Here is a 72089-nt window from a genome sequence, read left to right as displayed (position 1 = left end):
ACCCGGCCCAAAAATAGTGACACTCCTTGCTACCCAAAATGACTCTTTAAAAAAAATAGTTTCTGCAAACCAACCAAAACAAACCAGTAAACATCCTAGCCAAAAACCCTCTTATCTGACCACACAACTAGAAAATAACTCACAAGACAAAAACTTGGCCCAACTCTCACAGAACCCCAATGATCAGCAAATCACCCACTCAAAACCAAATACATCCTTACACTACCAAGAGAACTGGGCTAGCCAGACCTCTCCTAGCCAAACTCTCACCTTGGAAATCCCTGAGACTAAACCCCCTGACCCCACACATGAGGAACCCCCTGACCCCATTAATATGGACTTTGGCTCCATAAGCTCTACTGCGTTAGATGAAGCTATGCAGCAGTTTAAAAATGATGAATGCCAAGAAAGAGAACAGCAAGCGGGAGAATCTCCACATCAAGTGGAGGAAATGCAATGCTCTTGACTATAGCGTGGACTTAATGTCATCAGCTAGTAAGATTTCACCCTGTACTTTGTTTCTTTTTTATCTAGATTTTATCATGAATATAGTAGCTTGGAACATTAGAGGGGCTGCGAATACTGCAACCATTCGCACCCTAAAAGAAATCAAAAGGCAACACAGACCTACCATTACTCTTCTCTACGAAACTAAGTGCAGTGGGGATAGAGCAAAGGAAGTCATTAGAGATTTGCAGTATAATTTCTACCATATCGAAGAGGCTGAGGGTTATGTGGGGGGCATATGGGTTCTTTGGGACCAACCTTCTATCAGGATTGATATCCTAATATCACATCAACAGTTTGTCCATATGAAGATAAGAGACCAGCAAAACAAAGTCTGGTATCTCACAGCTGTGTATGCTAGTCCCCAAGAGGTAGTGAGAAGAACTTTGTGGGAGAGTCTTAAAACAGTTGCTGGAAATGTAGCTGGAGCTTGGCTTGTAGTTGGGGACTTCAATGAGATTGCTGACGAGGGAGAAAAAAAGGGAGGAGCCAGTGTTGATAGAAATGCTTGCAGAAAATTCAAGGATTGGATACAAAACTGTAATTTGCTAGACCTGGGATATGTGGGCTCAAAATTCACTTGGAGGGGTGGTCAAAGAGAGGGTCTGGATCGGGTCTTCAAGCGGCTGGACAGGGGACTATCAAATGCAGATTGGCGGAGAGAGTTTGCGGATGCCAGGGTAGAGATTCTCCCGAGAGTAAATTCGGATCACCACCCCCTCTTGGTTAACATGACTCCCTTGATACAGGTGATGGGAGAGAAACCCTTCCGGTTTGAAGCTATGTGGAAAACTCACCCCACTTTTAATGATTTCATAAGTAATTCTTGGCCGAAAGATTCCTTATTCCCTAGAGCGCTCTCATCTCTCACTACAGCTCTCAAGAAGTGGAATAGGGAGGTTTTTGGTAATGTCTTCAAGAGGAAGAGAAAGCTTTTAGGAAGAATTGCTGGAATTCAAAGAACACAATCATATGGCAGGAACCCTTTTTTGGAAGAGTTGGAGAGAGAATTAAATCGGGAGCTAGAACAAATCCTTGAGCAAGAAGAGATCCTATGGATGCAGAAATCCAGACAATTGTGGATAACAGAGGGAGACCGTAACACAAAATATTATCACACAAAAATAGCCATAAGAAGAAGAAAGAACAGAATTTTGAAGCTGCGATTGGGAAACGGTAACTGGAGTGAAGATCAGGAGGAACTGAAAAATTTAGCAATAGCTTACTACTCAAAGCTCTATGAGGAAGATAACTTCTGCAACCCTTGTCTCAGAACTAGCACTACCTACCCTGATTTGAGCAACCAAGAAAAAAGATCTATCTCAAAAGGTCCAAATTTTGAAGATATTAAAGCTGCTGTGTTTAGCATTGGTTCGCTAAAGGCCCCGGGAGAGGATGGATATCCAGCTTATTTCTACAAAGATAACTGGAATACAATTCAAGAGTCATTATGTGCTTTTATTAGGCATGTTTGGGAAAATCCGCAAGAGATGGGAACCATTAACCAGACCCTTATCACCCTTATTCCAAAAATAAAACAACCAGAATTCATCAACCAATATAGGCCGATTGCCTTATGCAATGTGATCTATAAGATTATTACGAAGATTCTGGTGGCTAGAATCAAACCTTTCCCTGCGGATCGCATAGCCCCCAACCAATCCAGTTTCATACCTGGCAGAATTATTCACGACAACATAATCATAGCAAAGGAAATGGCACATGATTTAAGAAAGATGAGAGGCAGAAAAAAGTATATGACTATCAAAATAGATTTTGAGAAGGCATATGATCGTTTAAAATGGAATTTCATTATTCAGTGCCTAGATGAGTTCGGGGTGGATGAGAAAGCTAAAAGAATTATTGAGGCATGCATCAGTTCAGTCACTTACAAGCTGCTATGGAATGGAGGAAAAATTGGTAGCATCAATCCTTCTCGGGGACTAAGACAGGGGGACCCCCTATCCCCCTATCTTTTCGTGATAGCCATAGACAAGCTCTCTCATATCATAGAGGAGAAAGTTGAAACAGGTAGCTGGATACCTATGAAAGCTGCGAGAAATGGGCCAAACATCTCTCATATTCTATTTGCTGACGACCTCCTTCTGTTTGCAGAAGCATCTGTAGATCAAATGGCAACCATTATGGAGACCCTCAACTCTTTTGGAAGGGTGTCGGGATTGAAAGTAAACCCAGAAAAAACGTCAATTGTTTTTTCAAAGAATGTGGATAACAGAGATAGAGCTTCAATCATCAACATGTGTGGCTACAAAGAAAATCCAAGCTTGGGAAGATACTTAGGGGCTATGATCACAAACAACAAAAGGAAAAAAGAAAATTATAAAAGCACCATAGATAGAGTGAAGGCCAGAATCGGGGGATGGAAAGCAAAATGCCTTTCCTTGGCAGGGAGAGTAACTCTAGCTCAATCCACTATCAGTCCAATCCTAAACTTTGACATGCTGCACAGCCAAGTCCCTCAAGGTATTTGTAAAGAAATAGAGAAATTACAAAGAAACTTTATTTGGGGAGAAACTGATCGAAGAAAGATGCATGCTGCTAGTTGGGATTTACTTTGCAAACCAAAAAACTTGGGTGGATTGGGACTTAGAAAAATGTCAGCAATGAATGAGGCTTTTCTGCTCAAGATCCTCTGGAGAGTATGCACAGAACAAGACAGCCTTTGGACAAAAGTTTTAAGAAGCAAATATGAAAGAAACCAACACATTGTTCATAATATTTGCTGCACAGCCTCAGATTCTCCATTATGGAAAAGCCTGGCCAGAGTCTGGAGTACTTTCAAAGAAAATGTCTCATTTTCCATTGGTGATGGCAGAAGCACAATGTTATGGACAGACAGCTGGGTTAAAGGTGAGGGAAGGCTTATCGATAAAGCCCAAAAAGCAATTGAAGATAGTTTCCTAAACCTTACCGTAGCAGAAGCAACAGACCAAAATGGTGAATGGAACATAGCTTGGCTGGAGCAATACTTCACTAATGACACTATAAGTAAAATTGCAGCTATTCATCCCCCCAGAGAAGATTTAGGAACGGATAGACCTACATGGAATCTAACCCCATCAGGAGAATTTTCTGTATCTAGTGCATACCACAGCCTAACAAATCATACAGAAATTACAGATCACATATGGGAAATAATCTGGAAATGGAAAGGACCGCAAAGCATTAAGATGTTTATGTGGCTTACCTCACATAAGAAATTGATGACTTCTTCCAGGAGGAATAGTATCTTTGGAGCTTCTCCAGACTGCCACCTTTGTCAAGGAACACCAGAAACCATAATCCATGTTTTGAGAGACTGTCCGGGGGCATCCTGCATATGGGCACAACTCATCAACCCTGCAAAAATGCAAAGCTTTTTTAGAGCTCCCTTCGAAGCCTGGTTGAGATGGAATCTCACAACTGAGCTTGGTCAAAATTCCCAAATCCCGTGGAAATTCATTTTTATTGTGGGATGCTGGTGGATCTGGCGATGGAGAAATAAAGAAATTTTTTCATCCCCTTTTAAAAGGCCTCAAGCAGCAAAGAAAATTATTTTTCAATATGTTACAGAAATAACTGAAGCTTTCAACAAGCAGGATCTTATGAAGCAAATGAGAACAAAAATAGAGATTCAAGTTGCTTGGAAAGCTCCCCCAGAAAATTGGATAAAAGTGAATTCAGATGGGTCATCAAATGGAAATTCAGGTTTGGCAGGATGTGGAGGACTGCTAAGAGATAGCCATGGAAGATGGCTGACAGGATTTATGGCGAATTTGGGATGCTGCACCGCTTTTCAGGCAGAGGTTTGGGGAATTTGCAATGCCTTGAGAACAGCCTGGGAATTGGGAATTAAAAACTTAATTCTGGAAACAGACTCCATGAGTATTTATGAAGTTTTAACAAGAAAGAAAAACCAAAAGGAACACCCTAATGCTGGCATAAGGAAAATTGAAAGATGGTTGCAGAAAGAATGGAATATCAAAATTACTCACACTTACAGAGAAGGTAACAAAAGTGCAGACTGGTTAGCAACAGAAAGCTTGAAGATGGATCGTGGGTATCACTTTGTTGATCTTCCCCCAATAGGGATAAGAACTCTTTTAGTTGATGATGTAAGAGGGGTAAGTAGTCCCCGTTTAGTTGTCGAGTGTTAAGATCCTGTTTTTTTTCTTTTGGGGGTGTTAGCCCCCCTTTTTTATACCAAAAAAAAAATGCACATAATTATTCACCTTGTAAGACCTTAATTGTAGGGGGGAAAATACCTTAATTAATTCATAGCACAAGTAATTATTATATCTCTTCCAATATCACAATGATTAAAGGAATGACTAAAAAGCAGGCCTTTGGCTTAGAAAAAATGATGACCACAACTTCCATGGTGGATTAAATGTATCAAATAAGATTTGGTGTCAATTTGCATCGCAAAACAAAGATATATAAAATTAACTAGTTGGTCGAATAGTCAGTTTATCTGTTTAATTAAGTATTGGAGATTCAAATTCTATTTTAAAAAATATGGTGGACAATAAAAAACAAACAACTATATATATCATTTACACCACATATATATTCAATATTGTAATATTGTTCAAATAGGTAAATGAAAATAGAAAATTTTAATCAAAGGAATAAATCAATACAAGAATTTTAGTGGAAAATTTTGGAATGAAAACGAATGAACTATATTTGAAGAAAAAGAAAAAGAAAAGTAGAATTTTTGCACTGTTTTGACTTCTGAAATTTCATGTTGTTTTTTGTAGAACTTTTGTTTTATTTTGTATTAATTTTGTGTTATTTTATTAGAATTTTTTATTGCTCTGAAAATTTTATATGTTTTGGAAAAACGTTCATGTTATTTTCTATACTGAAGGAAAAGAAAAAATAGTTGATGGCATTTTCATTTTTCAGCATGCAAATCAAAATGCATTATCATCTCTCTAAGGATCTCGTGAAAGCAAACCCTTTGTACCAGTGAAGTTAAGGCTTAAAGCTATCAAAGGCATGTCAATGATTATAAATACAATGCAGCATTGTCATTCGATACTTAAAATCAAGTAGAGGTTAAATTAAGTAAACCAAACAATTCAAGTTTCAAAAACAGCATAATCATGAAATCATAGAACACCTACCCACAGGGTCCACAGCTTGAATTCACCATCTCCAGTATTGCAGCTTGCCTCACTGTCGATGAAGGCAGGCACAAATTTTTCAAATTCCTCGCAGCATCCATGCTCAAATGCTTTCTGGGATGCATCTGACCCTCAACCAAGTCACAAAGTTCCATTGGCACATATCTGGTCCTGTTACCTCCAAAAACAAGTGCAGGGAAATCCTTGTTCTTCATATCAATCTGATACTTATCGTGGAAGTAGCCAGCAAGGCTAAGCTTCCCGGTGGGGTTCCCCTTCTGTTTGGTCTTCTGATGGGTGACCTGAACCTTCAAACCAATTAGTAAATTTTCAAAGTTTTTTCTATACGTCCCGAATTTAAACAAATTGAAACCGGTAATCTGTTTTTCAAGGAAATCCAGCACTGACATTTGTTTCTTGAAAGACAAAACCGAAAAATCCAAGCACAATGATAGTCCTTGATGGGTTAGTTTGAGACTATGCTAAAACCCTCCAACAGCAATCACACCAGGCTGAAGATTCGTCTCACTAAACTTTGGGTCCATTGGGTAAAAGAAGCGCCCAACAGGAACCGTACATTTTGTTGAATTCTCCTGGGGATTGACAATGCCCTGCCTCGGATGTAATCATCCAACCTACTCATTTCAAGGATTTTTACTAGAGTCAACGTCACGGTGAATCCTGTGGGTTTCTTGTTCTCTCCCTTGGATACTTCCACCACAAGAGCTTCCGGAAAATTAACCATGCTAAAAATGCTCTTCTGGCCGTCATAGGTGGTCATCCCTGGCGGCACCTTCGGATGGTCAAGGAACTTGTCACGTATCAATGACAGTTCAGTCTTTGATATCCTCCTCGGTGGATGGCCTAGTTGCAGCGGCGATTGGGGACTCACCTCGACATTGTAGTGCATTATCCTGCTCTTCAGGTTGAATTTCACTAGAAAATGGTTCGCCTGAAGAGTCTTGGTTCGAACAACCACCGTGCCACTGGTGTCGGGCCTCTGAACTGGTGAGATCGTTTCGGGTGTAATATAATTATTACACATGCCACTTTTATTTATTAATCAATGACACCTAATGAAGCATTAGTCACCACAAATTATCAATTCATTCCTATCAACCTTATCACCTTCATTTCTTTGCTTTCACTACCGAATTGAACTTGGGTAAAAGAAGAAAGAAAGGCCGAGAGAGAGAATGTGAGCTTCCATGGAAACCATGAATTTTTGGCTCCAATTTTTTTAAGATTTGTAACTCCAATAAAAAATCTAATCCAATAAAAGTGTTCATAACCTCCTCCTCTATACGTTGGCGTTACTTTTGTCCGGTAGAAGTTGTCGGTGACTAGCTCCTCTTCTCCTTGAGTTCGGACGATTGGAGTTCTAGGATGTCCAGGCAATTTCTGACGTTTTCTTCTTCAGCGACTTAGTCAAAAAGCTTCTCCAAAATTTCTGTTGTTTTTATTTCAAGCGAAGGTAGGGAATTTCGTTTTAAATTAAAAGTTTTTAATTCAAGAATGCCAAAAAGCTTATTGAGTAATTGCAAATAATTTATACGTGTTTTGTATGTCTAATTAATGAGAATTGGTTATATTGTGATTGTGAATGTTGATAAATTTATTGTTACTTGTTAAATTAAAATATGAATTGAGTTTGAATCGAGACTGTGATTGATGCTGGAATTTATGGTTGTGGAAGTGAATAGTAATTGATTTTGGTGTTAGTATGATGGTGAGTAAGTGCTGATGAAAGGCTGGTAAAAATATACGAAACGGTGATTTTGGTTAGTATTAAATGCTAAATGAATATTGTCGAACGGTTTTGTAAAATTTGAATGAAGAAATAAATTTTCTTTAATTTCAAAAGCAAAAGATTTAAAATGTGGCTAGTTTTATTGGAATAGAAAGTGTCTTACCTTCAAAGAAAAAATAGTTTGACTAATGAAAAGAATTTGATATTCGAAATATTTGAGAAATGATTTGGTTGGAACTCTTGGAGAGTGGTAAAGTCCAAATTTTAGAAGAAATGTTGCAGAAATTTTTATAAAACACCAAGGCTTTGTTTAAAACATTATTTAAAAGAAACTTTGATTTAAAAATCATATTAATTGATTTCAACGTATAAAGAAAAGATTCTTGTTTTCAGTTTGATTTATTAAAAAAAGTATAATATTTTAATTTCAATCTGTTGAGAAAAGATTTTGTTTTAAGTTATGAATTGAGTTCGGATTATTAAGAAAATGACATTTATCTTGATTAAATATTAAAGAAGTTTGGATACTTAGGAATTAATCATTTTGACGTTATGAGGGATGAGCGACTAGACGCGTACCTTTTTGGAGATGTGGAGGTGTGAATAATAATATGGTGATACGGAGGTGTGAATAAATATGTGGTGATGCGGATATGTGATTGATTATTTGGTGATGCGGAGGCATGACAAAAAGAAAAAGAATGAGAAACTAAGAATGAAAGGAAAACTGAATATTGTATGTTTGAATGGGCCTTTGTGCCAAAAGTGCTAATGCGGAAGTGTCCGCCTGACTGATAGCCTAAGGTTGCTAATGCAAAAATATCCACCTAACTGATAGCATATTGTTTGTTGAAGGGGCCTTGTGCCAATTTGCTAATGCGGAAGTGGCCCGCCTAACTGATAGCCTAAGGTTGCTAATGCGGGAATGTTCGCCTAACTGATAGTCTGTTTCTTACTGTGATGCCAAGATATCCTAACTGACATGGATTCGTTCATGATGATAATTGTGTCTGACTGACACGGTAAAGAAACCATATTCGGGGTTCGCTCCGAGTAACATTGGGTTGCGGGTAGACAACCGACGCATGAGCTTATGGCCTTCATAAAAAAGACATTCATCATATGCATTGCGTGAATTACTTAAGTCTTCCTGTATGCTGTGCTATGTTTTTTGTGAATTTCTTGTATTTGATTTATGTGTGAATTGTTTGTGTGTTTGTGTTGTGTGTGTGCTCATGCTTATTGGTTCCTGTATGTGTCAATGATTAAGATAGTCGAGAACTGATTACTGTAACTCAAAAACTGAGTGCGTAACTGGGATTTGTTTAGAATAATATAATTTGAATGGAACTAACTAAAGTCTTTAAAGTAAGTTTTCAGGAATTCTAATGGTAATTATTTTAAAGTTATAAAGTAATTATTTGCAACTTATTTCCTTAATCTCACGGCATTCACTGTCCCTACTAAGAACCTGTGAAGATGAAGTTCTCACCCCTCTCACAGATTTTCTTTTCAGTATCAGGTTCAGAAATCCTTGGCACGGAGCCGCGACTAAACTACGGAGCTTACACATATGTATTCATAATTTTTTTTATGTTTAGTTTAATCTTAGATTTTATTTTCCCCTCGTCATTTAATGTTTGGCTTTTTAGAGGGGTAGGACTTATAGTTGAGGATCTTTGAATAAGCCTATATATATATTGCTATGTGAATATATATTTTTTTGTGATTAAGAGATTTTAAGTGAAGACTTTTCGTTTTTTTAATTAAAGTTTCGGTTTGTATTCGCAGAGGCACGATATTAAATAAAGATAGTATAAAATAAAAAGGTTTAGAGGTAAGTAACGCCTAAACTTTTAGTACGATCATGAGGTGCTAAAAGTTAGGGTGTTACACTTTTAAAGCGTGGCAATAGAGGGAGATATGGCCACGTTTTAGAAGCGGGGCAATAGAGAAAGATATGGCCACGTTTTAAAAGCGGGGAAATAGAGAAAGATATGACCACACTTTAGAAACGTGCCAATAAATGGAAATAAGGTCACGCTTTAAAAACGTGGCAATAGAGGGAGATATGGCCACACTTTTTCAAGCGTGGCAACAGAGAAAGATATGGCCATATGGCCACACTTTAAAAGCATGGTTGTTGATAACTACTTGATAAACCCCAATTTTAGGGTTTATCTTGTATTGAATTTAGAGTATTTTGATGACATTTTCTCGCATTTAGCCTATGAAATAGCATGGTTTTGTTATCTCTCCCGTATTTGTGCTTAAGTGTAAAAACATGCTTTTTAAGCCTTTAATTTGATAATTTTAATTCATCCTTGATTCCATAAGATGCCTTGATGTGTTTGCTAGTAATCTCAGGTTGAAATAGGCTAGGCATGGGTCAAAGGAGCAAGGAAGGAAGCATGCAAGTGGAGAGAAGCACAAAAGGCCAAAGAATTGATCTCGGCCAAGCACGCGCACGCGCACAAGGCGCTCGCGTGCACATTGTGGAATAAGCCAGGGACGCGCACGCGTACCGTGCGCGCACGCGTACCGTGCGCGCACGCGTCATAGTCCGCACGTGATTCTGTTATTGCAACACGTGCCTGGCGATTTTGGAAGGTTTCAGCAACCAACTTTGGCGCCAAACTGCATATAAGAGCCAAGGATTGAAAGGGATTGACATACATTCATTCATTCATTCACACATTGACACACATTCACACCCATAGACTAATTTTAGATCATGAGGTAGATATTTTTAGTTAGTTACATTTGTAGAGAGAGAAACTCCAACTTCTCTCTAGGATTCATCTTCATCTTCTCAATTCTCAACCATTCTTTGGTGAGATCTATTACAACACTCAATTTACTTTGCTCATGTTGTAGATCCTCTTCTCTAATCTCATTAGTGTTTTGTAATTGTTCAATTCTTGTAAATCTTAGATTTGACTTTGTTGTTTTGGATTCTATTGATTCATTGAAGATTTCATTTTCATTGTTGTTCATTGTTGATTGTTGTTGATCTCTTGTGTTGGATTGCTTTGATTCTAATTCTTTTCTCTCAATTTTACTATGTCTTTCATTCTTGCTCTCCAAGTGTTTGAGAAAATGCCAACTTTAGATATGGAGTAGTATTCCCTCACTTGGCCTAGTGGTTGAGTCATTGGAGACACTTGAATAATGGATGTCAATTGTTGATTAAGAATTGAGGATTGCTAATTGACTTAGAGTGCACTAAAGCTAGACTTCCCTAGGGTAAGACTAGAACTTGTGACTCAAGTTAGTTACTTTTACTTGACTTTCTTCTATAATTAGGGGTTAACTAAGTAAAGCAACACTCCTTTGTTATCACAATTGAATGAAGCTATAGTGATGGGACTTCCAATGTTCAACCTTGGCCAAGGCTTTTAATATTGATTGATTGTTGTTTTCTTTTATTAGCACTTTTATGCTACACTCTTCAAGCCACAAAAGACCACTTAACCAATAACATGCATCCTTGTAGCATTCCTAGGGAAGAACGACTCGGGACTAATACTCTCGGTTATAGATTGTAGAATTGTTTGATGATGGATTTTGCGTCGGTTTAGACTATACTATGATTGATTACTCGATAATTTCCTCTACCCTCTGTCCGCTCCACCGGCGACCACCACCACACGGCCAGCCCTCTCTCTCCCTCACCTCCCCCATCTCACATTCTCACTCTCATCTTCTCCTCCTTCAACTCCCATCTTCTTCCTCTTTCCTCCGCCGCTGACAGCGACCGCCGGCCACCACCATCACACGGCCGGTCTCTCTCTCTCTCTCTCTCTCTCTCTCTCTCTCACCACCACCCAACACCTCTTCGCTTTCTCTCTCTCTCACTCATCCATTCTGCTCAGTCTCTCACTCCTCCGAATGCCGCCACAACCACCGCCCTACCATTATCGCCACCATCCACGGGGGTGCGACTCACTGATTCTGCTGCTTCCGTTCTGACTCCAATTCCCTTTCTCATTTTTTATTCTGCCCAGCTCCCAGGTTCCTGCCCTAATTCTGCTTTCTATTAATCCTTCATTTCTGTTAATTTTCTGTTAGTTAGTTAGAATTGGAATGTTGTATGTTAGGATTAGTTAGAAATAATTGCGGTTAGGTAGCTAGGACTGGATAGAGGATTCTAGGCCTGATAAGTGCTCTGTTTGTGCATAATTTGCTATTTGTTTCCTTGGGTGCTGTATGATTGATTTTGGGTTGCTCTTCTCTGCAATTTGTGTTGCTAAATGCTATCTGATTGCCGTTGTGCTTAATTGATGTTGTTTTCTATGCTATTTGTGCTATTTTGCTATCCGAAAACGTCCGATTTTAAGCCGGAATGCTGCCCAATTTTCAAGAAATTTAATTTCATTTTGGTCTTTATTATAATTTTGGGCTAATTCTCGTTACTTTCGACTTCCGGGATTTGCATTAAACATTGTGAACTTGATTTCTATGACTAGCCACAACCCCTCTCTTATTGAGCCTAAATATCATCATACCACTAATTCACTTTTCTAACTTACTAATCTCTTTAACCATTTAACTTCCACTCACATTCAACCCTCTTTAACCATTCTTTCAAAATTATGATGATAGTATTGCTTAATGAAGTAGAGCTGTGACTTTAGTGGACATTGCATTCTTGGTTTACTTGTTCGCTTATGCTTACTTGTTTACCAATTTACCTTTCAAGTTCAGTTCACATCATGATTGTTTAATGGCCAAGTGATATCCTGAACATGCTTTCTTTGCTTTGTGCTAAGTACTTAATTGCCTATATTCTATTCTATTTTTTTTCAGGATGTCAGATAAAGGGAAAGGAAAAGTATCATCTTCCAAAAAGAGGAAGAAAACACCAGACCCCACTTTTGCTTTATTGCTTGCCTATGCTCAAAACCCTCTAAATGACATAGATAAAGCAAACCAATTACTACCGGCTCAGGATATGGTCAAATTTTCCAATCTCTACTGTGAACTCAGATTCCCAAGCTACAATTCAAAGAATCTGAATACTGAGAAGAAGCTGGTTATTCCATCAGATTTGACCGACATCATCCACCAGCGTATTGACCGGATGGGTTTGGCTTTTCTGGATAGGGAATTGAGCCGGGTGAACCGATCTTGGGTGCAGGAGTTCTACTGCAATTTCTTCCGCCATACCCTTGACTCGGTACTTGTTAGGGGGATTGAGGTACCTATCACCGAGCAGGCCATTGAGGATGCCCTTACTTGCCGGCCTAAGACCAGTGACACTGATGCATTCATGCAGGCCGAGATAGACCTTCATTGCATGACCTTTGATTTTATGGCATTGAGAGCAGTAGTAGCCACTCCGGATGCTCCTTGGGTTATGGATGCTGATAACACGGGACCCAAGGGGATGCATTTTAGTTATTTGAGCCGAGAGGCCAAGACTTGGCAGCAGATCTTCGCTCATTACGTCATACCTACGACTCACTTCACAGAGATCCCAGTTGCTATGTTGATCTTGATCAGCTGTGTGATGGAGGAGAAAGAGGTTTATTACCCCCAGCTGATCAGGCGGTTCATGTGGAGAGCCCACATCCGAGGTCTCTTTCCTTTTCCAATCATGGTCACTCAGATGATTCAGCGAGCCGGAGTTCCGTGGCACCAGGATGATGTATCACCACCTCCACCGCTCCCTCAAAAGGAGCCAGTTACTATTCCGTGGGGATCCTGGGTGCACGAGAAGCCTGCCTCCCGCCGCCGATCTCGAGCCAGGGCAGCAGTTGAGGGAGCTGGACCCTCTTCATCATCAGCCCCTACAGGAGCATCTACCGCAGCCGCACCTCAGCCGATTTACTTGCTAGTTCAGCGTCTCTTCCGGTACATGGAGCGCAGCAAGCACCAGATCATGCGTCGCCTGGATCGGATTGACCAGATGTTTGTGGGCCAGGGCCTTGAGCTACCACCTCTACCAGAGTCTTCCGGTTCCGATGAGGAGACCCATGAGGAAGAGCATGCAGATTTACATACTGAGGGTATTCATGCGGATGACCTAGCACATATGGAGGCACCACCTCAGACACGGGAGACTCAGCCGGTACCACAGCTAGAGCCAGAGCCTATCGGTATACCTATCCCTAATCCTCAGGATTAGCATCGAGGATGATGCTTGATCTTAAGTGTGGGGAGGTAGCCGGTGGCACCTTTAGGAGACCGGTGAACACTTTAGTTATGCTGCCTAGTTATCTCATTTTGTATATACTTGATATTTTAGATATTTTGATGCTTTTGGATATTTTTAGATGTTTTGGATGATAGATTCCATACTTTTAGTTGGATTTGTCTTTATACATTTTTTGCATATCTTTCTTTTTAGTTTGTGGTTGTGATTAGAAATCATACTTTGAATTGCAAACACTTAGTCACTCTTTTTGCATAAGAAATTGGTTTTAAGCGGAAAAGGAAAGGGTAAACTAAGGAAATTTTTGCATCTTTCAATCACAACAATGCTTAGTCAAATATTGAGATTTTTCAAGAAATTTAAATATAGGGCACCAACCCAATTGATTGAAGAAAATTCTTGGTGAAACTTGCTCGAATTCATACTTTGTGAAGCATGTATTGAGCCTAGAACACAAGCTTGTGAGACTTGAGGCTAATGATGTGGTTACATTTTATAACCACTTATTTTTCATTCTTGTGTGAAATTGTTCTCTTTCTATGATTGTGATCCTTGATTTGCTTGATTCTATATGTCTATTTATTTCTTGTATTCATGCATTTGTATGATTGAGGCCATTATTTCATTAGCCCACTTACCCAGATAACCTACCTTTTATTCTCCATTGTTAGCCAATTTTGAGCCTATGCTTAACCAACTTATTCTCATTTTAGCACATTACAAGCCCAAGGCGGAAAACCAATGAAAAGTCCTTGTTTGGATCTTTGATTAGCCTAGGCTAGTGAGAGTGTTTATTATTCAAAGTTGGTGAGGCTTGGGAACATTGGATGGGATAAAAAGGGGTAGTACACTCCCATATTTAGGAATTGGGAACATATTCATGTATTGATTAAATGTATAAGACCTTATGCAATTGATGTCCTTGTACAAAGTATAAAAAAAAAAGAGAAAAATAAAGTGAAAATGACAGAAAAGGGATATAGAAAAAAAATGAAAAGAGAAGAAAAAATAATAAAAGGGGACAAAATGCCCCAAGGTGAATAAAAAGGAATCAATGCATAAGTGTTATGAACTAAAGAATAGAATGCATGAATATGTAAAAAAAAAAAAAGTGAAGAATGGGTAGTTAGAATAGTTTGAATTTGTATAGGTCACTATATAGTTAGGTGGGAAAGTCTATACTAATCAAAGATCTAAACTCTAGTCCACTTAACCATAAATGATCCTACCTTGACTCTAACCCCATTACAGCCTAAATGAAAGACCTCATGATGAATGTATGCATGCATTGAATAAATGTTGATTGTTAGAAGAAAATAAAATTTTGGAAAGCTTGATTAGAAGAGAATTGAGTGAATTAACCCTTAAACACTTGAGAGAATAGAGCGGATACACATTCGGTGAGGGTTCAAAAGTTCAATCACATGTGTTCACCCATATTAGTTATATTTTTGCAAGTTGAACTCTTTTGAGGATTAAATACAATTGCGGTTTGGACTTAACTCCTATTGCCCTAGCTATTGTGCTTATGCATGTCTCTTGGGAATTGATTTGTTTAAACTAAGCATTTCCATTCACCTTAGGTAGTTGCATTTAGATAGATTCATACAGTTTAGTTGCATTTAATAAATGGCATACCCCTTGTTCCTTCTTATGTTAGCATGAGGACATGCTAAGGTTTAAGTGTGGGGAGGTTGATAAACCCCAATTTTAGGGTTTATCTTGTATTGAATTTAGAGTATTTTGATGACATTTTCTCGCATTTAGCCTATGAAATAGCATGGTTTTGTTATCTCTCCCGTATTTGTGCTTAAGTGTAAAAACATGCTTTTTAAGCCTTTAATTTGATAATTTTAATTCATCCTTGATTCCATAAGATGCCTTGATGTGTTTGCTAGTAATCTCAGGCTGAAATAGGCTAGGCATGGGTCAAAGGAGCAAGGAAGGAAGCATGCAAGTGGAGAGAAGCACAAAAAGCCAAAGAATTGATCTCGGCCAAGCACGCGCACGCGCACAAGGCGCTCGCGCGCACATTGTGGAATAAGCCAGGGACGCGCACGCGTACCGTGCGCGCACGCATCGTAGTCCGCACGTGATTCTGTTATTGCAACACGTGCCTGGCGATTTTGGAAGGTTTCAGCAACCAACTTTGGCGCCAAACTGCATATAAGAACCAAGGATTGAAGGGGATTGATACACATTCACATCCATAGACTCATACACAATCACATCCATAGACTCATTTTACAAGTTTTCTTAGATATTTTTAGTTAGCTACATTTGTAGAGAGAGAAACTCCAACCTCTCTCTAAGATTCATCTTCATTTTCTCAATTCTCAACCATTCCTTGGTGAGATCTATTGCAACTCTCACTTTACTTTGTTCATGTTGTAGATCATCTTCTCTAATCTCAATTAGTGTTTGTAATTGTTCAATTCTCATAGATCTTAGATTTAACTTTGTTGTTTTGGATTCTATTAATTCATTGAAGATCTCATTTTCATTGTTGTTCATTGTTGATTCTTGTTAATCTCTTGTGTCGAATCACTTTGATTCTAAACCTCTTCTCAATTTTACTATGTCTTTCATTCTTGCTCTCCAAATGTTTGAGAAAATGCCAACTTTAGATATGGAGTAGCATCCCCTCACTTGGCCTAGTGGTTGAGTCATTGGAGACACTTGAATAATGGATGTCAATTGTTGATTAAGAATTGAGGATTGCTAATTGACTTGGAGTGCACTAAAGCTAGACTTCCCTAGGGTAAGACTAGGACTTGTGACTCAAGTTAGTTACTTTTACTTGACTTTCCTCTATAATTAGGGGTTAACTAAGTGAAGCAACACTCCTTTGTTATCACAATTAAAGGAAGCTATAGTGATGGAACTTCCAATGTTCAACCTTGGCCAAGGCTTTTAATATTGATTGATTGTTGTTTTCTTTTATTAGCACTTTTATGCTACACTCTTCAAGCCACAAAAGACCACTTAACCAATAACATGCATCCTTGTAGCATTCCTAGGGAAGAACGACTCGGGACTAATACTCTCGGTTATAGATTGTAGAATTGTTTGATGATGGATTTTGCGTCGGTTTAAACTATACTACGATTGATTACTCGATAATTTCTATATCGGCAAAAATTCTTTCATCACTACTGTACAATATAGCCACTCTTTCAAAGCGTGGCTATAAGTTTAGTCAGTATCCTAATTATTCTTTTTAATCTTCAATGACCAATAATTTTAAATCAACTAATCCAACCTTCATAAGTTGTCACAAAAAAAAAGTGTGTAATCACATAACATGCTCTAACAAAATACTAAAAATCAAAGTCATAACAACTACCCATAAATTTCTAATACATGAATTAGAATTCCAACAACTATTACAATATCTACTTCTTGTACTTTATTAAAAAATATAAAACTTTATGTATCATCCATTATGAGCGAAATTGTTTAGACCACTGCCTTGCAAAATATAAAACAGAAATGAACACCTACAACTTTTTCAAGATGTAACTTTACATTTCAATTTTGGCAGCTTAAGATGTAAGGCAATGCATGTGAGGTAGCAACTTTGAAGGTATGTGTTTGTTTCATATCAAGCACTTAGACAAAAATTAATCACAATTAATTTGACTAACTTGAGTGAATCTTGTTAGTGCTGAAGTAGTGACTCATACGGCAGATCCAGTTCCTCCATAAGTTCATGAATTTCTAATACTCACTAATTTGTTTATATTATTAAGGGATCTCATGCATCCTGGTTTAGTAAAATATAAGGAAAAAAGAAAATGTTCCTTTCAATACATAAATTCATGCGATATATATCATTTTATTGGTAATTGGTCTGCATCTAAATATGTTTAATATTGAAAAGGCAAAATTGCTATACCAATTTGATTTCACAACCCAACAACTTTATATAACATATATGTGGAAGACTCTTTTTCTTTTATTACCATTATTTTATACAAAATTAACGCCATGTTATTACTATAAAATACAAAGAAAAATGAGTGATACAAATAATTTTCTATGGAAAACACACTTATATTTCTAAATCATTTAAAATGGTATTTTAACAATGCATATTCAGCCAACAACAGTAGCATGAACTACAAACAGAAAATTCAACGTGAAAAATGAAATTCTATAATTCGGAGCAATATGATAGTGACCATTGTTTTTTTTCTTTTTATCAGTATCTCTATGACAATAAAATGAAAAAGATAGTTACTTACATCATCTTTGTGTGGAATGTGAGTTGATTTGGAGGAGCAAGGAGTATTTCTTGGTCTGCTACTTGAGGTATCCAAAGGAGAATCTTGGAAAGCTTGTGCTAATGTTCCTACCTCTTTATCACTCATTCCAAGGTTGATTTGGTGCACCAATACCTTTAATAAACCACATACACCGTCTATTTTCTTCTCTAATGATGAGTCCTTAGCGTTGTATTCAACTTTTATGTGGCAAATTTCCTCATCCTTTTTAAGAGAGCTTCTTGTAATCGAAGCCCCATAATAACGAACTCAACCTGGTTGGTCCTTTCCTAGCACTCCTATAAATGCATCCTCTTCATTTTCCCCTGCCTCTAAGCGGTTCTGAATTTCAGTCTATCAAAAAGCAACGACCAATAAAATACAAAGTCGCATTAACTCAATATAAATAGAAATCACTTTAGAATTCATCTTCTCCATATCCAAATATAAATATAGACAACTCACAATTGTGGTTTATGTTTTAGCATAATTTTTTCTTTTTTACTTGTGCGAGTTGCTATAAAAACTTTAGCCCTTGATGGTTCTTCACTGTTCTCTTTTGAATAGCGCTAGAGTACATAGAGAAAAGTTTACATGAAGCATACTAACTAGACAACTACACCATGAATATATAACAGAGAAATCACAAAAAATTAAGTTATATTACCAGTTGCTTACGCACTATTCCAAAATTTGTGGATCCCATTCGGTGAGGACATATTTGCTTTGACCTATTTTTAGTATTCTTAGCAGAGATAGCCTAAATGTAAATATGAAAAAGAGATATTATTATTCTTACAAGACATGTTTTCTTGTGCTTTCAACATCATGTCACTTTTTTTCAAAACACCTAAGTTTAGGAACATGAAGAACCATTGATAGCATGCTTGATGGTACATAGGAAGAAATAAAAGACAATATTATCTTGATAGCCGGAAGGTTCCAATACCGAATTAGTTTGCGAAATTGAATCTCAGAGATCTCTAATGGTCGATTCTTTATCATTTCTTTCTTTGTGTTGTACTTCAAGAAATGTTCCTTTTTTATTTCGCCCTTGTATTTTTTCCATGCACAACAAAATCTCGGCATTACCCACCGCTTTGAACTTATGGGAAGAACAAACTTTTGCTAGACAACGCAACACATTAGAATGTCAACGGTTAGCACAAATAATGTGACAAATAAATTAACAAAAAATTATCCATAATGTCATATTTATATACATTGACATACTCCCACATGTCCTCTTTGAGTTTTTTAGGCATACTATGCCAACTAGTATATAGCAAAGAGGGTTTCTAACTATTGTGCCCAATAGTTGGTTGAGGTCAGATATGACCTTCTTGGTTGGACCTATAGGCTGCCCTTTAAAAAATTCTACCTCTCGTCGATCATTAAAATTTGTGGATGAAATTTTTTGCACATAGTCTTTCCATGGTTTTCTTCTTTATTGTGCCTAAGTCCAATTAAAGTAACATAATTCAACTGAGAAGTAATATAAGCTATAATTAAACAATAAGATAAACAAGAAAAGTACCTTCATTACTAGCTTGTCCTCTACTACCCGCATTATTTGCATCATCATCAAGCTCATTTTCCTCATCTTCTTCATCTTCCAAATTTATCCCATGTACCATAAAATACATGTCAAGACTCATTCCTTTTTTATTTGATCTTGCACTTATCTCACTTGTATCTTCTCTTCATCATCAGAATTTATGTCATTTTGTTCCATTGTATCAGGTTCAGATGTTGGTTGGACCTTCCTTTTCTTCTTTGGAGTCCTAGCTTGCTCTTCAAATGCATCTTCCACTATTGTGATGGGTTGTTTTCTTGTTGGATCCTTTGGGTCTTGAGCTTGCAAGCTAGCTTTCTTATTTTCAGCCATGATATTTTCTCTCTTAATCTTGTATTGTTGTAGCAATTCAACACTTGACTTCACTTGTGTAACCTCAAAGAAATTTTTTTTTGGACTTTTTCCTTTCATTTTTTGGCCTAAGGTAAGTATTCGTTTTTTTAGTGATCCGCTCTTTCTTCATTCTGCATACACACAATAATTTCAATGAATAAAATGTAATTTAAATAATAATTAAATGAACATAATCAACTGAAGCAAGTAATTAAATAAGCAAAACAACTAAGAAAAGTGAGTCATTTAGGATTCTACCAAAAAAATACTATATGAAAACTTTTCAAGATGTTTCAGAATCAAGGTCTTCCATGTACTCATATTCGCTTTCGAAGTCTTCCTCACAATGTTGTTTGGCAAATATGTTTGGATCCATATCTATAATGGTTGCTCGTAGATCATTCCTCACTATATTAATTTCTCCATTATCATTTGGAAGACTTGGAATCACTTCAGGTTCACATGGTTTCCTTGCATATATTATGGGGAATCAGACTCAAGGTCATTACTTATCCTAAATAAATCTCTTGGAATTGTTTTCATAACATAGTGTTTGCACTCACATATGGGTCTTGCACATAAAAGTATTGGTTTACCTGAGATGCTAGCACAAATAGTTCTTCGTGTTAGTATTTTTTATTGAAATACACATATAAAAGACCAAAGTTATCTTTTGTAACTATATACCACTCACACCTAAACAAGATTACCTTAAATTGGCCATAATAATCTAACTCAAACATATCAACTATTCTACCATAGTAGGCTACTTTTGCTTTAATTGGATTCTTATCTTTCACACTAGAAAAACTAAGAGTCAATGCCTCTAATGTGACACCAATATTTTGAATTTTACGTCTCGCATCATGGTGCCTTGTATGGAACCTATACTCATTAATAATGTAACTTAAAAATCTTTTTACAACTCTATTTGGACCCCTAGCCAACCCTTTTGCCCAACCAGGCACATCCTTTTTCATGGTGTGAATTTAAAACCATTCTAAGAATTGTTGACTATGATCTTTGGGTTTCTCCCACTTTGTTCTTCATGGATTGTTATCATTAATTGCTTCCTCATGCTCTCTGAAGAGATCAAATATTCATAGTCTTATTGTTAGTAAGGTTAAATGTTATGATTGAGATCTAACAAATGATAATGAATCAAACAAAATATCTCATGTAGACTTTGGTCTTATCACAATTATTTAGGATGTATGCATGACCTTGTATTTCTAATTTTTCATCTAAAATAAATAAATCTCCCATTTTCCACCAAGAGAACATCCTTTGCTTAGAAACAAACTAGGAGTTCGCAGTTCATTTGAAACACACTCATCATTGTTTCGAGGAATTTTATTGAATCTTGTATGAAAATCTTCATGCAAATATCTTGAGCAAAAGTTTATACACTCATTCGCCAAATATCCTTTGGCAATAGATCCTTCTGGACGACTTCTATTACAAACATACGATATTAGTGTGCACATATATCATTCAACAGGGTACATCCAACGATATTGAACTGGACCACCTAACCTCACTTCATTTGCCAAATGAATAGGCAAGGGCACCATTATGTCAAAAAAGCTAGGAGGAAAAATCCTCTCCAATTGGCATAATGTCTCAGCAATCTCTGCTTCTAAGTTAACTACCTCATCTAGGCTAATTATCTTTTGACATATCTGGCAAAAAAATGAACATAATCGAACTAGAGCGATGGCAACATGGTCAGGAGGTTGCTCTTGATTGGTACTTACAACAAGTAATGCAACATGAAATAAGCATCATGGGTCTTGTAACCAGAAATCTTCTTTTCTGTTTTATGCACACATTGAGCAATATTGGAAGCGCTACTGTCTGGTAATTTTATTTTCTCTATTAGAATCATTAAGAAGCATTCATTTACTTAGTTTTTTTACCATCCTTTGTATCTTTTGGTTGAAGATTTTTGCTAATACCCATGTCTTTAAGGTCAAAACAAGCAGCTGCATGATATTTTGTCTTTCTGGAAATATCTAAAAGAGTTCCAATTATACTATCAACTATATTATTCTCTATGTGCATGACATCAAGGTTGTGTCTAAACATGTTGTACTTCCAATATGGTAAATAAAAAAAGATTGACCATTTTTTCAAATTTGATATGCCATTCTTTGATCTCTTTTGCTTCTTCTCAAAAGAATTATCTACCTCTTGCAATATATCGAATATAGTTGAACCCTCTAATAACTGCGGTGGAGCCCTGAGTTCAGTTTTTTCATTGAAAGATCTTTTGTTATGCCTCCATGGATGATTCATGGGTAAAAACCTTCAGTGATCCATATAAACAGTCTTATAACTATGTTTCGGATAGATAGAAGAAGTCTCATCATTACAATATGGACAAGCCAATTTTCCCTTTGTACTCTACCCAGATAACATATCATACACAAGGAAGTCATTAATTATCTACAAAAGACATGCTCTCATGTTGAATATTTTGTTTTCTTTGGAATCATATGTTTTAACACTTGACTCCCACAATTCTTTTAATTCTTCAATCAACGGTTGAAGAAAGACATCAATGTCATTTTCTGGTGATTTTGGTCCAAGAATGAGTAAAGATAGCATAAAATAATCAGGCTTCATACTCATCCAAGAGGGTAGACTATACACCATCAGAACAATAGGCCATGTACTGTACGTACTGCTTAAAGTTCGAAATGGATTGAATTCGTCGCTTGCTAACCCAAGTCTCACATTACGAGGCTCCTTTACAAAATCTTCATGTCAATTGTCAAATTCTTTCTAAGATTCACCATCGGTAAGATGCCTTAACGACTCGTCTTTAACACGATCATTATGATTTCAAGACATAGCTTCGACATTTCTTGTGTACATAAAAAGCCTTTAAAGTTTGGGAATCAAAGAGAAATGCCTTAGAGTTTTTGCAGCAACTTTGCGGGGCTTTCTAGATGAGGTAGCCTCATCCTCTTCTACATAATGCTCAATATAACGGGATGTTCTATAGAGATGGCAAGATGAGTCATTCTCATACCCATTCCGATACAACATGCAGTCATTGCGACATACATTGATCTTTTGGTAGTCAAGACCCAAATTCTTTACTATATTCTTGGTTTTATCAAAATAAGTAGGAATATTCAAATATGGCATTCCTTCTTTCAATAATTCCAAGAGAGAAGTGAACGACGCATTACACCAACCATGCAAAGTGCAAACATTTTAACAAGTAAAGACGGATGGTAAAGGATAATCTTGTGAATCCTTTACACCCGGGTATAGTTCTTGGCATGCCTTATCTACCAATTTATAAAATTTCTTTGCGCATTCTTTAGGCCCCATGTTTTGTCCATCAACTTGTGTAGTATCTCTAAATCTATCACATAACATCTCATCAATGTTATCATTCCAGTTATATTCACCATCTATATCACTATCAGCATCCATAACAACAAGTGATTCCCTATGATTAAATCACCGCCTATAACCTTCTACAAAATCGTGGCATATTAGATGATCGTATACATTATTTCTCCTTAACCAAAGTCTATTACAACACTTTTCATATGGGCATTGAATTTCTTCTCCTTGAGGAACTCCCATTGATGAGAAAGTAAAATGCAAAAATCTTTCTACACCAACTTGATCTTCTTTCTCATGACGTGGAGTATCCATTCAGTCCTTGGACACATCCATCAAAAACCTATATATTTCAAATAAATAGCTAAGTTTCTAGATTGAAGTCCTTACTATTAGTCTCACTAACTGTGAATCTAGCTTCCTAATTAACTAAGAGACAATGTTGTGCAAGCCCCCAAAATACTTTGAAGGCATTAGACATAAAATAACAAAGAAAATTAAATTTCAACAATACTTAAATAAGGTCCTAAAGTGATGAGTACCTCAGGAAAGCACTTAGGTATTCAAATTCGAATAAACCAACCTTAATTACTGTGTTAATCCATACCACAACAGCAGCAAAGTGGTAGCACAGTAGAAGCAGAATTAGAGAGGTAGTAGCGGCAGCGAATAGCTATTCGACAGCAGATAATTATAGTACCACAAGAGCAGTAGAATAAAAGAAGTGGCAGCAGTAGTGAATAGATAACTATCGAAAGCCTAAAAAAAATAGACTTATATAGACTTAAGTAAATACTAAAATAGAGGAAATGTGCATTGATTGGGCATGCAGTGAATACCACCTTCATTCCTGGTAGAAGTCTTCAGTGGGAATCTTTTTATTTCTCCATCCCCTGGGAACTTTCTTCTTTTTGAGAACATCCTCCTTGGTGGATGATGCATTCCTAATACCAAACTTATGTTTGATGTCAGGGGAATTTGGTTGATTGTTACCAAAGGAGGTTTGAGCTGCAGATCCTGTGGTGCATCATCAGAGGGTTCTTGAAGGTTTGGATCAATAAGCTCAGTCTGCATGCATCTCTCATCTTTACTTGCTGAATACATATCTTTGAAGAAATGAAAGACCAATTGCTCATCATGCACTCTAAGCACTAATTTATCCACTTCTACATTAATTAGAGCTCTCTCAGTGGCTAGGAATGGCTTTCCTAAAATTATAGAGGCATCCTCATCCTCCCCGTGTCAAGAATCAGAAAATCTGCTGGGAGGAAGAACTTATCCACTTTGACCAAGATATTCTCCACTAATCCATATGCAGGCTTTAGAGATTTGTCTATCATCTGTAATGCTATCCTTGTGAGTTGTGCCTCTTGGATTTGCAACTTCTTCATCACAGACAAAGGCATTAGATTTATGCTTGCACCCAAATCACATAAGGCTTTCTCAAGGGTGGTGCTCCCAATGGTACATGAAATTTGGAAGCTCCCTGGATCTGGCATCTTCCTTGGCAAGTTATTCTGAATTATGGCACTACATTCCTTAGCCAAGACCAATGGCTCATCTCCCTTTAAAGGCTTCTTCTTTGACAACAACTCCTTCATAAACTTGACATAGAGAGGCATTTACTCTAAAACCTCAGCAAAAGGAATATTGATTTGCAACTTTTTGAAGACTTCCAAGAACTTCGAAAACTGTTTGTCCTTGGTCTCCTTTTGAAGTCTCTGAGGATATGATATCTTAAGCTTGTATTCATGAGCTTTAGGTAAGGTTGGATGTGTGTCAAGAGTGATTAGAAAGGGATTGTCTGCACGCCTAGGTGGGGCGTGTTCAACCTCCTCCTTTTTCTCCTCCGGAACTTCTTTTTCAACTGGCCCCTTAGTAACTTGTACTTCCATACTTGCCACTTGTCCACTTATCACTTGTCCACTTGGCGTTGTGGCTTCAAGCATTTTCTTCATGTGCAATGAACCACCTGCAGAATTGTCTAAACATATTTTGGACATTTCATAGAGGCCCTCATAAAAGATCTCCAACTGGGTCCATTTAGAAAACATGCCAGGGGTGCATTGCCTGGTCATTAGCTTGAACCTCTCCTAGGCTTCATAGAGGGTCTCACCATCTCTCTGCCTGAAGGTCTGAACATCCACTCTTAGCATAGTCAGCTTCTGTGGTGGGAAAAATTTCGACAAAAATCCAGTGACTACCTTATCCCAAGTGTTCAGGCTCTCCTTGGGCTGAAAATCTAGCCACAGCTTTGCTCTATCCCTCACAGCAAATGGAAAGAGCATGAACTTGTAAACCTTAGGATTCACTCCATTTGTTTTCACAGTGTCATAAATCTGCAGGAAGTTAGAGATAAATTGGTTTGGATCTTCCTGTGGGAGTCCATGATACTGACAATTTTGCTGCACCAGAGTGACTAACTGAGGCTTCAGCTCAAAGTTGTTTGCAGCTATAGGAGGCACCACAATTCCCATAGAGATCTGGATTGGGGACAGTGTATGAGCCAAGCACTCTTCTAGGTTTTTCATTCTCATTCGGATTTATCACATTGGCATTAACAGCACGATTAGGATCCATAGTGGACTCTGCAGCTTTCTTTTCAAAGGTCTCACTTAGATTTTCATTAGCCTTGTAAAGTCTAGCTTGTTGCAAGCGTCGCCACAGAGTCCTTTCAGGTTCAGGATTAAAATCTGTAAGAGGTCTCTTGTCCCTGTTCCTACTCATAAATAAATAGAAAACAAGAAAGTGGAATTCTCTACGTCAGAGTGAAAAAAATTTCCAGTGAGGTAACCTATGTAAAAAGAATAAAATAAAACAACCAAATAATTAAAGCAAAAGAAATTTTCGAAAATTGTAATTAAAATTAAGCTAGAAATTTTGAAATTTAAAAAAAATTAACAAGAAAATTAAAATAAAATTAACTAGGTAACACCAAACTTAATTCCAGAAATTAAGGAAAAATACTAGTTATAATTTTTGAAAATTAAGGAGCAACAATTAAATAAAATCAAAGCTAAAACGCCTAATCTAAACAATCAAACAACTAATAGTTGTCGATCACAGTCAATCCCTGACAACGGCGCCAAAAACTTGGTGCGAGAATTTATAACCCACAAACTAACCGGCAAGTGCATCGGGTCGTACCAAGTAGTACCTCAAGTGAATGAGGGTCGATCCCACGAGGATTGATGGATCAAGCAACAATGATTGAGTGATTGGCTTAGTCAGACAAACTGAAAAGAGTGTTTGGTTCTCAATTGTATCAAACAGTAAATTCAGAAAATCAGAAAGCAAATAGTAAACGGATTGTGAAATATATGGAGAAAACAGTTAAGGTTTCAGAGATATTTATTTTCCGAATTAACTTTTCTTACCAACTATTTTAATCATGCAAGATTCAATTCATGGCAAACTATATGTGACTAAACTCTAATTCCTTAGACCTTTTTAGTCTCCTCTAACCTTCATCAACTGCCAATTCCTTGGTCAATTGATTCTGATTAGAGGGCTAAGTTCAATTCTAGTTTATGTGCCACTGAAACCCTAATTACCCAAATATAAGAGGATTATATGTCACGTATCCCGTTAAGTCCAGATAATTAGTGATTTAGGAGAAATTTTTTTCAAGCTATTGTTCAGGTAAATTGCTTTTCCAAGGTTTAGAAGAACTCAATTAGAACAAGGGTCATACTTTTATTCCTCCCAGATTCATAAGATAAAGAACGAAAATAATTCTTGAATTTGAAATCAATACATGAATTAAAATAGAAGAGTAATAGTATTAATTCATAGAATAAACAAAGCTCCTAACCTTAACAGTGGAGGTTTAATTGCTCATGGTTCAGAGAAAAAACAAGGATTCTCAAAAACTGTAAAATGCATAATGAGGTATGAGAGAGGAGAAGAGCCTGAAGAGATGATTCTTTTTCCTTTTATATTTAATTCTAATTAATGTAAAATATATTTTCTAAAACTAATTAATATCTTTTCCTAATTATAAAATAAAATAAAGTTTAATAAAAAATTAATAAAGATCTTCGTTGCTTGCTTCATCATGCGCTGGGACCACTTGATTAATTTGGGTTGGCGCCTAACTTGGAAAATCCCAAGTTAGGCGCCACGATGGCAGCCTTGGATTGACTTGTTTTGCTTCAACTGGCGCCTAACTTGGATAATCCCAAGTTAGGCGCCACCCTACCCGTGTGATATTGGCGTGTAAGATTGTAAGTTATCCTTTGGCGCTTAACTTGGAGAATCCTAAGTTAGGCGCTACCAAGACCGTATAGTCTGAGAGTAAAGTGTATACTATTATACAATGTTGGAAATTTTTGAAAAATATCTTTCCAATGCCACTAGAATCACATTGATTGGATCTCTGTAGTTCAAATTATGTCCATTAGAGTTAGGGCTGGCAATTCATACCCTACCCGCGGGTACCCAACCCGGTCCAACCCGTTCGGGTAGGGTAGGCTACGGTCTGGGTATGCCTGCGGGTAGGGTAGGGTACAGGTTTAGGGTGTACCCTACCCTACCCTACCCGCACCTCATATATAACACATATTTTATAAAAATCTCTCTATATAGTGAAGGAAGTGAGAGTTGAACCCACAACCTCTCTTATGTAATGACTTATAATAAGTGAACAACCACAAAACTAGTTAGTTAATTAAATAATTTAAAGCATTAATTTTTTATTTTTTATGTTATTAATACGTATAAAATTCGAAATAATTGAATTTTATATTTACTTTGAAAAAATTTGATATTTCTGCGGGTAGGGTAGGATAGGATAAGGTTTAGAATTTTAGGGTGCGGGTAGGGTTAGGGTTGAAAGATTCTCAACACGCGAGTAGGGTAGGGTAGAGTTTTAATAAAATTTTCAATCCGCGGGTAGGGTTAGGGTAGAGTCCAAACCCTACCCTACCCTACCCATTGCCAGCCCTAATTAAAGTGCAAAGAAGTCATGGTTAACAACATCATTCACTTTCTGCTCTTTTTCTACAAAATTCCGTCAAATCCATCCGAATACACTGAAATAAATAGAATTGCACACAACTCAATGTAGTATTTATAGTGGCTAAAAAATATTTAAATCTTGATTAAACTTAACAATTCAAATGTAAATTCATTAAGAAAAGATAAAAAATATGTTGATGCATCAATTACTGATAAAAGGAGGCGACGCTATGGAAGAAAAGAGGGCGATGGAGTTTGTGGCGTGTGAGGCAAAGAAATTGAGAGAAGGGACTGAGGGTGTGTTGAGGAGACATTAGGTTAGGATTTGGGATGGAGTTTGGGGTTGGCACAGTTAGAGAATTTCTTCTTCTACTTTACCAGGAAAAGGAGAACACAGATGAAGAATAGTGAACCTTATGGAAGAAATGATGAACAGTTTTTTTATTTTTTTTATTTTTTAGATGTGTTTTTGTTTTATTTTTTAAATTATTTAAAATTTAAAAATATAAAATTAAAATTAATTAAATTTTAAATTTTGACTAATTTAAAAAAAGTTTTTATTCAATATAAAAAAATAGTTAAACTTTTTTATAAAATTAAATAAAACTATATTTCTCATTTTTATTACACTATAAAAATATTTTAGTAAAAATAACGATACGATATATATTTTAAAAAAATTTAAATGCTAATATAAAAATATCATTTACGTCAAAATTTTATTTGTTCATATTTTTAAAGTATTGATACATATAAATTTATTATCTTACCCAAGTAGACACCTTTAAAAGAGTGATAGGACAAATATACCTTTGTGATCATTAAAAAACTTTATCCCGTAAACGGATTGAAGAGCCAGCAACCAACAAAATTTCCTTTTATATATACATGCAGCAGCACAAATAGATGATGGTATCATTAATTAAAAGAAGGTATAACATGAGAACTTATTGCCTTATTATGTTGTTCCTCTTCCACTTCGCCACCGTTACAACCGCCACATCGCTTATGAGTATAATGCTTCCTTTAACTTTGAACGTGAATGATGGTTTGGTGATTGAGATGGCAAATTTCGCGGTAACAGAGCATAACAAGAGAACCAATGAGAACCTGAAGCTCGCACAAATCCTAAGTTGCTATGCATTCACATCCGCAATTGGCAACGCCTACACCATTGAACTGTTGGCCAACGACATAGCTGATCAGACTAACAAGTACATTGCTCGATTAATTGAGATCTTCTTAGACCCCACCTACAAGCTACAAAGCTTTCAACTTGCACCATGACTGTTATCCGTCCATGCATTTATGTTGGACGTCCTAATACCTATGTCGCAGTTCTTTTTAAAATAATGACTTTGCTGATTGAGGAACGAATGTTTACAGTGTCATCTTAAGGCTCAAATGAAATTGAAATTAGATGTAGTAAAGAAGATGGTCTCACAATTATATTTTATAACGATTATAATAAAGTATCATAAAAAATGAAAATATAAATATACTTTATTTGAATATACGGAATATTCAATTAATTTATATTCGCCAAGTAGTTAATTTATTTATCCATTTAAATATGTATAAAGAGTTAAAATTTCACTTCAAGTATACAATAATTCTTGAATAGAGTGCAGATAATAAATATAAAAAGAGAAATTTTTTAGAACTAGCAATTTTTACTATTTTTAATAAGTTTAAACACTAAATTATCTTTAACAAATAAATTTTATTAATTTATGTGTGTGTAAATTTTAAAAAATATAAGTGCAAATTATATTGATTTATGTGTCTAAACTTAATTTAATAAAAATAGATACAAATTATATGTTTTTTGTGTACACAATTTTTGAAAATATGAGTGTAAATTATTACTACTAAATACTAACAAAAAAAATAATATTTGTTGGTAGCTATGTAGCATTACTCTATATATAAATTAGGTGGATACTATTATGAAAATTTTACAATTGTCTTCATACGAAAATGTTTCTTTTTTTTACTATTAGATGATGAATTATAAAATTTGATTTTAATACATTGTAAAAATATTTTTTTAAAATGTGGTTAAATAAATAAAGCACACTTTTAACACTAAAATCTTCATAAAAATATGTTTTTAGTATTTTTGTTTGAGTAGGTGCTTATAAATTATACACCTTAAATAATTCTCAAAAAAAAGAGAGAAATTTTATAGGAATTAAAAAAAAAACTAACATTAACTAATTAAAAGTTAATTTCTATATTTTTTATATTTTAATTTTGTAAACGTCACTACTACTACGTCTGAATCATCACATAACATGTCTATGGATATCATGTGATAGATTATGGTAGTTTGTTTACATAATTATGACTCTTAAGTAAAGTGTTTGGGCATAAATGTATGTTTTATTTTCATAATTAAGTAATATCTAAATCCCGTAGGTTAATTGAAGAGGCAACCTTCCCTTACTATAAGTTGCAAGCAGCAGCGCCACCGCACAAAACACCTCATCACCAAACGAGGTTACCATGAAAACTAACGGCCTTATTACTAGTATTATCCTCTCCCTCTTTTTGGTTGGTGCAGTGTCTGTCTCAGCCACCGGGCGGCGGACGACTCTAATTCTTCCATTGAACTTGGATGTGGACGACCCGGCGGTGATTGAGATGGCCAAATTTGCAATCGCGGAGCATAACAAGAGATGTAATGGCAAGAACTTGAAGCTCGCTTACATCCTCAGTTGCACGGGATTCGCATACGCAATCTACTCTCTGGAGTTGTTGGCCAATGATGGAGCCATCACTAACAAGTACTTGGCTCGATTGCTTCAGACCACGCCTATGTACGAGCTACAAAGCTTTGAACTTGCACCGTTTCTTTCTTGATATCAAATTCATCTATGTAGATCTTCATCAATGAACGAATGCTCCCATGTTTAATTTATTATTGCTCATAAACATGCACAAATTAAACTCAATCCATTTTATTGATTATTCTTTACATAATTTTAAAAAAAGTAGTAATTTCAAAGGATATAATAAAAACAGAAATATTTGATAACAAAAAAAATTAGCCAAATACCGTCATAACTTGTTTTATTTAACATTATGATTATAGACAAACACCTAACAATACTAAGTAGCTAGCTAGAATATTCTAACCAACTGAATGAAATGGGGTGGTAAAACCCACTTATTTATCGAATATATATTTGCATTGATTTTCACATATCATGCATTTAAGAATGTATAGAAATAAATATGATTCTACTGGAGAAGAGCTCTGAAGGAAGTGAGGTTCCTGTAACGCCTATGGATGTCTTCCCACACAACAGCTTCATAATCCATCTTCTTGCTTTTCTCGTCCTCCACGGCCAACACAAGGCGGAAGTTGGTGCCGTCAACAACCTGCGTGTCACCCTTCACAACCTGTACAAACGTCAGGTTCGTCCCGGATTGCTTGTTGTACTCTTTAACGGCGAATTCCCCTGTCGCCACGGCACGGAGGTTTTTATGGGCGTCCTTGATGTGGGTCCAGCGCCCACCCAGGGCTACCGGCGGCCGAGAAGTGGCCAAGGCAGAGAAACAAGCCGAGAGGAAGAGGAGAGAGAGCAGGGAAAGGAGGAGGAAGTAGTGTTGTTTCATGCTAATCATTTTGTTTATTATTCTTTTTCTTGAGAATTTTGAATTTCTTCTTTTTGTTGTTTTTTATTTTTTATTTTTTTATTTTGTGGGATGGTGATAATAATGGTGAGGATTTATCGTAGAATGAAGAAAGTAAGTAATGGTTAAACGTGATGTTAGTTCCTGGTTTCAATATATGCCTATGTTGATATGGGTATTTACCCTAATTTTCAGGTGATTAGGATTCAAATCTTCCGTGCTTACTATTTCTGGAAAGAAAAATGCTACGTGTCCTTTAAAATTCAACCTTTATTCAGTCTTTAAATTTAAATAATATTATTTAAATAAATTTTAGTTAAAAGACATTCCTAATTTGTAGCTAAATATGTTGTAATTAAAATTAATTTAAATTTTAAATACTAGAATTTCTCTAACTTCCTACCTACTTCATAAAATAGTTATTTTATTAGTTTTTTATTTATTTGCACGTCCCCCTCCCCTCTCTCGTGTACGTTCTTTTTTTTTTCTTCTCTCTTCTTTACAAAAATTTTCATAGAAGAGTATTATTTCTTACAGGTAAATTTATTATTTCATATTTAACATTTTATTATTATTATTATTATTATTATTAGATGAGCCGTGCTATTTTGTTTCTATTTCGAGTGACATACTAACTCAAAACTCATTCATCATTATTGTCAAATGAAATTTTAATAAGATTATATCAACATTTGAATTAAACAATAAATGATCAGTGTATATATCAATATTCTTTTCTTCTTCTTTATTTTTTTCTTTCTTTCTTTCTTTCTTTTATTTTTTTTGAATTTTTTCATTGCTTATTTGAATATTAACGCTTTTAAAATTATTAAAATGTATGTTCGTAAAAATTAATTTTTTTCAATTGTAACACATCTAAAATTATTAAATTATACATAAAATATTTTTAAAACACATCCAAAATTATAAATCTAAAATTTAAATTTAAGCATTAAAAATAAAATTAATTTTTTATATCTTATTCAATAAAATCTCATCTAATATTTCTTTTTTTTAGTAGTTAGATTTTTTGTTACTTATTTGAATATTAACTTTTAAAATTATTAAAATGTATGTTCAAAAAAATTTATTTTTGTTTTCAATAATAACACATCTAAAATTATTAAGTGATACAAAAAATATTTCTCAAACACATCCAAAATCATAAATCAAAAATTTAAATTTAAACATTAAATATAAAATTAATTTTTTTTATATCTTATTCGATAAAATTCATCTAATATTTCTCATTTTTTTATTATTTGTTGAATTTTATCGTTACTTATTTGAACATTAATGCTTTTAAAATTATTAAAATGTATGTTTGTAAATATTGGTTATTTTTCATTTATTACACATCTAAAATTATTGACTTATATACAAAACATGTTTGAAACACATCCAAAATCATAAATTTAAAAAAATAAAAATTTTTATTAAGCGAAAAAAGATACTAAATCTATTTAAAATTTTTAGATATGTTTGTTTTATTTTTTTTAAATTATTGTAATAAAAGGCTGAATATTATATAACTTTTAAAGGATACCTAGTTGAACTGTTCTGGAAAATTGAATTTTAGTGTACTAATTTACTATGTTTGGGACGGACTCAAAATTTAGTTCAACAAATCTATTTGTTGATGAATATGTCTAAATTAAATCGAGTGATCAATTAATTAGTTAGTTTAAGTAAATAGTGATAATTAAAATCTTATCTTGTTATACAATAATTTATTCACTAGCTAATAGCCTAATAGACTCTTACAAGAAGGTCAGAAAATCGCAATTGATTAACTAGCTACTGACCTGTTAATAAAAAGTAAAAACATACAAGGGAAGACAAAAAATACATACGATTAAAATTTAATACACGCATATATTGTAAGGTATTTGTTATCCTAAAATATTATTTTTGGTTTTATAGCAAGTTGTAGATATAAATTAATATAAAAATGACAAATATAGTGTTATTTTTAAATTGGTCAAATTTATTCAAATATTAACCAAATCATATTATTTTACCGCAACATATATATAACTTGATTTTATCTGTTTGACAACCCAACTCATTGTAATGGGTATCTATTATAAGTTTTATTGTTATGAAAGTTTCTAATCTCGATCTCTGATTTCTAGTCTCAGTTTCAGAGAAATTTTCTAATTAATTCAGGATGTGTACGTAGTTTTTTTAAATAAAACTACGGCTGTTTTTGACTGATTTTCTTTGGTTATTAAATATTTTCGTATATATATATATATAGTAACACTGGTTAATCTTCTACCGTGCAATTTAATCGGTGATTAATTCATTTACTTATCCCGTTGGTTCAAATTTTATTTTATAAATTAAGCGATCAACTGATTAATGACAAATGTTACTATTTATACAATTTCAAAAAGAAAAGACAAAGAAAATTAATTAATTGCGCAACCAACTGCAATTAATTAAGGAACAAAAAGTCTAATAAAAAGAAAAAAAAACAACAATAAAAAAGAATTGATCTAATTTCATTCATACTCCAACTCCATTCACACACACAAAAAAGGGGGGTGTTATGGTGCTGAAGGATAGAATCCTCAGCAGGTGCTGATGCTGTGAGCCCCAATGTGGTGGGAACACGTGTCCACCTAAAATAATCATTGTTTTAACATAAGTTGTGGTTGCAGGTAGTTGGTACAGGTGTGGATCCTACAATTCAGAATGATTGGTCAAATTTAAAGTGGTTAACAGGTAAGTTAAAAAAGATTAATAACTTAAGCAACTGACAAATAAATATAATATAATATAATAATATTTTTTGCTTTTATATTCAGACTTTAGTTGGGTAGAAAAATTGGCTGGACGTGGAGACGTTCAGATGCAAAGGAGCAAAAGGCTCCATGTTTTCAAAACCAAAAAAAAAATAGAACGTAATCCGTCAACACCCCTCTACTCCCGTCATTTGTGAAGTTTCCCCTTCTCCCCTGCACTTCTGATGCAAAATCAAATTGGAACCATGCCAAAACCCTAGCCTTAGCTTCCTTTGCGCTAATAATGGCCGCCGGTCGTCCGTCAATGTAGGTTCATGTGGTGCTCCAAGTGTTGAACCATTGTTGGGTGACCGATCGCAGCTACTTGGTAGTACTTGGCGTCCGTCGTCCTTGTCTTTGCAGCCGAGGTTGAGGAACCGCTGATTGTTTGCCATTCAGGTTCGCTTATGCCATCAGCCTTCGTCTTCGTTCCAGATCTCCGCCCTCCTCTCCTCACTTGGCATTAACCTTTCGCGTTCACCTGCCGTTCACCCTTCGATTTTTAGTTCGCGTTCCTCCGGAAGCCACATCGGTCTGCAGTAAACGTCGGGGACAAGACCTCGCGCTCTACCTGGCCGGCGAACTGATCTTATATCGCTTGTGTGAGTCCCCAAAAATCGCCAGCAGACCATACACCCACACAACACCAATACTCTCCTTCAACCTCTGCAACTTCTGATTTCTATAACAAAAGGTAAATTTTTTGATTTGGCACTTATTTGTAATTTTTTGCTTAGACTGAATTAAAGTGTACAAGAGTTATGTTGTCATGTCTATGATGTTGATACTAAGCTGTGAATTCCATTATTATGTTTAATTTCACTGCACCCAACGTGTTTGATGTAATACCTTAATGGTATCTTTGGTTGATTTTATAATTTCTAGCCTTTAGAAACTTAGTAACTTGAGTGCATGTGAATAAGTTATGGTTTAATGAAACAAAATATAATGATTCTTTAATTTGGATTATCACCATGGAAATAAGTTCTGGGCTAATACTATGCTAACAAATGACATAATAGTTGTGTTAAATTAAGTCGTTGGGACAGGGTTTGTAACGAGAATGATAATTTTGAGTATACTCTGATTAAACTCGACTGAGTCTTGCGTGATGCGTGAGAGCCAAATTAAAGATTGTTCTTGTTATGAACGGGTCTATTTTTTGTTGGGTAAAATGTTTTAGAAGTTTGTATTTAATGGCTTAATTTTGAACTTTTCTTCAGTTAGGTATGTGTTAAAAGAATCTAGTAGAAAAAATAGAAAATAATGTAGCATAAAATTATAAATAATCATTTATTAATCTTGTTATATTAGAATTCTTTCATGAAGTACATGATGTTGCGCTAAAGTTGCTCACAGGTAAAGACACATTGAACTACTTGTTCAAGAGAACATTTGAGATGGTTAAAGTCGTGATCCAAAGCAAAAAGAGTGTGCTTAAGAGCTCTGGACACCTCTAATTGGGGACTTTAGCAAAGCTGAGTCACAATCTGAAAAGGTTCACCCAGTTATGTGTCTGTGGCATTTATATATCCGGTGGTAATACTAAAAACCAAAGTGCTTAGGGCCACGGCCAAAACTCATAAAAGTAGCTGTGTTAAAGAATCAACAAACTTAACTAGGAGAATCAATAACACTATCTGCAATTCTAAGTTATGTAACGGCCTAGCCCCGAAGAAACGGCGCTTTTTCGGGATCAAACGGAATTTTTACAGAATTTTTAGGAATTTCTATGCATATAAGCACCTCCACTGCACAGGTGCTACGTCATCAAGCTGCTGAGTCAGCAGCTTGATTGTACAGGACACCTCTCCTAATCTAAGAAGGCACGTCGCGAAGAGTTGCGTTTTTAAGCCACTTCGGGCCCGAATTTCAAAATTCTGATTTCCGTGGTTAGTCTTTATGTGACGAGCCGGTCACGAATTTCGAGAGAAAAATTATATTAATATAATATTCATATATTATTATTTTATTCAGAATATTATATTATTATCTTCTCTACTATGATTAATGTTGATCTATGTTTAGTAATATAATAACTGAGCTAGAAATCTACCGGTAACGGATAATACCGGCATTCTTAGATGAACTTAGCACTGCTAATGCTTCATCATATATCTTTTATTCTTATGATTATCCAGTTACTAGTGTCATTTACACTAAGTAACTTAATGTTTATCCATTAGCAGTGTAATTACTTAAGTTCTAATACATCTAGCTTTAGTAATTATCCTTTTCTGAGATATTTTGACAAGTAACTTTTGGATAATCATCATCCAAAAGCCACGGCCTCCCTTGGACAGCTTGGCTATCATTTTTGTTCTTGGAAAAGCTTAGAACACCATGAAAGAAAACCATGAAGCTTCCATGAACACCTGAGCTTCTTTCTCCGTTCTTTCTCAAACCGAAACCCCTATCAAAAATCTAATCTTACCAAAGTGTTCACCTCTTCCTCCCCTTCATTTCTATGTCACTTTTCATGGAGTAAATCAAGGTATGAAGGCTGCTCCTCCTCCTTGAAGATTCGGCCATGGTGGTTCCTTAAGCTAATGATGTTTTCTTCATGTTTTCTCTTAGGATCTCTTATTCAATCACCAAAAGCTCCAAGAAAACGTGATTTCTAGTTACCTTAAGGTGAGGAAAACCTTCTTTTCATCATCATGAAGCTTCAGCCTTCATGGTTCATAAGATTCTAAAGTTGTTGTTGATGTTAAAATAGGCGTAAAAGTGCTTCTGGAAGCTTGTTTTTGGTGCAATCTTGGACAGCAGCAAAGGAGGTAAGGTTTGGTAAATTAATCAATGATTGGCTGTGTTCTTAAAGTGTTAAATCAGATCTTGTTGCTTGAGGTTTGGTTTTGGGTGTTTGTGTGATGGCTTGATCATGAAATCTTGTTGTTTAATGCTTGAAAATAATGTTTATGATGGTTTTGAAGTGGCTGTTGGTGCTGCTGGAAAACGTGACATTCTAGCCATGAAAATCATGATTTTTGATGCTTATTTGATGTGTATTCGATGGCTGAAAAGTTTCTCTTTGGTTTGATAAAAATCGGGTTCAAATCAGTTTCCGAAAAGATTGAAAAACTAGCTGAAAATCAAGCAGAAACCTGATGAACTTTTGGAAAAATGTTTTTGGTTTTTGGAAGAACATGAAAACGTGTATTCATGGAGTTTTGGGGTCAAAATGCAATTATTAAAAAGTTTGGGGTTGAAAATTAATTAATTATAAGTTGAGGGGCTGAAGTGCAATTATTAAAAATTATAGGGGTCAAAGTGCAATTTCTAAGAAGTCTGGGTAAAAATGTAATTTTTGAAAGTTAAATAAAATATAATTATTTTAATAATAAAATATTAATATATTATTTTATTAATAATAATAAAATATTGATAAAAAGACAGTTTTTCCTAAAAGTTTCAGGAAGGCAGTTTTGAGTCCAGAATTCTCTAATTTCCTTTATTAAACACCTAAGAAGAGGTATAAGAGAAGATATAGAGGTATATGAGGTAAAGAAACAAGATTTTGAAACCTGTGTTTATGTTAAAAAGAAAAGGAGTTAAAAGTGATATAGTTGTGTACCTGACCTTACAGAGTAAACAGAGAATTGCAAAATGAGCTTTCTGTGATGTTGTAATGCTTGATTTATGATGATTGCTAAGTGATGGAAAGTATGGTTATATGTGAATTATGAGCCTTCAGGAAATGCTTGTGAATGTTGTGCGGGGACGCCCATATTGTGATGTTGTTTCCCAGACAGGCTGCGGTAGAGTAGTACCAGCCCTGCAAGCTGAATGCTTGGTAGAGGCCTGACTCGCATACCTGCGGTATATTGAGACCTGAGCAAATACCAGCCCTGCAAGTCGAGAGCACTTGGTAGAGGGTATGCGGTACTTAATCTGGGAGTAAGTTCTGGGAAGGCCTTAACTGACTTGGAGGGTCGGATTGCGTCGGGTGCGGGTCGAAACCGACAAATGAGCTCATTACCTGCAGTAGGGATAGACATGCATCATACTTGTTTGTGCATTATTTATTGCTTATCTTCTTGTGTTCTTGTTCTATTCCTTGTTTGTTTGAGCATAACTGTGTGATTGCATATTAATGTGTGAATGTGCATTTACCTCCTATTTTCTCTCTTGTTCATGTGTTAGTTTATGTTGCTGTTATGTACATATTACTCTACATTTATTTATACTTCTATGACCACGGACATTATAAATGAACTTAACTGTAAACCCCAACCTTACTAAGAACTCCCCAGTTCTTACCCCTTACACCTCTACAGATAGACACGGGAGTCCTATTCTACGAGATTGATCCACCGTACATCCACGAGGACCCGGTGCGCGGTGAGTATTACATCTACTGTGCGGTACCTCGTATCCGTAATTATGTAGTTCGTGGTAGACATTTCCAGTACCCTATTAGGACAGCATACTTTAATCCTGATGCACCCTATGACTTTCCTTTATCTTGGTTACACCCCGGCGGATCTGGGGTACCTCATCCTGAGGAGCAGATGCCACCTCCACCTGACTATCCTCATCCACCTGAGCCTCCTCTACCTGATGGGCCTATACCTGCCCAGCCTATCCATGAGGCACCTCCTGCACCTTTTGTCCTTGATGAGTGGGGTGTTCCTGTGTTGCCACCCGAGCTTGATCCTTTACTTGAGCCGATCGAGCCTCCTGTCTTTGATGAGTAGCAGGGACATGAGTATGATCAGATCATGGAGGCGCCACCTCCTTCTCCCGACTGTATTTTGTTTGGTAGCTATCCTTTTATGGTTCCTGTGGCCAGCAGTGGTTCCTTTGCTATCACTCCGGCAGAAGAAGAGGACGAGGAAGAAGAAGATCCAGAGGAAGATCCTAACTTCATAGTTATCTCCTCTGACAGCGATGACGATGAGCCAGGCGAGGCACTAGCAGGCGAGCATCACCATTCGCCCAGTGATTTTCCATGAGGTACTCTGGACCAGGACTGAGGAGACTTTTTGAGACGCCTAGTCTAACTTCAGTACATTAGAGTGTCTCCCTCACTTTTGTTAGCGTGATTAGAGGGAATAGGCATATCATAGAGTTAGGCTAGCCTGGGTGCCAGCTTAGGGGCTTTTGGTCAGGCCAGGCCCTGGGGCGTCTTATGTACATATATGTACATACTATACGAGTCACTGACTTAGGGGTGTTGTACGATAGCTATAAGTGTTGTACTATAGCTCTATGCTTATATAACTGAGCCACTTCTGTAACATGATGTATATTATAGTGTGTTGCTCCATATTCTGTTATCTTTTGTTTTATGTATGTGAATGTTTAATTATCCCTTGATATATGGAAGGTATGCGACTTTAAATTATTCTTGTTTTAAAAAAAAATTTACTTATAAAATTCACGGTGTTTTAACAACGTACAGGCTTATATTTATTAATTAGTAATACAAAAAAGAAAAACAAGTTGGTAACATTCAATTTCTAGTATGATTCTAGACATGCTAGAAGTTGGGTCGTTACATGTTGCAGACGAGTTTTTGGGTGAATATGAAGATGTCGCGACATTAGATGTGGATGACATAAAGTGGATGCGGTGGGATAGTGTTGACGCTGCTTATGAGTTTTACAGGAGGCTGGGAATGTGTCATGGATTCGGCGTCAGGAAGGGTGATTCAGGCAAAGACTGTAGAGGAAATCTGATTAGATATAGGTTTTTTTGTAACAAGGAAGGGTTGAGGGATGGGAGACACAACGACCGAGTTGATAGACGGAGGGCACACAAACCTGAGACACGAACCAATTGTGAGGCTAAGCTCTCCATATACTTTGATAAGACTGAGCGTTGTTGGAAGGTGCGAATAGTTGCGACAGAACATAATCACGACTTGACGCCCGCATCAATGGTCCATCTGATAGCCAACCATCGTGAAATGACCGATGCAGCAAAGGCTCAAATTGATGGGTTGCATGCTAGTGGCATTGCGACATCAAAGATTGTTGGATACATGGCCGGAATGGCTGGTGGGTACTCGTTGTTGGGTTTCTTGAAGAAGGATGTGTACAACTACGTCGACAAAACCCGGCGCGCTAACATATCGGATGGCGATGCGAATGCGGCTGTTGTTTATCTGGAGGGAAAGGCTGGTTCGGATCCTATGTCGGTTGCTAGATATAGTATAACAAAAGACGCAAGGCTGGCAAATTTAATTTGGGCCGATGGAGCTAGCAGAGTTGATTATCAACATTTTGGAGATGTGCTGGCCCTCGACTCGACATATAAGAAAAACAAGTACAAAAAACCTCTCGTGATTTTTTCAGGGTCTAACAACCACAAGAAAACCACGATTTTTGGGTTTGGTCTATTATTTGACGAGAGTGTCAGTTCTTACAAGTGGATGTTAGAAAATCTGCTGGAGGTGATGTGCAGGAAGAAACCGTCTGCGGTTGTGACTGACGGGGATAAGGCGATCATAAAGGCAGTCTGATCTGTTCTTCCTGATTCAACACACCGACTGTGTGCCTGGCATATTGAGAAGAATGTTACCTCAAACGTGAAAGATGCAGTTTTACGTAGCTCTTTTAGAAGGTGGTTGTATGTTGACATGGAAATAGAGGAGTTCGAGATGGAATGGGAGCGTGCGGTTGCTGAGTATGACCTATATGACAAGGAGTGGGCCACCCAAATGTATGAGAGGAGGATGATATGGGCAAATGCATATCTGCAAGGCAAGTTTTGCGCCGGTTTCCAGACAACGTCTCGATGTGAAGGGGTTAATGCCTTTGTAAAAAAGTTCTCGAAGACAACGCACACTATACTTGAGTTGGTTCAGAATTTGGAATTGGTGGTCCGGGAGTACTGAAACAAAGAGTTACTACTCCACTTCAACTCAATGAATTCCGTTCCAGTGATGACCACTGGCTTGACCTCGATTGAGCAACATGCCACCTCGGTGTATACGAGAGAAGTCTTTACTGATGTCAAGAAACAGATAGTCCAAGCTGCAGCGTTGATTCTTATATCCAAGAAAAGGTGCCTTAACACAATGGTCTACATGGTTGAGGAGTACGAGCAGCCAGCTACGAGAATCAAGGTTGCCTATGGCAGGTCCACGGCCAAAATTGACTGCCAATGTAACTTTTGGAGGAAGAATGGGTACCCCTGTAGACATATGTTCTTCGTGATGAAGTCCAAACATGTAACTACCATCCCGGATGCACTTGTGTTGCAGAGATGGCGATTAAACGCGAAGGCCATAGAGAGTTACGTCGAGAGGTGGGGTGGCACCAGTGAGGCCGGATTTTTGCTTCGACACGGTGCCCTCCACACTGCGTCGCATAGGCTCTTCCTAATAGGCGCCCAGAAATTGTCCTTATTTAGGAAGGCCCTGAATGGCATACTTATGCTTTGCCGAGAGCTCGAACTAGAGTACAGAGCGTTCGAGGACGGAGGGGGGGAAAGGCCGATATCGGCGGTCCAGACCAAAGAGGTCAATTGCGTCGTTAGGGACCCAGCTGTTGCAAAACCGAAGGGGGCACGAAAGTTCACCAAAAAAGGACACCTTTGGAAGAAGCATCTTTGCAAAATATGCAAGCGGCCAGGGCACACGAAGAGACACTGCATGAAGAATATAGAACAGCAAAGAGATTGCAGCGAGGAAGAATTGGTAGAAGACAATGGCATCCACCAGGTGCATTTATGGCTTTATGTGTTTCGTCCATTTTCGCTGATAATAATTTGAGGGTGTCCTAGTGGGTCTCAATTGCCACCGGGGACCTGTGGGAGGAACATATGAATAGGTAATGACAAAAAATTTGAGTATCAGGATAGTCATGCTTGTTGATGAATGTTAGTTATATAGGGTTTAGTTTTGAAAATGGCTCTACTATAGTTCTAGAGTTTCAGATTAAGAATAAATGTTGTGTCACCATTTGCTGTTATGAATTTGTCCTGTTTCAATTATGGTGGTGAGGCTTATAGGTTTCTGGTCTCTATCTTTCGTTACAGTCCTTAATATATATGTTGTTGGCTTTAAGTTAAGACACCTTGAAGTCGTTACATTTTACACACTTAATGCTTGTTTTATGTAATCACAGCACTAACACTAAAGCTGATGCAGGGTCTGAATTCAGGTTCAAAGCGACAAAAATTGGTACGCAATGTTGGAAAAGCATGTCGCATCCCGTAGAGTCTTGCACCGGTGATGAGGATTCCCCGGCTCGGATTATAGGAAATGAACCGCAGATGTTGCATCAGGTTAGGGTGGCAATACATTTATAATTTTAATGGACGGTTGAACATATTTTCTTATTGATTGAGTATTTCTTCTTGCCCATCACAGATGCAGCAGTTCCTTCGTCAAGCAAGGCAGAATCACGGGCTAACAACTGGGAGTGGCAAGTGAGTCCTTCGGTGAGGTTCGAGCATGTTGGAGTCCTTCAATAGAATGAACATTTGTGTAGACGCGGGATAATTTTTTGTAATGTTGGCATTTACATTATTTTGACATCCAACTTATTTTAAATCTCACGGTCGTTCTTTTGTTAGCCCAGGGCCAGCCCAGTTTGAGCGGAATACGTGGCATGTGCGCTATTAACACATGATCTTTTGCTGGTTTGAAACTGTGTAATTATTACCATGCAACATGCTCACATCGTATAGTCATGTAAGGTTGTATAGAGCTGAACTGGTTGTGAAGTTATTACTGTGTTATTCGCGTCAGTCGTGGAAATAGTGAAGTCGTGCCCAAAGAGCTTATGTGTAGTATAGTGGGGTGAGCCTTTCCCGCTTGTGTCGTTGTCAGGCTTGAGACCTTTATTTGATCTTATTTCTTGCGTAATGTTATCTAATTTCTTTATATATTTATGCATGGAGCACTGGAAGAATCTTTTTGAATCACCTTCTTATTTTTGAAACAGTTGGTTAAATTTTTGGTTAATTAATTTTGATATACGTAGATTATATATGTGTACAAATTAAACATGGTTGTAACCTTCGTTATAGGATATTAGTTTAATATTAAGATGTATTGATATTATATACTAATAATTCATTTTAATAAATAATTTTAATATACATTTAGATTGTTACTATCTTACAATAAATGTTGTAGTCAATAATCTGTGTTCACACTATCTCTGAATTTGTATAGTACTATAGTACTACTTTCTTGCTCCACATATATGTGCAACATAATATATGTCTCAACTTCTGCATAACAACAGGAGTTATCCTATAGTGTTGATAGTTTCCTAACTGTCCCATTTAATAAAAATTTTTAGGTTTACTTTTGGGCTTTCATGAACCCAATTCAAGTAAGATATCCATGAGAGCAAAATTCTCAACAACGCTGACATTACCTTCAATAAGAAATGTAACTAAATTGGGTAAGCTAGACATCTTCCATACAAGCATTAGTGCCAAGGGTGGATGCATAACTCTATACAAATGTTGCCGTTGTAAAGCTTTACGTACAACAAACATATATGTGCGTCTGAATTTCAAATAACATTTTAGGGTCAACTGACACCCACAAAAAATGCCACAAAATACATACTTGCACTTTCCAAACAACTTGATACGAAACCCAAAGAGCTTACTCCGAATACATGCAAAGGCTTTTCAAACAGGGTCACTTCATTTGGTATTTAGGGTTCAAAAATTTCTAATTCGTTGTTGCATAGGATATGGTCGTACCAGCAAATGCATGTGCGTCCCTTGCACGAATTCGTTTCAAATCTTCGGCAACAAATTACGTCAAAAAATACACTGTCACTAGGGATTATATGGTTAAACTTTGGCTGGGAGAAACCGCGTCCATAATTGGATTCTTCGCTCGCTTTCCTTTACCGGATGATTTGGCCATGTGTCTGTCCCATTCCTTCACTGCTCTGCGACTGACTTCACGGGCCAGTGGGTTATAATCTCCCATCACCAGGTCTAGAGCCAACCTCATCTGAGTTTGATCATTCACAGGCTGAAATTAACGACATTTGGTCACCAGGAAACCCAATTGTTACCAAATGGGAGAAAAAATTTTGTGTTCTCACCTCGACAACAAAATCTTCCCATAGCCATGCATGCATCATCCAATGGCAAACCCCACACTCTGCAGTCATTTCTACATTAGATGGTGTAACATGTGTGGGTTAACTAGTGGAAGTTCCATTATGGTATCAATCTCTATGAATTTTCGCGAAACAAGAACGTGACTTACGAGAGTTCACCTTGTTGGCCAACTTCAGGTTCCACCACCTCGAAGCTAGATGGGTGAGGTTGGTAGTGATCACCCTTTTTCCAGAAGCGGTTGTCCTCGAACATAGTCTCTATGAAGAAGGCCTTGCCGAATGATAACCGAAAAATAACAACGAAGTACAGCAGGGTTATTCTTTAATTACCATCACGCTCACTTGGGTCCTTGGCCAAGTCCAAATACATAAGCTTGCAGTGGACGAGATCGACGATCATTAGGTACCAATGGTGCTCCCTGTACATGGGGACATATATCTAGCAATCCAATTTGAAAAAAACCAAATTAATTTGCCATGGTTAAGCAGGTGGTGTACATAAGCTAATGGAGTATGATTAAAAGATTATCATACCATCCACAAATCATCTGCGAAGCCCAGGAACCGGGTGCGGATGAACTCATATGTATCAATGCTATGATTAACGGGACTAAGCGCAATTTGCTGCACAATAATGGAATTCAGCTTGTAATTGTCATAAAAAGGTTGTAACCGAAACTATCATCCAAAAACTAATAGGCATAATGTGTGGCAACTTCTTACCGCGAATGTGGTCGGCAGAAACCACTTTGGCAAATCGGCATCATGAGTGAGCTTGCTGCATGTTTGATTGATAACCTACAGAGCAAGAGAATTAGTAAATAATAACCCTTGATGGTCGGGGAAGCAATCTGGGAAAACCTAAGTCAAAATACATCCACATACATCCTCCACGAGCTGCTGTCCTGGACGCAAAGTCAACATGGTATCCCTGTCTCCACGGGAATGCTCATTTTCAACAAAGACCTCACTGCACATAAGGCACAGAACACACCGTTTCCAATAAAGGCTTCTTTCAAGGCATAATTATATAACAGACAGATATATATTATGGCCGATTTATGAAACACAAAAATGCACCATAACTTTTTGGTTTTGACTATAAAACAAAATGACCTTATATCAAGGCTCCTGGAGAAGATATACGCAGCTGCCGCCAACTCCGCTCCAAGGAAGTTCATTCCAGCCGGAGGGCGGAAATGTAGACTCAAACACTGTAACAGCATGTTGTAATAAACTCGTTGATGACGGTAAAAAGGGAAACAACAGAAAAAGAAAAACTTTTTAAAAAATAACCAAAGCAAAAAATGAACCACGGGCATCTCTTCTGCTACATGGTTGTGGCCATGTGTGCGGTAAGTGAATGGGGTCCCTGCTGCACCCTGCCAAACCTGACTGTACTCGGAGGAGGCCTCATCTATCTGATCGAAGTTCAGCTTTCTCTACAAGAAAGGCCGCAGTGAGGTCAACGAACGAAGAACAAGAGGAAAATGAACTACAGGTGAGGGTTCGACTGATATGATATGATATCCTCACCTTCAATGATGGGGACTTCTTCCTGGATTTCCCTAGGTTATTTCGGGCACCCTTGTGTTCTATTGTTAATCTCTTAGACTTCCGTTTAGTTGCTTTTTGTGTTACCGCCGGAGCAGGACGCACTGGGCAACAAGCCTTGGAGTTGGTCCTTGACTTCCTGCTTATTCTGTCGTGTTCAACATTAACATCTATGGTTGGATCCTTAACCGTACTCCCCACCTCGGCCGCCAGCTTAGTTGGGGTGTCACCGGCACCATCGTCAATGCGCCGTATGAGTGCCTGAATGGCGTTTCCATGGTCGGATAGCATCCCGCAGATGGATCTTATTTGTACACACATAGTCCTCAGAACCTCCCGTGTTGCTTCATTCTCCGTCAACACATGCTTCACCCAAAGTAAACAAGTTGGGGTTAAAAAAAACTAGGCACAAAACATACAGGACGCAACTGGAAGCAGAGTTGTCAAATGGATGAACTATTACGTCGCTAATCTTGCTAAGGAAGACCAAAACTTGGTCGTCGACAATAGACCGTTCGCCTCCTTCCGTTGCTTTACCTCCTTCGCTAAACGATGAAATAGCAACAGTGTAATTAGAAACGCATCATGATCTAGTAAACAAGTCACGTGAAGACATAGTTACCTTTCAGTGCGGTATGGATCACCCCCTTTTGCTATGTCCGTATCTTTTTCCACCATGGTAGCAAGTGTGAGTGTCTTGGCAGCTGCAGAATTTCAGAAGGCTTGTAACGCGAGAGAAAAATTAATCAAGACTACAACCCACAGTCCTCATGTTTTTGTTCCGGAATTGGATATCTCTTATTGGGCCTTCAAGATGAGCGGGCCCAGTCCATATAGGTAGTCTTCTCATCCTGGTAAATGTGAACCACTTCCTCTGACCCACTACGAATACCGCTCTTTTAATAGTAAATTATATATCCTAACTCTATCTTACCATATTGGTTATAAAGGCAGTTTTAACCGGTCAATAGGAGTCGTCTGCTTCAGTCCTGCTACGATGAGATGTTGACGTTGTAGGGACTTAGGGTTCGGCGCCTGTTACTTCGGACTAGACGTGGGATTAGTAACGAATGACATCGCAAATTTATTTAAGAACAAATCACAATAATAAGTCAAGGGGGCAAAATTTTACACGAATCAGCCAAAACGAAAACTGCTTCATAAATCCTATGCAAAACAATTTTAAAAAAAGGCTTAAAAAGATGTTATGAATACTATAAAAGTTTGTAATATTCTAGTGATCTAGGTAAATACATGATAAAAATATTTTTTCTTTAAGATCTAAATTATTTCTTTAATGTCCTAAGTCATTAGGATTTTACAAATTTTTAATGTCCTAAATTATATGGTGATTCGAATTTGTAATATATGGTGGCACCATATAATTTAGGACATTAAAAATTTGTAAAATCCTAATGACTTAGGACATTAAAGAAATACTCTATATAGTTAATAATAATTTAGATCTTAAGGAAAAAAATATTGTTATCATGTATTTACCTAAATCACTAGAATATTACAAACTTTTATAGTACTCATAACATCTTTTAAGCCATTTTTTAAAATTATTTTGTATTAGAATAAAATATATATTTTTAATTATTTTGTATGGAATAAAATATTTTCTTTCGTCAACAAATTATTATTGACTATGTAGAGTATTTTATTTAAAATTTTAGTACATGCATGTATTTACCTTAGTTATTAGAACATTACAAATTTTTATAATACCCCTAACATTTTTTAAGCCATTTTTTTAAATTATTTTGCAAAGGATATGAAAGAATTTTTATTTAATTATTTTTAATTTAACTTAACAATAAAATAATTTTTTATGTTGATTTAATATAATTATTTAGCTCTTACTTATTAATTAAATACTGAATATAAGTAACATAAATGATTAATCAAATAAGGATATAACTATTTAATATAATTAATTATTATAATTATTAATAAATTAAACATAACTAAGTTATTTACTTTTTTCAATATATAATTAAATTTTCAAATTAATTATTGTTTAAATAATTAATGTAAATTATTAATTCAATATAAATATAATTAATTATTATAATTATCAATAACATACTTTAAATTTAATTATTTATTTATTTTTATTTTTTAAATAAATGTTTTCTTTTAATAATAACTTTCATGTCGCAAGTTATTATTGAAAGGAGAAAGTCTCTGTTCAGAGGGACTCATTCATGCCTCTCTCCTTTTGGATAGTGTTGCAAAAACTCTTATCTCTTTTTCAATAGTTGGTCCCTGCATATATCAGAAAGATAAAAATACTTTGATAAAAAGTATTTGTTCGCAGTCACTACAAGTTTGAAAAAAAAGAAACAAGATAACAATATAAAAGGGGTATCAACTTTTTTTTAGAGGTATTTTCTAAAGTAAAAGTCGGAGAAAAAAAAAGATAATTAACACACGATGTAGGTTTGTGTAACGATTTAAAAAACCATACTTCTGTTTATGTATCATTTCATATTCTATTTCGGTCATTATCCTATATTGTAAACTATAAATTCCAAAATGTAAATTATAAAACTTACTAACCCTAAAACGATAAGTCCTAAATCTTACACCGTCAGAGTTAAACCATGTTTCTCCAACTCTCTACCATAAAGCCTTTCTACTAAACCCTAAATTCTAAATTTCGCAATCTAAATTTTCGACCTTAGATCCTAAATCATAAATTTTCACGTCTCAGAGAGGGTTGTGTCACACACTCCATCAACTACGAAATTATAGAAGACTAACCGTGTGTGAGTCAAGATAGTTATGGAGTCCACCGTCAGATTAATGTTTAACTTTCTTCTAACCCTAGGGCCTTTTATCAACTACCTTCGGTCTATCAGTAAGTTCAAATCAGAAAATACCCTAAATACTATGCAACCTACAAAGGATTCACAATCGACTATTGCCTAGCGGATATCCAACCACACTAACCATTGTCATCGTCCGACTCTTGACATAAACTAACACTTTTTTTTAACTCTCGCCGTGGGTCTACTGAGTAAGTGTTCTTCGTTGAAATACAAATCTAGCATTGCAAGAAACGGATTTGAATTAGGGTGCTGTTGATGACAATGACCACCTTTTTACAAGAACACAAAATATGTCTTTAAAAATTTATACTACTATTGTATTAGTCTGGTTATATTTATTTGATGTCTATTTTCAGCGGTCTTTACTACTGTATAAAGTAATAATCCAACAGAATTAAGAAAAATTTAGCTTATGTCGTCAATAGATATTCTTCTTCATGACATTTTAAACATACTCAAATTTTAACAAATTTTACTCAACAATTGATAAGCTAGATATTACTTAATAACAATATAACATTTTAGTATTTTTTGATAAAAACATAGTTTTAATTTTATTTTTAAATTAAAATACATTTTTTTTACTAACTAACTCATTAGTTTATATTCATTATATTATTATACACTACATATTATATGTATTTATCGAAAATTGATATTAATATATGTTATATAATCTTAAAAAAATTTATTCTTATTTACTAAAATAATTGATTTTTTATATTCATGCATATTTAATTATATTCATAATAATAATCATGACTAATAAAAAATATACTTAATTTAAATAAAAATGACTATAACATTAAAATAATTAATAACAGAAATTATTACATATATTGATACAACATTTTTTTTATCTTTTTTATTTATTTATTCTACAATAATATATATAATTTAGTATAATTACATATATTGATCCAACATGCATCAAGCAAATCTCAAATGATTAATTTAACGTACGATAATGACAACTGCTATAATATCATTAAAAAAATTACTCATAATTTTATTTTCCACCTTTTGAAGTTATTAAGATATTAAATAATTATTTTAATATTATTGTGTATTAAAGTCGAAAAATAATATATTGTATTTTTTCTGTATAATATTAAAACCACCTAATTTAATCATTCATTTTCTTAAATCTCGTTTCACTATTTGAGTTTTAGGATAGTATATTCAACTATCATTCCTTATTTTTTTAAATGTTTTTTATTAAAAAGAGACAAAAAGGGTTTAAAAGGGCCATCTACGTAACTACCCAATTTGGTTAGCCCAGCTTTACCAAACAAAAAAGCTTTTACAGCACATCCCATTTCATATAAAATATACTTAATTACAACAATTAAATGATTCTTAACTGCATTGATTATTATCCCTAAGCCATTTGTTAAACACCCACAACTTACACAGACACTGTCAACTGAGGGGCCCACAATAACTTTTGTCGGCATCATACTTGGACATGCGTTTCAGCGACATGCATCCTCAGCAGGTGTCGATGGATCTTCACTCAGCACAGGAAAATTTTTCAAAAAAAAACACATAAATTCTTATTTCTCTCTCTCACTGTCGCATGCCATGTCTTTCTCCGTCAATCGCATGCCCACCTCTTTTTTACTCTCTTTTCACCACCGCATGCTACACTCTTTTCTGACAGCCATACGTTGTGCACTTCTCTCCCAAAGACAACCACTGAGGGTCATGCATGCCATTGTTGTTGTTGCACGCCACCGCGAGTTGCAACGGAACGGCCAACGAGAAAGAAGGATGTTGTGTCCTGCCACATCCAAAAAATGCCGTGCTTTGGCCGCATTATTTTCTTTGTTTTGGATGATTATTTTTACTACTTTTGAATGTTTCGTTTTCATAAGTTTCGAATGTTTCTTTCTCTTATGTTTAGATGTTTCTTTTTTTATTTTAAATATTTTTAAATAGTTTTAGATATTTTTTTATTTAGTTTTTGGATGTTCTTTTTTCAATATATTTTTAATGTTTCATTTTATTATGTTTTAAAATTTTTTAAATGATTTTGGATATCTCTTTTTTGTTAGGTTTTAGATATTTTTATTACATTTCAGATGTTTCTTTTTATTAAAAATTTTTATAATGATTTTGGATGAATTTTGAAAATTTTAAAATTGTTTTAGATTTTTTTAATTAGGTTTTGGATGTTTCTCATGATAGTTTGAATTCATGTTTTCTCATTACGCCACCAGATGCGGGAGTTTGCTGCGGTTATATAGCAACAGTTCAAAAACACCGTCACTAAATGGCAAGATTGCGGCGGTTGTGCATCTGTTTGAGGGTTCGCAGCAAAATCACTAGAATTAGCGGTGGCTTGGAGTCAAACTGCTGCTAAATGAAATATTTTTATCAATTAAAACCTACCCCTAGTGTTTTCTCTACGTGTTTTCTCATAATTGAAAACCTATTGGCACGGCTCTCTTCTCCGAATCCCTCTTACTTGCACTACAAGCTCATCCGCCGCAGTCTCATTGCGCCCTTCCTAATCATATATCACCCTTCATTCCTCCACCGGTCCACATCCATACCATTGTGTCCCAGTTCATCTCTGCCTCTCTGCCTCTCCATTCTCTTGCATTTGGTGCCTCATTTTCTCTGTCCTATTGTGCATTGTGAGCTATTCAACCTCTTACATCCTCTGCCCTTTTTTCCTCTCTCTTGCCCTCCCTTGCAGACACCAATCCATCGTCATCCTATGTGATGCAGATCTCTCACTTTGTGTAATCATGGTCTTTTGCGCAGTCACAATTGCAATCACCCTCCACGCAGTTTGCAGCCGCCATCATCCTCCTCGCAATTCCCACCCGGTGACGATGTCATCCTTGACTCCATTTTCTGTTGCCAGAATATTAGATATAACATTAACTCATTATCTTGTGCATTTTGGTGTTTTATGGATATGCACAAATTGTTTGTTAGTTTTTTCGGTGAAAGGAGGAGGACCTCAACTTTTTATTTTCATGGATTTTAATAAGCAATTGTGTGATTCTTCCTCTTTTAAACTTTTAGTTCGATTATTCTGTTTTATTATAAAATCAGTGTATGTTTAATGGTACCAATTATATGGTATCAAAAGATTGATTATGCTTGGTTCATCCACTATTATGTTTGATTTGTTCTAAACAAATTTATTAACTATGAAACTAGTTTTACTTTTGCTTTTTTTATCTATTTAATTGCTTTTTCTTTTTGGTAACTATTGTCGTAATAGTGTCTATTACTGTGAGCTGCGATTTACTAATTTAATGTGTTATCTTATACTTAGAGATTAATGTGAGTCTGTTATTGAATTTTATGTATAAGGAACTGGAACCATTTTATCATTATTTGGTTGGTTTATGTTCAATTAATGCTATTTTCAATTCATAACTGCTACCTTATCTGATTAAAGGTATTTTTCTTTAGTTTGCTAATTTTAGACATCAATGTGTTTTTCTTGATTATATCCATAGGTATAGAGGAAAATTTGTGCACTGCAATTGGAAGTATATTTTTAATCATAATATGTTTGTTTTACTATCTTATTTGTTTTGGATGAAAATATTACAGAGGCAAAGGACTCTTGATTTGAGAATTTTCTCAATGTAAGCTTTAAAGTATGTTAGCCCGTAACATTTATTAAATTATGTATGCTTGTTTATCATTTTTGTGTGCATAGATTGATTTTATTTTGAGATGCGGAGGAACATAATTCAATAATGTAAAAGGAAATAGCTTACTGATTTACTTGTAGTAATGGAAATAGCACCACCTCCATTCAAAAAACTGTAATTTTTATAGTAATAGGCTATAGTTTTAATTTTAAATAATAAACTTGTAGGTTCGCTCATTCACTTTTGAATTTTCCTTTTAGTACTCTGAAACTAGCCTTGCTCTTGATTACCTATTGAATTATTTTGCCTTTTTTGGTAACTATTGTCATGATAATATCTATGACTATGAGCTATGATTTACTGATTTGATGGGTTGTTATTATCTTGTATTTAGAGCTTGATGGGAGCCTATTATTGAATTTTATGTATAAGAAAATGGATTTATTTTATTACTCTTTGGTTAGCTTATGTATAATTGATGCTATTTTCAATTCAGATTTGTGCTAGCTACTCTCCCATGTCTGCGCTTGCTAATCCAACTCACTTGACAAAAGCTTTATGTTAGACATATTAAACTACTCTTCCACCTTAGCTTATGACAACAATAAAGAAGTTTTATGGCCCACAAAATTTTGTTATTGTTATCATAGGCTAAGGTGGAAGAATAGTTTAATAGGACACGCTTCTCCTGTTTTAGCATCTGCTCGCTACTAGTGCCTCCTTCCATCTACTTTGCTCATTTTTTTCTGGTTTGTTCTTTTTTGTTTGATTTTGTTCTAAAGTTTTTTATTAACTCTGAAACTAGTTTTAAACTATTGCCATAATAGTGTCTACGACTATGAGCTGCGATTTATTAATTTATTGGGTTGTTATTTTATACTTAGAGCTTAATGTGAGTCTGTTATTGAAATTTATATATAAGAAACTGGATTCATTTTATTATTCTTTGGTTGGTTTATGTTCAATTGATGCTATTTTCAGCTCATAACTGTTGCCTTAGCTGATTAAAGGTATTTTTCTTTAGTTTGCTAATTTTGTACATCAATCTGTTTTTCTTTATTATTATATCCACAGGTATAGAGAAGGAAATTTGTGCATTACAATTGGAAGTTATGTTTCTAATCACAATATATTTGCTTTACTATCTTATTTATTTTGGATAAAAATTATGAAGGCAAAGGGCTCTTGATTTGAGAGTTTTCTCAATATAAGTTTTAAAGTATGTTAACCCGTAACATTTAGTCATCAATTATGTATGCTTATTTATCATTTTTGTGTGTATAGACTGATTTTATTTTGAGAAGCAGAGGAACATAATTCAATGATGTAAAAGAAAATACTTTACTGCAACAGTAGAATAATAGCGCTTCTTGTCAGTGAGTGAGCTGTTCTTTCTTTTTTAATAATTGACTTACGGGGAACAATTAAAATTTTTCACAAAGCTTAAATGGCTTTTTTGTCTTACAAGAGCATTCAGTAGGTATTGCACACTCTTTTGTGCAATTTATAAGAAAAAATAAACAAACCTTAATTTCCTTTTATCTTTATAATTTCATTCAAAGACTAGTTTGGCTTTTCCACCTTCTCTCTTTCATTGATAAATCAATATTAGTATGGAATATCTTCTTAGACCTTCACTTTTTACATGAGTCTTTGCTGTCTATCCACCTATTCACCAGGGAAGACCATTATTAGAATGATGGATTGAAGATGGATTAAAGTGGCACAATGAACTCAGTGCTATGGAAGCAGAGGTAAATAACATATGGCTCAATAAAAGTAGTGTTATTGTAATAGAATTTCATGCATAGCTATAATTTGAATTGTTAATAGTACAAATGCATCAGATTAATCTCTTGTTATAAATTTAGCACCTTTGTATTATGTTCTTTATTTTTTTTGGAAATTGTAGTTGAGGCTATGTCACACTAAAAGTAACTACTTTTGTTTGGCTTATACTTTATTGATATTTTTTGTAAGGAGCTTGCTTGCTAATTTATCATGGCATAAATATTTGTGTGGGTGCATGAGCAAAGAGAAAACATAGAGTTTACATCCTTGTGATTTTATTATTTCTTATGGATATTTTGCTAATAATTCATGTGATGAGGAAATAGAAGTAATAATCTTTATTTTGCATTCTTTCTTTTTCTTTTTTTTCTCTCTTTATGTTTATGACTTGCTTTCTAATATATCTCTATCTATCCATCTATGAGTTATGTGTGAGATATGAATGGTTGTCTATACAGGTTCTTTTAAATAAAGTTAATCAATACTTGAAAGTTTTTAATATTGCACAATAATATTTTTTTTTTTGGATCATATATTTCTTTGTAATTGATGTCCACTGTCCTTTTTTAGAATAATCATGTTGGGTTCATACTTTCATGTTATGATGCTCTTCTGTGCTATGACCCTAGAACTGACGCCTTTCAAGTAAGGTATGTTAAAAGATTTTATTCATTATTGTTGAACTTAGTCTAACCTAATCTGGTAAATTATTCAACAGATTATTAATTGGCATTGTTTATTCAATAGATTACTATTACATGTACATTAACTATGGCAGAATGGAAGAAAATGTCAACAGCATTGTTTATTCAAATTTCACTTTTTTTTTCACTTTTTTCACTTTCTTCCCAAAATAAGGTTTACTTTTTTCCCACTCTCCTTTTTTGTTCAATATTTTTTGAGTAAATAATTTTTAAATAAGTGTTTTTTTAGTTAATATTGTATAATTATATATCTACGAGTTTAATATTATTTATTTAGCATTTTTTTATATTAATATCTCAAGTTTAATAAATATGATGTAAAGAAAACAAATTATAATAAAAAAATGGTATAAACTATTGTAGTTGGTCATTTTTTTAAGCTCGTATATAAAATTGCATCGGTTCAAAATTGTTGCAATTTTTTTAAAAAACACACATAAATTTACGGCAATTGTATAACCGTCGTAAATTATTTTTTAAATTCGCTTACGAAAATAGCGGTATAGACCACTGCAAAATTATTAACCTGATTAGTGACGGTTATACCAGCGATTCTTTAAAATCGACGCAAAATCAAATTTCTGTACCCTAAACAGCAACGGTTACCAAATCGCTGGTATGTTATTTTGCAGCTGTTGCAATTCCTCAAAAAAAACCACCGCTATTCGACGTGTCTCTTGCAGTGTCTTCAAACAAAATTAAAAAGTAATTGCTAGTTGACTACAATTCTTGTTGGTTACCTAGCAAACGTTTCAAATAACATAGTAAATGTTGCTTGATTTATTCAAAAATACCAAAAAATGTTTAGTTTCACTTATTAGATAGAGAGTATAAGTATTTTCAAAGTTTAGTGCATTACATGTAGGAGTGGCAATTGAGCAAGTTTTTGTTCTACCCGACTGTTCTACCTTACAATAATTCTATAGAATTCGTCATGCTCCTATTTGTGAGTAATAAAAAGTTAAATTCTAATCTGTCTTTACGGGTATCCGCCTCGTTCTTACTCGCCTATATAATTATTAAAACTTAATAAATAAAATTAAATTTTAAAATTTATACAACTATGATCATATACATAACAAATTAAAATAAAAATTTAAATATGATATAATATTATTAATCATTTTACTAATTATTTGCATATATATATTGTCATGTATCTAGTTGTAAAATTATCTCAAAACCTCTCTACTTTACATATGAACTTCGATTATGTGCATTCTACATACTTGTATAATTTCTTCTTGTCTTTCGCATTTCTCTGGTCAAATGACTACCTTTGCCCTGTAATATATAGTTTTATAGCGATGGAGGATAGTAATAATTGAAAGAAGATTCATCCAAAATTAAAAATTAATATATAGTAATTTTTCCCCTTAATTAGTCTAAAAGACAATAAAAGTCCAATACAATATATACAAATATCATTTGATGTTAAGAAAGAGGTGTGAAGGAAGTGAGACTCTTGAAATGATCCCATGTCTTCTCCCACACAACAGCCTCAAAATTACTGGATCCAGATTCATCTTTGGCCTCCAACACGAAGCGGTAGTTGAATCCGGCAACAACCTGCATATCGCCCTTCAAAAGTTTAACCAGCTTGAGGTTCTTCTCAGATTGCTTGTTGTACTCTGTCACCGCAAATTCTGCAAGCTCAGTTACATGTGGATAGTTATTAACGTCTTTCAAGGCCGTCCAGTAGCCGCCAAGAGAAGCAGCCATGCTGGAGAGACAAGTAGAGAGGAGGGAAACGAGGACGAAGACGAGGTAGTAGCCATTATTTCTCATGGCTGGTAACCGTTTTTGGTAGCCAAGAGATTTGAATTTGTGTTGTGTTTTGTGGTTTTTGGTAGGGCTATGCATGATGGTTGGAAATTTATTTATAGGAGAGGAAAGAAAGTAGGTGATGGTGAATGGTGAATCGTGATCTTAGTTCCTGAATTCGCTACCGTGTAATATTTATAGCCATTATTCACGTCTCTGTTATAGATTTACCCTCCAACAATGTGGTCATTAACAAAAAACAACTATCCTCCTAAGTCTACACACTTCAAAATAAATAAATAAAAATATTTTTTTTTGTCAGGAAAAATAAAAGTAGATTGAGATTTTATTATTTTGGTAACTCATATTTAAGTACAAGTAGTAATAATAATAATAATGTCACAATTCTATATAAGGATTTGTTATTAATCAATAAGTTGTTATATAAGATAAAATTTAAAATTCTAATACTTATTTAAATAAATCAGTGAGATAATTAACCTACTCACTCAAAAAAAATTTCTTTTTTCTTTGACTTAAAAAGTTAGTTTAAAACTCACAAATTAAATTAATTAAAAGGTGAAATCTCATACCAATTATTTTTGGACCGGATACAAAATTGACTATTATCTCAAAGCATTAACCCAATTTTTGAAATAGACTCAGAGCCTAAACTTCGGCCTTCAAGTTACAGAGGGATCCAACAATTGACAACATATCATTTTAAGAAGCTTTTAGGCCCGTGTAAAAAAAAAAGCATTTAGGCTCATATGCTTCTAGTATTTAATAATTTTTATTTGTACTTTTTCACAATAAAATTATAAACATTTGGAAAAACCCAACCAAATATACGTCATTCAGAGTACTCTAACGATTATGATCTTTAGAGTGAATAGATACTTTCTCTAGTTCAATCGTGTATTCATAAAGTTGTGTTTATAGACAGTTGTTGATAAGTACGTCTTAATGACTCATTGAATTTGTTCAGAGAAATTGACGATAAAAAATTCTGATTCCAATCTAATAGTACGTTAAGAATAACCAAAACAAATCAACTTTTAATTAATTAAATTTTTATTCTTAAATTATTTTTTAATCCTTATATTTAAAATTTTAGGATATAAATTTAGAATTTAAAACATAAAAAATATTAAATTTAAAATAAAAACTATTTCTAAAAAATACCTTTCTGTAGAGGACACCGAACTGAAGTTCAGTTCGAAAAAGAACAAATGGAATCGACCCGTTCAACAACTTAAACTCTGAAGTCAATCAAGCGGCAAGAAAATCTACGCATAAGAGGCAACGCCAATCTCGCTTTTTATTTTCTATTTTCTATAATTTCCCCTAAAACAAAGCAATGAATATAATTCTGATACCTCGAATTAACAATATAATACACTAGTATCACATAATACTCAATAATCATAACACTAGTATAACATAATACTCAATAATAATAACACGAAGCTCATAAGAGTTTTTATTAATTAAAATACCAACAAAGATGACTATATGATTAATGAAGAAGAGTGAAGGAAGTGAGATTCTTGAAATGTTCCCATGGCTTCTCCCACACCACAGCCTGATAGTCTTGAGTCTTGGATCCGTCAGTTGCCTTGAGGACAAGACGGTAATTTGTTCCAGCAACAACCTGACTCTCTCCCCTAACAACCTTCACCAGCTTCAGTTTCGCACCGGAACGCCTGTCGTACTCCGAGACTGCGTAATCTGCAATCTCAGCCACATGGTGGTTGTTCTGGAGGTCCTTGATTGGCGTCCAGCCTCCGACTAGAGCAGCGAAGGCTGAGATCGAAGAGAAGAGTAATACGGAGAGGATGATGACGTGGTGAGGCCTCGTGATCGCCATTCTTACTTGAAGACCAAGTGTTTGTGTTATTGTGTGAACGAAGAATGCGGTTCGGGGTGGTTGCAATTTATAGAGAGAAAGAGGAAAATAAGGTAACGGTAAAGCGTGTGCCTATTCTTTAATAGTTTGCCCACAAACTTCATTCATATTACGAGTCCATCATTAAGTAAATGCTTCAATTTTTTGGTGACTAAGTAAATGCTTCAATTTATTATTCTTCGAAAAGTACATCAGTAATAAACACAGATCTCATATTTTCTTACTTCTTACTTATTGCTTAAGACTTCCCTTTTTGTCATTTTACCAAGCTAAGTTTTGTTCCGGTAATATAACTGATTCTCTGATATTTAAAGAGTTTTTATCGATTAATAATTATATTATATAATAAAAGGAATAATAGTGACTAATAAAATATCATTTATGCCCTGACCTTAGCTATCAAATAATTACTAAGCATGTTATAAAATTTCTAACCTTCGAAATATTTTCTTAATAAAAATTGTACTATGTATGTAATATTATAAATTGACCTGGTTAATTATATAAAAATATCAAAAAATAAAGAATACAAATAATTGTGTAATGTAATAAGGTGAAGTAATCTGAAGAATTGAAGATATGAGTAACCTACCGACATACGCATGTTTCTTAGCTGGTGTCCACTTGGCACTGGTTAAAGGCTACTGTTTGCCACTAGATTTGATGAATCGGATAAAGTATGGAACTATGTGATTTGGATAGACACGGGCAACAAAACTATTTCAATTATTTAATTAATAATCAATGAATATTTATATTTAAAATGTTTAATGTTCATATATTTATTTTAGTGTAAATAAAATGATATTAAGTTACAAAATGTAATTTCAGTCATTTTCGATTATAATTAAAATATGAAAAGACATTGGTCACAAGAGGAAGGGGACACCTGCATGGGGCCAATTCAACGCGTTAAGTAAGGAATTAGGATATCATAATTTATTTCGAAATGATAGGATATGGAAGAAATACTATTGGGAATTTTGAACACTCAACAAAAAAAGACACGGCGCAAATTTGGAAGGGAACCATGTGCTGATAGCCCACAGTAACAACAGTCACAGATGAAGACACTCAGCTTCACCTACCAAACTCAACTCACAAGTTACGATTTACTCGCTCACAACGTTTCTGGAATCCACTAATGTCACCCACAATAATTATTCATTGCAATTAGCCTCGCATGTATGCATTTAAGCTAGTCGTTTCATTTCAATTAATGCATGCACTGTTAATATTTTTAATTTTTTATCATATGCTTTGTCTTTGTTTAAAATTTAAGAAAAAACTTTTCTTGTATTCTAATTTTTTGTCGTACATGTATAATCATTTATTTGTCTTTTTTTATTAATTTAAATATTTTTAGAGAAATATTTTATAATATGACATTAAAATTTTATATAAAAAATTTAGTTAAATTAAAACAACAAAGTTTTCTTATGCAAAAAAGCATGTTATCAGAAATACAATTACTTATATATACTTTGTTTTATCTATTTAAGTTCTTAATAAAAGTATTTCTAACATATTTTTTTGTTTTTGAATATTAATTTAAGAAAAAGTTTGAGGCTTCTATTGTTAGACTAATATTTTTTGAAAGTAAAAATTTTCATTCTTTAATTGATAGTATCATTTTTAATTTTTTTATTGTCAACTCACTTTTGCATAGAAAGTTTTCTCTCATCATCATAAAAAATTAAATAATGATTTAATGAATATGGATAATATTTTTTAAAAGGAAAAAAAGAAAGACACAGAAGGATAGTGTACTCAGTAATGTATTGGTGGTACTCACGCAAATTTGAAGCCCAAAATATCATGGGTTTGGGTTGTCCTTGTTACCAACCGCTAGTATATAACTATCGACTTTGTTGGAAAAACAAGAATAGAGGACAAAAAAAATTCTCGTACTTAGTCAAGACCAGAAAAAAAAAACATGGTCAACACTTTTGACCACTAAACATTTGCTTATTATGATTTAGTTCAACTTTAATTCAAAATTTAAAAACATATTTTAAATAGTAATTTATAAGTTCCATCCTTAGTCATGATAGCTCTCTGTGATCTTTATTGATGGTGAATAAATTGTGGTTTCATTTGTTTTTATTCTTGTTTGGTGTGCTCTTTTGTAAAGGTCTTAGTGAAGTGATAATTTTATGTATTATTAATTAATTGTAGTTTAATAATGATCTCCTTGATTGTGGATTGATCATTTTTATCAACAAACTTGCTTAGTACTTTGTGATAATATGGCTTAAAATTTTGAGCCAATCACCTTTTTTTAATCAAAAGTATTGGATATTTTATTGCAAAAAAAAGTAAATAATACATTTGTTTATGAGACCAGAATACAAACATAGTAGAAAAGTAAGATATTTTCAATTGAAACTAGAATCAGCAAAAAAACTTAGAAAGAAAAAACATAGAATAGAAAAGTGAATTAAGAAAATTGGTGGTGGTGTCTCTGGTCCTTAAAGAATTCGTTAGCAAAGTACAAGATTTGAGATAGAATTTTTTTAATCGGCCTACGTTGCCTTCAAATATCTAAAGATTTCAATCGATCCATATTCTCCAAAGAATATTAGCTACTCTTGGCTAAGTTATTCTTGAAGTCTGGTTGTTTCATTAATATTTTTCCAAGTTTTATCCACCATTGCAAGGTTGAAACGGTGAGTTTGGAGGATCAAGCTGCTCAAAGGTGAGTCCTCCCAGACACTTATTATTTGAGAATAAAAAATTATTGTATTGAGTGCTGATTTTAGAGTAGTAATACAACGGATGCACTGTTCATCCGCATGAAGAAGCGTTCATGGAGTTTCTCTCTTATTGTCATTCCATTATGAAGTAGTTTCTAAACAAAAGCACGAATTTTAGGCTGGCACTTTAAACTTTGAGCAGATTTTCAGATTCCTTTTTCCTTTAATCTTTTTAGAAAAAGGTCAATTGGGGGTGGAAGAAGTGATATACTTTGGAGTATTCCGATTTGACAGTATATTGTTCTGAATTATTTAGAGTTCAGGTGAGGGAGTCTTTTACTTCATCTATTGAAACTTGACCGATTTAAATTATAATTTTTGAGCTAAAATTTTTTTGAATCAATTGTAGGTTCTAGTTTCCAGATGCATCTAGAAGTTGCTTAACTCAGAAGAGATCAAGGTTTTTAGCTTCACTAGGAGGGCATCTGAAAGGAGAGTTCAAACCCAACTATGGGTCATCTATGAGCTTTATAGATCTCTGTTTTGACACTTGCTATTTAACATCTTTTTCAAGCACCGTCCTTCCTTTCAGGAGGTTTCTCCAGGTCCAGGATGGTCTATTTCCTGCTTGAGCGTTTAAGAATGAGATAAGCATGAAGTATTTATTTTTGTATATCTTATAGAAGAGTGAATGTGGTTTTGTTAGTAGTGGTCAGCCTTGTTTAACTAACATTGCTAGGTTGAAGGCCTTTAGATCTTTGAAACCCATGCCTCCTTCATCTTTTGGTCTACTCAAAGTATCCCAACCAATTCAATGTAATTTCCATTCATTTTATCTCTGACCCCATAAAAAATTTATCATTATTTTCTGTAATTCATCAATTTGAGATTCTAGAAGTTTAAAGCAACTTAGTGTGTAGATTGAAATGATTGTCCTTACAACTTTTATCAGTATTTCTCTCCCACTAGCCGATAAAAAAAGAACGTTTCCAATGATTCAGCTTTTTTGCAACTTTGTCTTTGACATAAGCAAATGTCTCTATCTTTGATCTCATGATGGTAGAAGATAATCCTAAATATTTGTCTTGTGCACCCACATTAGAGATACCTAATACGTTGGTCAGGTCTTATTTACTCTGCTGAGGAGTATTTTTACTGAAGAAAATTGCAGATTTATTAAGGTTTATCCTCTAGCCACTGAGATCACCATAAACTCGTAGAGTATTTATTAAGTTTGTACAGTTGAATTGGTTTGCTTAACAAAAAAGAAGCAAGTCATCTGCAAATAGAAAATGATTAATAAAAAGAAATCTATTGTTCAATTAAAGTCCCTGAAATAGGTTATTCTGTTCTTCTTTATAGAACAGAAAAAAAAAAAGACTTTCTGCACATAGTAGAAATAGATAAGGGGAGAGGGGATCTTCTTGACAAAGCCCTCTAGATAGTTAAAAAAAAACAATAGGAGAACCATCAACGACAATAGAATAAGAGATAGTGGACACACATTCTTTCATCCAATTAATCCATTTATCAAAAAAATTCAACTTTTTCATAACAAACCACACAAGGTTCTATTTCACCTTATCATAGGCTTTATTCGTCTTAATATTTAAAGCTAAATCATAATCGCCATAGCTTTTAGATTTAAGAAAGTGCATGAATTCATGAGCTACCATAATGATATCACTAATAAGTCGTCTTTGGATAAAAGTGCTCTAATTGTCACTAATGATTTTATTCATGAGAAACTAGAGTCTATGTACTAAGATTTTAGAGATAATTTTATAGAAAATCGTACTCAAGCTGACGGGACTAATATGATTCATAGACATAGCATTTGGGATCTTAAGAATGAGACAAATTTGAGTATGATTGAAACCTTTGATAGTTTTGTTATCTCTAAAGAAGCTTTCCACCGTTTTGCACACTTCTGACTTGATAACAACCCAATAGAATTAAAAAAATTTAGTTGTAAAGCCATCATCTCCCAGGACAACATCTGGATTAATGGAGAATATAGTTTTTCTGATCTCTTCATCTGTTACTGGCTTAGTCAGATTGCGATTAGTCTCAGTTAACACTTTTCTCCTCAAATCACCTAGCACATCGGAGGGGTCTTGAATATCCCCTGCTAAAAATAACTCTTGAAGGTATTTCTGAGCCTTCGCCCCTATGGATTTTGGTGTGGTACACCATAACCCACTCTCGTCTTCTAGCCTCCATATCATATTTTTTCTATTTCTGACCTGATTATAGGAATGAAAAAATCTAGTGTTTTTATCCCTACACTGCAGTCACTTCACTCTAGATTTTTTCTTCCAGAACCTCTCTTTTTTAAGATAGGCTTCGGATAACTCATCCCCAATCTCTAAAATTTTAGACTTTTCAACTAGCTCTGGATGCTTCTTCGAAACCGTGAACCTGTCCTCCAATCTCATAATCAATTTCTTACTATTACTCATACATGAAAATTGTCACTTCACCAATTTTTATCTGTATAATTTATGTTTTTGAAACAGTTGGTACATAGGAGATCTTTCTATATAAATTGGCCAAGTCTTTCTAATTATTTTATCAACTATCTCTTTCCCACACACCGTCTTTTTTGAAATTTGAACCTCCTCTTACTTTTCACTATTTTTGAATTAGTGATCAGTATGAGAGGCCTATGATCTGATCCCGAGTCCTCTAAATGAGCAACAATGGCCATCGGATATTCTTCTCTTAGTTTTTTAGAAATTAAAGCATGGTCTAACCATTTTCTAATGGCCCTTTTTTTACAGTTGTGATTCCACCAAGTGAACTTTTCACCTGTGAAACCCATATCCATCAGACCACTCTTATTAATAAATCTCTGAAAACTCTTAATAAATTGTAGAGTTTTTTTCTACTGTCCTCCTTTTTGTTGTTTGTCAATATTGCATTGAAATCCCCCATAACTACAAATCTATCTCCTGTTTGATTGAGTATGTTGAGCAGTTCATCATATTGATTCTCTCGGATTTGATTTATACTGCTTAGGTGGACTTCCAATACTTTTCAAGTGATCTATCTTTCTTGGTCATCTATTGAAACCCATATAAAAAAATCCTTCGTCATCTGGATCTCCAATTTCACTCTATCCATTCATGCACTAACCAACCCTCCTGTCATTCTATGTGGATTAACACAGTAACTCTTTTTGTATCCACACTTTCTCATCTGCATCTCCACGAACGAGAATTTGATGTTTTGTCTCACATAGATACATCACCTTGGGAGAATAGAATCTTTGGATCCCTTGAATGTTGTGAATTGCCAGAGATTTTTTTAAACCCCAGCAATTCTACATCATCATCTTCATATCGCTGTGGGTGTCTGATTTTAGTAGCACCCTCCTCTCTTTCATCAACAGCTTCAATTTCACTACTCATCATCTCACCGTCCTGTCATTCTTCCATCTCCTCTTGCCTTCTTTTAGTATCAGCAACATTTTTATTATTCTCCTCAATAGTGTTCTTCCTTATCAGGTGTTTCAGTTTAGATCTCTTGTTACAATCTCTGTTTTTTTGTTGAATGCTGCCAATTTGAAAACTTCTTATTTCCTCTCGTTCTCCAGTTGCACCATGAGCAATAGAAAATGCTTGACTGGCTTGTGTTCTATATTCTACCCAATTACTGATTTTCAGCAACGGGGACTTATCCTGTTGAGGATTCACTTCTTTCTATTGCTAAGTAGGAGAGGTATGACTCCGATGATTCTCTGTTATGACTAGTTGAGAGAAGCTTTTGATGAGACTAGCTGGTGTGGACTTTCGATTCGCTTGCTCTGTTTCAGACTCCCATCAATTCTTGGTAGGGTTGAAGTTCTCCTTTAGCTCCTCTAATTTCCCTATTAAATCAGCCTTCAGATCCGGTTTTCACCTTTTCTTTTTATTTTCCTGATCCTCCAAAAGTTAGTATTTTACTACAGTTTCTTGTTTCGTGGCCCAAAAAACCACAGAAGCAATAATAAATTCCTAGTCTTTCATATTTTAGAAGGATTATCGAAACCGTTCTATCAGGACTAGCTATTTTAATTGATTGTTTCAGGGTACTTATTACATTCACGTTAACTTAAACCTTCAAATCCTCTCTAGGTTTCATTGAAAACAAATCTGCCTCCAACACCTTCCCTAGCCGTAAACCCACCTTCTTTTTCGCTTCCTTTGTTTTACAGAATTCAGGAAACCCTATAACTGAATCTACATTGGGATATTTGAGTAATTCTATTCAGTAATATTCATGTTCGAATTCCATCTCCTTAGATAAATGATGAACTGTTTAAATAGCCAAGGAAATCCTCGTTTCACTCTAACTACATCTGATTCCTGTAAAAAGAAGAATTGAAAAATATTATCTCCATAGAATTTAATCCTAAGTCCCTCTCGATGATTCTAGATAGCTTCAAAGACTGCCTCTATCGTCCCTGAACTAAGACTCCATAATTCTCCCCACCAGGCTATGGTCATATTTCCCCATATCAAATTTGATATCGTCATCCTCTAGGAAAATTATTTCTTCTCCTAGATCTTCAGTGTAATTTTGATTTCTCATCCTCATCCTCTCCGTTATTAACATTGTAAAGACACCCAATTAAAAAATACTCGAATTTTCATGTGTTAATTCTCACTCGTTAATTATTACCAAAAGACATTCAACTCTCACTTTATTTTGACTTTTATGCACACAAACCCTAGCAGTCGCACATTATTTTGAAGTTAGCCAGTCACTTTCTATTGATTGTATTATAGATCTATCTTGTATGTTATTAAACTTTGGTGTGCCATTTGGATACAATTTATTATCATTGCATTTGAATATTTGATTACAAATCAATGACAAGTATCTATCATCGTTGACTGAAAAATATAAATGGCTAATTAGACCATGTCATGGTACAAGAGAGAAAGAAACCAAATCAAACTAACACACTATGCTAAGTCTTAATGAAATCATTACAATTAAAATATAACCACAGCTGCAAATATACAGAATATATTATAGGAAATTGAAGATTCTTTGAACTAATTGGATTGCAATTTAACATGCGGATTGACCTGTAAAACAAATCTTCAATTTGTTTTTTTATTGGTGAAAGAAAACAAATTACAACATAAATTGATAAAATCTTCTCTTCCACAGAGCAAAGATATAAATTAAAATCAAGAAACAAATAGAGACGGAGATCTTTCTCTCCCTTCTTTCTTTTTTCTTTTTCCTATTGATATACTACTATGTACAGGACAACAGGGAGGGTATTTCTTTTTTTTTATCTTCTTTTTTTTTTTTTTTCCAATACTTACGTCCGTATAGGAGCTTTTGCCTGTGTCACCCATTGAGTTCCATCATTTGTTCCAAAAACAACACTCCCTGCGATCGAGAGCAAGACTTACAACATGAGTATCATTTTTAACCAAATTACTAAACTTATAAATATTTAAAAAAAAAAGAATTTATTTTAAAAGTAACGCACCTAGTGTGGGCATGAGAATGGACAGGACGACAATCCCGGCAACCTTAAGAGGGACACCGAGCTTAAGCATGTCCTTAATTTCAATGTGACCAGTGGCAAATCCAACAACATTTGAAGGTGTGGAAGTTGGAAGCCAGAAGGCAAATTCGGTTGCAATTGCTCCGGGAACCATGAGAAGAAGAGGGTGCACATGCATAGTCCTAGCAATGTGGTACAATAGTGGCACAATAAGTGTGGCAGTGGCATCATTGGAAGTTATGAACTCAGTGATTATGCTACTAATTAGACTAACAGCAGGTGCAATTGCCCAGAATGGTGCATCTTCCAAGAAATCTATGGCTCTTGAAAACACATCTGCTAGCCCACTAGATTGCACTCCATCTGCTAAGGCAAAACCAGCTCCTAGCAGTAATATTAGGTTCCATGGTAACTTCTTGCATTCATTCCAGCTCATTAGCTTCTCCCCTTCTTGCTTCATGTTTGGGATTATGAACAATAACACAGCTACCAAAACCTACATCCAATGAAATCTTGTATAAAATCCTTCTCATTATTTCCCATGATATTCTGGTTTAAGAGATTCGAATAATACTCGAGAATTAATTATTTATACGAGTGAACTGGTTACTCGACCAATTCAAATTGGTTCTCATTTTATCTTTATTTTCTAATAAATTCTGTTATAAATATTTTGATTAGGAGAAAGTTACTAAACCGAATTTAATGATATATGCATAAGAGATCAAAATCAAGAAACAAATACACCAAGTCCTATCTCTAGATTGATAACTTTGTTGAGCTAAAAAGAAAGTGGACAAGGTACTTACACTAACACTTCCGTCACCAACAAGGTTATTGAATAAAGATCCCCATCCAGGAATATCATCTGTGATATTTCTAGTCATCCATAGTAAGATCAGCAGCTACATTATTATATTCATCATAGATAACCCCTTGTTATTAATTATATTAATGCCTTTGTAAACAAAATTAAGGAATTGGAATTTGAATTTAGTCTCACACTCACCCCAAAAACAGACAGGACCATCTTCTCAGCAAAAGACATTGGACCTGTAATCACCCCATTACACAATCCAAATTAAAATTGCATAAGCTTCTACTTCTGTAGCTAATATTATGTGTTGATTAAAAATGCAGTTAGCAGTTTCAATGGGATAGAAAGTTACCAATTTGTCCTTTACTATTCTTTCCAATCAATCGTTATTTCATGTTTTAGTTTTCCAAGTAATAAACCTCGGAATTCCTTGTTCAATTGTATCACTATAGCTTGGCTAGAATTTTGCCATATGTAAATAGGTGCGTGGAATGATGATAAATGCATCTTATAGTGACAGTTAAGTTTGCTAAGAAATAATTGAGGGCATATTGAATATGTTAAGCTGTATTAAGAGTTTAATTAATTTCAGTTGAAAACATATCTAACTGTCAGATATTGAATGCGTATTTAAAAAAGATGAAGTTTTACATCCTTGAACTCCCCCGTGGACAAAACCAAGTTAAACACAAACACGTGATCCACCTATTTTCCAACATCATTTTATTTAATTATTGATAATTGATTGATATGTACACAAAAAAACGTTTAGCAAACGGTAACCACTTGAAAAACATGGTATGAAAATTGTGGTGCATGTACCATAAAAGGAAGAAAAAAAATAAGATGGAAAATTGTGGTCCACTAAGTATTATTTGGTAAATGGCCCCATCGAAGGGTGAGGCTTTATGTTTAGGCCATAAAAAAAAATAAAAGAAAAGAAAAAACAAGAACTAAGGGTGACGCTTTTGGTCCCTATACGTGCCACATAGTTAGACACAAATAATTCATGAGAATGAGAGGTAGATTTAAATGTTGAATAGAAAATATTAAAAAGAAAGCGACAAATGAAAGAGTTACATACGGCTGTAAAAATAGTGATACATTTTAACGTTGGAATTTTTAGTATTTTTTAAAATTATGAAATATACATAGGTTGGATTTCTGTATCCTAAAATTTTTAATTATTTAATATAAATTAAACGATTTGATTTATGTACCTCTCATAAATAAAATAATTCAATTTTTATACTTTTAATAAATTAAACTGTTCGATTTTTATTAAGAATTTTACATTTAAAAATAACACCCCAACCCTCCACATTTTAAAAAAAACATCATTACTGCTTTAATATCAAAAACAAAAAATTCGTTACATACCTAGAGCTTCAAGGTCCCTCCTCAAGTGGGCTTTTTCCAAGTAAGCAGACAAGGCCCGGGCCGAGCCCTTTTGAACATAGAGGGAGCACATGATGCACCAGAAGGCAATGAGCAAGACAGCAGCGACAGGGAAGCCATAGAAGAACCAGGTGCTGAAGCTAATGGGCTTGGCACCAGGCACAAGGCTCTTCCACATCCCAATCAGAATAAGGTTGACTCCCGTGCCCGTTAGCGTGCTTATCCCTCCGATGGGTGTAGCGTACACCACAGTCAACACAACTGCCCTGCTAAACTTGTTGACCGCCTCCGACTGCTCGCTGGGCGGTGGTAGCCGCTGCAGGATACCCGTGGCCACGGGCATCATCATGACCGCCGCCGCCACGTTGTGGAGCCACATGCTTACAAAGAATGTGGTGGCGCACAGACCCATGAGTAGCATTGCTGGGTTTAGCGGGTCGCCACAAAACAACAGCGTTACCTGTGGGTCCCATGTCATGTTCCCAAATCCCAATAAAAATGTTGATCTTTATCTTAATTATAAATTAATTTTTTTGATAATAAAGATGATGATCCTAATGGAAAGAAGAGAGTGATGGATGACTCACATTCAAAGCCAATCTTCTATGAACGTTGTATCGTTCAACAGCGAGAGCAAGAATGAAACTACCCAAAACAAGGGTGATTACATCGTCCATGTAAGAGTGAGCAACACTATCCGCAGAACCGATTCCAAAGAGAGGGAACAGGAACAGGGGGCACAACGAAGTCACCGGCAGCGGCACCGCCTCCGTCACCCACCACGCGAATACCCATGCAATCACCGCCAGCATCTTCACGCTACTTGCCGGAGCATCCTTCAGCTTTACCAACAAGCATATCAGCAGGGATAGCAAGGGTCCTAGGATTATGTACAAGTTCTTCAGTGTTAGAAATGATTTCAGGGTCATCACTTGCTGGTTGCTGCTGTGTGATGCTGAATCTTGGACTGGCAGCAGTGGTGCTTTCATGCCCTTCTGCTGCTCCTCCATCGACCCCGTCTGTTCTCCGCTCATCTTGGAATATGCTGGTTTGGGATTTTCGGTTGTATGTTGTAACGGGAAAGAATCATTATAGGAGATAGGTTGTTATATACATGTATAATAATTGAGTGTGGGGCTTTATTTCTTCAATTTTCACAAATCACAAGGTACCATGAAGTAGGCAAATTGGTTTTTTTCTTTCTTTCTTTTTTTTATATATTAAATATAAAACAATGTTAGGGGACATCAATTTTTATAATTGTTAGCCATCAACTAGCCATCAATGATGATTTGATGGTGTGAAATTTGTGTGAGATTTTATTCAATAGCTTACTTTTTTTTGCTGATTACATATTGGCCAAAATCCAATAAAACTGCTGCCCTCTAAACTTTTTCTTAAATATATCTTACATCATAATTTTACAAGGATTATAATATATTTGTAATTAACTGATTTAAGTTAGTCCAGTAATTAATTTATCAATTTTTGTTTAAGTGCTGAAAATTTAAATTTTATTTTATCTTTTATATATATACAGTCATTTATTTGACAAAAATAAATTCTTAAATAAAATTTCAATTTACAAAATTGTTAACTTCTCGGATATATATATATATTTATTGGGACCTTCAAACGTTTACACAAACAAATTATATACCATCCAGTGACAATTATAACAGCTGAAATTGAATTGGATTCTTATTAATAATAATTTGGATTGTTTTTTGTCAGTCCTGCATATGATTAGTTTCTGGGATGAGATTATAGTTACAATTTAGTTAGAATTTCTAACTTGAATTACTTGAGTTCATTGTGCGTGGATCATTTTAATTGAAGACCGCTGTAAACTGTAGCATTGAATAGTAATTTGGAGCGACTTATAATAATGTATATGTCCACCATGTGGAAGTGGTGGCAATATGATAATGAGTGGGGACAAAGGGTCCTTGATTCCAACCAATGGGGTCCAGTTATGACCGAATTATTATGGAACTTGGCACATTTATGTATTTGTACCTTTGGAAATTATTGAATGTGTTACGACGTAATAAAAAGAATGCTTCAAGAAATTTATATAGGCAAACGCGCTGAGTGCAGCTGTGCTTTAAGAAGTTAAAGTGTATCATGAATTTTAATTTGTGAATAATGGCATTTATTTTATGAGACGAATAACAAGGACTAATACTTTTATTAACAAATAAGTAATTAACTAGTATTGATTTAAATATAAGATGAATATAAAAAATGTATTAGCTAACATTTTTTTATTTTATTAGTTGGAAAAAAAATGCATTAAGGTAAAACCATAGTTGTCAGAACCGAACCAGTAATCAAACCGATCAAGTTACTGGTTTATTAATTTATTGGTTCAACCGATAAATTACTGGTCGAACCGATAAGATCGGTGTCACGTAAATAAAAAATAAAAAATAGTTAAAACTTTAAAATTAAAATTTGAAATACATATCTTCACTAACATTTTATGAAAGAATTATGTCTCAAATTCTAAAAATAACCAATATAAAAAACATATAATTTTTCAGTAATACTACAATACTATCTTAATTTGACACAATAAAAATAATAATTAATTCACAAATTATATCATCTAACTATAATATCAGTAGATTTTAACACTAACATCAAAATAAATAACCTTAATCACAATACTAGCATTGAAATAAATCAAGCAGATTAATAAAATTTTAGTAAATTTTACATTTATATTAATAATGGTATATAATTTAAATATAATTAATTTGAAAAATAGAGAATACGAAATTAAATTAAATTAGATATATATAAAATAATGTAATTGAATGTATACTATATAATTAATATTTGTCACTTAAAATAGTAAGAAGCTTCATGGCTGAGTGGTAAGTATGCACCTTGCAACATGAAGGTTTTAAGTTTGAAACTTATTGGAGATATTTTGAATAATTTTTTAAATAGACCGATT

At 34.9% G+C, this 72089-nt stretch overlaps 6 protein-coding genes across 6 annotated transcripts; 2 read left to right on the top strand and 4 right to left on the bottom strand.

The window, feature by feature from the left end:
• Nucleotides 1-28981: 28981 nt before the first annotated feature.
• LOC107482827 (uncharacterized) lies at nucleotides 28982-29329 on the top strand. Its single transcript, XM_016103422.1, has one exon. It carries the CDS (start codon nucleotides 28982-28984, stop codon nucleotides 29327-29329), a length of 348 nt encoding a protein of 115 aa, XP_015958908.1.
• A 1959-nt stretch (nucleotides 29330-31288) lies between these two features.
• LOC107482874 (cysteine proteinase inhibitor 1) lies at nucleotides 31289-31666 on the bottom strand. The gene has a single exon (XM_016103464.3). The coding sequence runs from the start codon at nucleotides 31664-31666 to the stop codon at nucleotides 31289-31291; it is 378 nt and encodes a 125-aa protein (XP_015958950.2).
• Nucleotides 31667-39952: 8286 nt separating this feature from the next.
• LOC107482828 (protein FAR1-RELATED SEQUENCE 5-like) lies at nucleotides 39953-40939 on the top strand. Its single transcript, XM_016103423.1, has one exon. The coding sequence runs from the start codon at nucleotides 39953-39955 to the stop codon at nucleotides 40937-40939; it is 987 nt and encodes a 328-aa protein (XP_015958909.1).
• Nucleotides 40940-56409: 15470 nt separating this feature from the next.
• LOC107482875 (cysteine proteinase inhibitor 1-like) lies at nucleotides 56410-56942 on the bottom strand. Its single transcript, XM_021139919.2, has one exon. The coding sequence runs from the start codon at nucleotides 56889-56891 to the stop codon at nucleotides 56463-56465; it is 429 nt and encodes a 142-aa protein (XP_020995578.1). The 5' UTR covers nucleotides 56892-56942; the 3' UTR covers nucleotides 56410-56462.
• A 1310-nt stretch (nucleotides 56943-58252) lies between these two features.
• On the bottom strand, nucleotides 58253-58723 carry LOC107482930 (cysteine proteinase inhibitor 1). Its single transcript, XM_016103519.3, has one exon. The coding sequence runs from the start codon at nucleotides 58660-58662 to the stop codon at nucleotides 58312-58314; it is 351 nt and encodes a 116-aa protein (XP_015959005.1). The 5' UTR covers nucleotides 58663-58723; the 3' UTR covers nucleotides 58253-58311.
• Nucleotides 58724-66470: 7747 nt separating this feature from the next.
• Nucleotides 66471-70250, bottom strand: LOC107482932 (tonoplast dicarboxylate transporter). The gene is made up of 6 exons (XM_016103520.3): nucleotides 69712-70250; nucleotides 69107-69584; nucleotides 67919-67962; nucleotides 67719-67814; nucleotides 66892-67405; nucleotides 66471-66788 (listed from the first exon to the last, which is right to left on the bottom strand). The coding sequence occupies exons 1-6, from the start codon at nucleotides 70156-70158 to the stop codon at nucleotides 66718-66720; spliced, it is 1650 nt and encodes a 549-aa protein (XP_015959006.1). The 5' UTR covers nucleotides 70159-70250; the 3' UTR covers nucleotides 66471-66717.
• Between the last annotated feature and the right edge of the window lie 1839 nt (nucleotides 70251-72089).

The sequence above is a fragment of the Arachis duranensis genome, chromosome 4 (genome assembly GCF_000817695.3).
Source record: "Arachis duranensis cultivar V14167 chromosome 4, aradu.V14167.gnm2.J7QH, whole genome shotgun sequence".
Taxonomy (NCBI): Eukaryota; Viridiplantae; Streptophyta; class Magnoliopsida; order Fabales; family Fabaceae; genus Arachis; species Arachis duranensis.
This window is presented reverse-complemented; position numbering and strand designations above follow the sequence as displayed.

Bases quoted from the DNA above. Each gene is read 5' to 3' on its own strand.
- LOC107482930 (XM_016103519.3), bottom strand. From the start codon at position 58,662: ATGGCGATCACGAGGCCTCACCACGTCATCATCCTCTCCGTATTACTC.
- LOC107482932 (XM_016103520.3), bottom strand. From the start codon at position 70,158: ATGAGCGGAGAACAGACGGGGTCGATGGAGGAGCAGCAGAAGGGCATG. The intron at 69,585-69,711 runs GTGAGTCATCCA...TGGGACCCACAG, and splicing joins ATAGAAGATTGGCTTTGAAT to GTAACGCTGTTGTTTTGTGG. The intron at 67,963-69,106 runs GTATGTAACGAA...GGGTGATTACAG, and splicing joins GAGGGACCTTGAAGCTCTAG to GTCCAATGTCTTTTGCTGAG.
- LOC107482827 (XM_016103422.1), top strand. From the start codon at position 28,982: ATGAGAACTTATTGCCTTATTATGTTGTTCCTCTTCCACTTCGCCACC.
- LOC107482874 (XM_016103464.3), bottom strand. From the start codon at position 31,666: ATGAAACAACACTACTTCCTCCTCCTTTCCCTGCTCTCTCTCCTCTTC.
- LOC107482828 (XM_016103423.1), top strand. From the start codon at position 39,953: ATGCTAGAAGTTGGGTCGTTACATGTTGCAGACGAGTTTTTGGGTGAA.
- LOC107482875 (XM_021139919.2), bottom strand. From the start codon at position 56,891: ATGCATAGCCCTACCAAAAACCACAAAACACAACACAAATTCAAATCT.